Source organism: Zea mays, chromosome 10 (genome assembly GCF_902167145.1).
Source record: "Zea mays cultivar B73 chromosome 10, Zm-B73-REFERENCE-NAM-5.0, whole genome shotgun sequence".
In the NCBI taxonomy this organism is placed as follows: domain Eukaryota; kingdom Viridiplantae; phylum Streptophyta; class Magnoliopsida; order Poales; family Poaceae; genus Zea; species Zea mays.
In genome coordinates this window covers 25,866,708-25,938,320 of record NC_050105.1, presented here as the reverse complement: position 1 = coordinate 25,938,320, position 71,613 = coordinate 25,866,708, and the positions used below count along the sequence as shown (strand labels likewise).

General features: G+C 43.1%; 3 protein-coding genes and 1 pseudogene across 11 annotated transcripts; 3 read left to right on the top strand and 1 right to left on the bottom strand.

Annotated features, from left to right (window-relative positions):
- Positions 1 to 18,208: 18,208 nt before the first annotated feature.
- Positions 18,209 to 19,140, top strand: LOC103642351 (uncharacterized; annotated as a pseudogene).
- Positions 19,141 to 20,275: 1,135 nt separating this feature from the next.
- On the top strand, positions 20,276 to 21,615 carry LOC100276871 (uncharacterized). The gene is made up of 2 exons (XM_020544992.2): positions 20,276 to 20,839; positions 20,939 to 21,615. The coding sequence occupies exons 1-2, from the start codon at positions 20,531 to 20,533 to the stop codon at positions 21,317 to 21,319; spliced, it is 690 nt and encodes a 229-aa protein (XP_020400581.1). The 5' UTR covers positions 20,276 to 20,530; the 3' UTR covers positions 21,320 to 21,615.
- A 593-nt stretch (positions 21,616 to 22,208) lies between these two features.
- LOC100277005 (uncharacterized) lies at positions 22,209 to 31,790 on the bottom strand. 9 transcript variants are annotated; one of them, XM_008663529.3, is made up of 14 exons: positions 31,387 to 31,718; positions 30,524 to 30,610; positions 29,717 to 29,805; positions 28,023 to 28,109; positions 26,830 to 26,876; positions 26,689 to 26,746; positions 25,986 to 26,096; positions 25,705 to 25,821; positions 24,615 to 24,674; positions 23,627 to 23,847; positions 23,387 to 23,540; positions 22,703 to 22,778; positions 22,507 to 22,628; positions 22,209 to 22,392 (listed from the first exon to the last, which is right to left on the bottom strand). In XM_008663529.3, exons 2-12 carry the CDS (start codon positions 30,604 to 30,606, stop codon positions 22,714 to 22,716), a joined length of 1,092 nt encoding a protein of 363 aa, XP_008661751.1. In that variant the 5' UTR covers positions 30,607 to 30,610; positions 31,387 to 31,718; the 3' UTR covers positions 22,209 to 22,392; positions 22,507 to 22,628; positions 22,703 to 22,713. The 9 variants fall into 9 exon arrangements, with proteins under 9 accessions (XP_008661751.1, XP_035818891.1, XP_035818890.1 ...); XM_035962998.1 differs by having other exon boundaries at positions 30,450 to 30,610; positions 31,387 to 31,711; XM_035962997.1 differs by having other exon boundaries at positions 28,023 to 28,133; positions 30,450 to 30,610; positions 31,387 to 31,497.
- On the top strand, positions 31,407 to 34,480 carry LOC103640966 (Cofactor-independent phosphoglycerate mutase). Its single transcript, XM_008664400.4, has 5 exons — positions 31,407 to 32,212; positions 32,705 to 32,850; positions 32,937 to 33,213; positions 33,411 to 33,683; positions 33,756 to 34,480. Exons 1-5 carry the CDS (start codon positions 31,895 to 31,897, stop codon positions 34,233 to 34,235), a joined length of 1,494 nt encoding a protein of 497 aa, XP_008662622.1. The 5' UTR covers positions 31,407 to 31,894; the 3' UTR covers positions 34,236 to 34,480.
- The last annotated feature ends 37,133 nt before the right edge of the window (positions 34,481 to 71,613 follow it).

Sequence of the window (71,613 nt, the reverse complement as noted above, 5' to 3'; positions counted from 1 at the left end):
TTAAGGCTTCGTCTTCATTTTTCACATAGTTACATAAAATCTCATTGCACTTCGACTCGATGGCTTCTATCCAATCATCATCTGGCTCACCAAATTGTTTTCTATATCTGTACGTATACTTTAGATGCACTAGGCCACCCTTCGTGGCATCTTGCCTAGAGGGACTATCTTCTTTGGTTTCTAGCATCTCCCACTGACTCGTGAGTGGCCACACTCTGAAGGCCAGGTTCTCTTGCACTAAATCCCTTGTACCAATATAGCTGCACACGACATTGAAAACCACAAGAGCTGCTTGAGCTTTGTCAGTGGTCACAATAGCTGGCCCTTTATGCTAAAGTGTGGTTTTACGGGCCTTTGGATAATATCCTTGACGTCTTCTCTCTTCTCCAAGTCATTCTTTACGTAGAACCATCCTTCATCCAAGAAGTTGTCCATTTGCTTCAGTATGCAAGGGCAGGATACCGAGCATCTTTCTGGTATGAGAAGCTGTAGCAGCTGAAGTTATTATGAATATGCTCTTTTCTAGTCGCCTTTGTCTGGTAATAAAGCTCATGAATGTTGTAAAAGCATTTGGCTCCACACCTTGGCTCCTCACTACCCCAATAAAAATCCCTAGCCCAACAAAGGCATTCGGAGTCAACTGATGAAGATAAATATCAAATTTCTTCAGAACCTCCACTAACATCTTATGAAGTGGGAATCGAAGTCCAGCCTTCAGAAAGCTTCGGAATACCACCACCTCATCTTTCTTAGGACGTGGGATAGTATCCTCTCCACCAAGCCTGATAATAGATATATCATGAAAATAATTGTCCTTCATCATCTCAATATGCCCCCTTTTCATGGTCAACTTGCCAAAAATAACGTTGCTCGGCTTCGCGGGCCGATCTTCGGCATCCTCATCAAAATCAAAATCCTTGTTGTCGTCAGAGTCATCTGATAGACCGACCATGATTTCTTCGGTAATCTTGGCCCTCTTCGCAGCATCATAATACGCAACAAGAGCAAGCTCATCATTCTTCCCCTCTTCAGTCATTTGACAAATCCCGAAACTTGGAAACAAAGTTGCAAAGCGAGCGAATTCTCCAAAATAAGCATTGGAGTTTGAGTAAATAGCAATGGCAGGATGGCAAAAGCAAATGAATGTCGTGTTCGAAGCACGCAGATCTCAACCCATCTTTATACATAATACTGACAAAATACATGGGAGCCCAAAATTTTAAAAAATGGCTTGTCGCTGCAAGTGGGTCCTTCTTGGTAGGTTTTTACGAAGGCATACTTTCATTAATTCATTTTCGTTAATGAGCTAAATGAAGGTGTTTTCGGACCTTCGACACGAGGTCGTCGTTTGTTTCACGGTCTGAGCTCGTTATGAAAAACGAACTAATACCGTGAGGGGCTACTGTTGGAGACCCTCTTTAGCCAAAGGTCATTAAAACATTAACTAATCAGCTATCTTTCAGCTTGTTTTAAGTGTAGCAGGACATATACCAAAAGACATCTTCGTCTAGGGACAATGTACAACCATCATAATTGTATGGACGAAGCTAAGAGCTTTGGATTATTGACGCATGCACATGATGAGGAAGATGGCAAGAGCAAGATGATGTCACCATGACTTATTCAACAAGGATACATGAACAAAATACAACATTACCCTTAGTGCAAAGGTGAAAGTCGCCTAGAGGGGGGTGGATAGGCGAAACCTGAAAATTAAAACTTTATCCCCCAACTAGATCCCTTGATTAGTGGTTAGAACAAGATATATAATTATCGGAGTATAAAAACTAAGTCCTTGCTTATAAAGAGTATTGCTTTCAAATAATGCGGAATTGATAAATCAATACTACTAATAAGTCTATGAGAATAAAGCAAGAAGGCTTAGGCAAGAAGAGCAATAACACAAGTTCTCTCTTGCAATGTGTTGCTTCACTAAATGAGAATTTAACTTAAAGCAACACCAAATAGAATTAGCAAAGAGTAGTGCAAGAAAAACTTAGAAAGGGAAAGGACAAACAAATCACAAGCAATAAGCACACGAGACACGGGTGATTTGTTTTACCGAGGTTCGGCCCTCGAAGGCCTAGTCCCCATTGAGGAGTCCACTAAGGACGGGTCTTTTTCAACCCTTTCCCTCTCTCCACCGATCACCCAAGGATCGGCGAGCTCTTCTTCTCAAGGATCACTCTCGATCCCGCAAGGACCACCACACTCTTTGGTGTCTCTTGCTAGCTTTTACAAGGCTCCAAAACTTTGGAGGAAGTTCAATGGGAGTCAAAACTCCACGAGCAAATGAAAACAAAGATGTAGTATACACTATCTCTCAATGAATCTCACAAGGCACTAGGGCTAAACTCAATTGAGTAGCTCTCAATTGCTTGCTCTCTCTTTTGTGGCACTTGTGTTGGTTGTAGTGGTCTAGATCTTGCGTATAGGATGTATCAATGAATATATGTGGTTGGGAGGGCTTGAGTATGTCAACTAGATGACTTGGAATGTTGCTTGGGCTCCCTCACCTTGAAGTGGCCGGTTGGGGTGGTATTTATAGCCCTGTTGGGGGCCTTCGTCCTCCGAAGGTCCTCAAAAACATGATCTGACAATGTTTTCCAAGTGGATTATGTGAACAGGTATTTTCGGATTCAGAATTATGGATATGGAGCACGGCCAGGACGAAGCCTGAACCAAACGAAGGTCGAAGACAGCCGAAGCTGTGCGCAGGGAAGCTTCGGCGCGATGGCATAAGGGGGAACCGACTTAAAGATGAAAAGACTTCGGGGGCCTCGACAGATTTCCATAAACTTTCAACAAATGTGATGGACATGGATGTAATTTCACGTGGGCTGCGTCCCGCGTCTATAAATAGATGAACAGTACTCCCGTACTGTTCACGCTGACTTGGCATTGGCTTTTTGCGTCACGCTTGTAATCTTTACCTTCTCTCAGGACCGAAGGTACATGTGTAATTTAAAATCATTTCTATTTCTCCACATGAATAAAATAGAAATGATTTTATGTTAATGTTTATATTTCATGCTTTATATGAACCCTTCGGCATTATTTATTAATTTTACGAAGGTATGTCCTTTATGACCTTCGTCCTAAAGCATTATTTTCCAAAGGGGCATAATGTTTCAGAGGACGAAGGACCTTAATGTTTAATATTTTCTATGTTGCCTTGTTCTTAACTCTTAGCGTTTGAGATCAAGTCCCCAACATTGGCGCCCACCTCCGGTGAACCCACTTCCACTTCGAGTTTTTGTGAACACCTTCGGAAGCTATAGACCTTCGCTATGGCGCCGAAGAAAGCTTCAGCGACTGAGGCAGCACCACTACAACCGCTGGACCACAACCAGGAGACCGTCTCTCTTCGGGAGGCCCGAAGCCAGAAGAGAAAAGCCGTCAGCCCGACGCTTGAGGAAGAAGAGCTAGACCAAGAAATCAGAGAGATGGAGATGCTACATCAACAAGTGCAGAGGAAGAAGGAGAAGATGGCCCGCCTAGCTGAGTTGCAAAGGCAAATTGACGAAGCTTCTGAGGAAGTTCGCCATCTCACTCACGATGAGCAGAACAGAAGGCCTCATCAGAAAGACCTTCATCAGGAGGGCTTCGTCAACGAAGACGACTGGTATGATAATTTCCATCAGGGAAATTTTGTTTTTGATGATGCTTCTCCTCTGTCTGCTGAGCTGCAGGCTACACCTTGGCCTCCATCCTATAAGCCACCCCAGCTCCCCATGTTTGACGGCCACTCCGACCCGAAGCAATTCTTGATGAGCTACGAAGCAACAGTGTCTTCGTACGGGGGCAACGCTGCAATCATGGCGAAGTCTTTCGTCATGGCCGTCAGGAATGTTGCTCAGACCTGGTATTCCTCCCTTCGGCCAGGAACAATCACTTCATGGCAGAAGCTGAAGGATATGTTACTGACCAGCTTTCAAGGATTTCAAACGAAGCCGGTTACAGCTCAAGCTCTCTTCCAGTGTATTCAGGATCACGAAGAATACCTTCAGGCGTATGTCCGAAGGTTCTTACGATTGAGGGCGCAGGCACCAACGGTGCCCAATGAAATCGTTATCGAAGCCATGATCAAGGGGCTTCGTCCTGGACCTGCAGCTCAATACTTTGCTCGGAAGCCTCCTCAGACCTTGGAGAAATTGCTCCAAAAGATGGATGAGTACATTCGTGCTGACAATGACTTTCGCCAAAGAAGGGAGGAGGCCTTCAGATTTTCTGAGATGACCAGGGGCTTCGGAGGAAGATACTACCCGAGGCATGTCCGTTCCATTCACAGCACTCAGAATGATGATAAGGGGAGTCAGCAAAACAGGCCGCAGTGCTCCTCACAGGCTTCGGGGCAACAACAAACTTCCTTTCGGCCACCAGCTCCAAGAGGCAGAGGCGCCAGGGGCTTCGGCGGAAGATTCGGAGATCAGCCAAGGAGACTGTTTTGCCTATTCTGTGGAGAGGGCAAGGGCCACACCACTAGGACGTGCCATGTTACAATCCAGAAGCAAAAGGAACTAGCCGAAGCTGCATCTCAACAAGCTCAGTCGAAGCAGGTTATGCATACTGCTTCGTTTCATCCGCCTTATGTCCCACAATACATAGACAACCACCCTGCGGCTTCTGTAGCTTCGGCAAGTCAACCTCAAGCTTCCTGGCAGCAGCCTCCGCCTCCACCTCCATTGCAGCAAGGTCAACAGCCAGAAGGGAGTCAATACGCTCCACAGCAGAGGGACTTCAGAGAACAGTCCGAAGCTCGCACAGTCAACAGCACTGTGCCAGAGTCGAAGCACATTTATTGACATATCCTACCTTTGATAGCAGTCTTTTCTATTCAGTTTTATTTTCTGTGAAGCAAAAAACATTGATAGTTTCCATGTAATAATTTCGTTGTTTCCACGAGAAAAATTTATTTGATTCACAGGCCTAAGTTGCCGAAGCCTAAAATTTCTTCCGTTACCAAGAAGGACCTTCGGACTAAAAATCCTTCGGAGTAACAAAAAGTCGTTCTAAGGAACGCAGAGTAAGTTTATAAAGTCACAAAAAGTCGTTCCAAAGGGAGCGCAGCGTAAGTTTTCTGCTCAGAAGTCGTTCCTAAAGGAATGCAGAGCCTACAGCGAAAAGTCAACGCTGATACCGTCTAAGTAAAAGACGAAGAAGCTCCTAAGGGAGGCTTACAGCGAAAAGTCAACGCTGATACCGTCTAAGTAAAAGACGAAGAAGCTCCTAAGGGAGGCTTACAGCGAAAAGTCAACGCTGATGCCGTCTAAGTAAAAGACGAAGAAGCTCCAAAGACGTTCCTAAGGGAATGCAGAGCTTACGAATATATTTTATGTGTATCTTCGGAACAAATGTCACATGCATAACATAACATCATCACATCATTTTGCATAGCATAAGCATCATACATCATATCGCATTTGGCAAGAGAAGGGGACACTCTCAACCTTCGAAGGGATGCTTTGAAAAAGTGACATTGAAATTGTATAGCTTCGGAATACAGTTTCGGGGAATATTTTCACGAAACATGGGCGAACTTTATCAGATCAATATCAAAGTTGCATAGCTTCGGAAAATAGCTTCGGAAAATGTTTTCACGAGGCATCGATGTCATTCATCAGAATAATTTTGACGAAGGCTATCTTCTTCACGACGCATGAAAAGAAGGGAAGGTGTTTTTTTCGCCGAAGGCTCAAAAGTGGTATGTATTTAAAGTTTCATGCATCGTAAAGAATTCAGTAATGAAAAGAGACTTGTATATTACATTCAAATGTACAAAGTGTTGCATAGATTACACTTTAAATGTTTTTTCCAAATAGCACCTAATCTTCCCTCAATACTGCTTTGGCGGCTTCATTCAGAAGTTGGTCAACAACCTTGTCCATGATAGTTTCGGCCATTTGATTAATTTCTTCATCCCCTTTTGTGTGGGGGACGGCAGATCGTCCAACAGTTTTTGAGCGAAGAGAACACTTCTTCAGTACTTTTACAAATCGCGAGCAAAGTTTAAAATGAAAATTACAACGCAACAAGAACGACTAGTTGGTACCTAACTGTCTTTCGGGCTCCCTACTCCTTTCGGCAGCGTCTGCTACTCTTCTAGCATCGTGAATGCCTTTTTCGCTTCTTTCAATGATCTCTCGCGCCATTCCTCGGCCGCCGTCGTTCCAAATATCAGTAAAAAATTTGCCTCCAACTGCGCTCGCTTCGGCCGAGGGGTCCTTGATGTCTTCGGAAGATAAGGTAGCTTCGGATTGAGCTAAAAATTTTACATGTTCGCAACCTTTCTTCTCTAAGACGGAAGCAATTCCTCTGGCGCCCGAAAAAGCACATATGTCGCCACGACTGTTCAGAATCTCTTCGAAGGCCTCTGCTTCGTGGCTAATCCATTCCAGCGGACCTTCGGGATTGCCTCGAGAGAAATTCTCTTCGCTGGAAAAAGCGCCTACGCTGGCGAAGCTGGATTTAATTTTATTAACACATTCTACAGATTTCACATAATATTTCCCCTGAGATGTGCGAAGCTCCTTAACTCTTGATTCCAATTTGCTGACCATAAAATCACTAAGTTCTCGTTTCGTTTCCTCAAGAGCGCGATCCTCTTCGGCTCTGGCCAGCTGTTTCTGAAGATCTTTAATTTCGAGTTTTTGAGCTTCGGCCTGGGCCTTTGAAGCAGCTTCGTCTTTTCTCACTTTATCTACCAGTGTAAGCAGAATCTTATCTTTTTCCAAAGCTTCGTTTCTCAGTTTGATAACTTCGGAGCGTAAATTATTAAACGCAATTTCATAACTTTCATCTTCGGCGCTCTTTTGCGCTCTTAACGCGTTGCTTAGGATCAGGCCCTATATGAAAAAGAATTCATATAAGAAAAAAGGAATGAGTTGCGTAAAAAAAATAGGGGGTTTTTTCTCAAGTGTTTAATTCCCGTACCTTCAGGCTGTTGTACGCGAGGCTGTCTGCGAGATCCTCTTTCGTCATGGCGCTTAACCCAGCTTCAAGCTTCGGAAAGCCTATGCTTCTCGCCATCTCTCGGCAGACGGATAGCTCTTTGTTATCAGGCAGGCAGTATAAGAAGTCATCTTCATTTGTTCCATTGAATATTACTGCCCCCTTCGGATATTTCAGCTCCTTTGCATAATGGTTGGCCTCATGAGTTTCTTCCTCAGATAGCTTTTTCCCCGAAGCATGTCGTATGATGTAATCATGCATGCCGGCAGGTGCTTCGGGGATGACGGTGTCCGTTTCTTCAACTAATATTGGTTCCGGAATTTTTACTGCTTCGGCTTCAAAAGGTTGTTCTTTGAAGGGCTCTGAAGGCCCAGCTTTAGCTTCAGCTTGTTGCGCCGAAGCTTCAGTAGAAGTTTCAGCAATCCCAACACTCTTTTTTGGAGTTGTGCTTGAAGACTTAATCGTTTCCAAGACATCTAGTACATTTACCATTCTTTTCCTTTTCGGGGTCATCGTCGGCCCCTTTTAGATTTTTGCTGCTCCGACATTTACTATAGGACTCAAAACTTCTGATGCTTTTTCCGTAGTCGGTTTTTTCACTTCTATTTTTTCTGTGGATGGCGTTTCGGCCAACACTACAACTTCTGGCAGCAAGGTTGGCTGTTCAGCTTCGGCGGCCGAAGATGTTTCCCCGGTAAACTCAGGCACCGAAGCTGGTTCAATATGGCGTGGCCGGTGTGTGAGGACCTTCAACCTTTTTTCTTTCGGTACTGGCTCGCTAGGAGCAGTTACAGCTTCTTCTTTTTCAGAAGTTGTGTTTTTCCTTTTTTGCCTTCGGATGGGATAATGATAATCAGGGTAGAAGAACCCGACTGCATCAAACACTCGGTTGAGTCTCTTCTTTTTTCGGCCTCCGAAGGCTGCTGATAGCGCAGTATGTTCAGCCTTCGAATATGCCCCAAGTAGATCATCACTTAATGTTTCAATGCTCTTCAACCAGTCATCATCAGGTTCAATGAATTTATCAGCATATTTGAATGTGTATTTCAGTTTAACTAGACCACCTTCGTCGGGCTCTTTAATGGTCTCCTTCGGCATTTCCCACTTCTCCGCAAGTGGCCATACCCTGAATGCAATGTGTTCTTGGACCAAGTCCCTTGACCCAATAAACGAGCAGACTACCCCAAAGGCCCTTTGGCACTTTTCGGTGGCTTCGTCCATTTCAACCTTCGGCCTTCGAAGACCGAAGCGTTGCCAGATTGGTCGCATAATGATTTTCTTCACATTTTCTTGAGCTGTTAGGTCATTCTTCACGTAAAACCATTCAGTCATCCAGGCTCCGGGCCACCTCTTCCGAAAGGTCGGCACAGGGCAGCTTGACCCGGAGCGCGCGCCGAAGCTGTAGCACCCAAAGTTGTTGTGGTATTGCTCCTTTCCCCAGGGCTTCGTCTCGTATAACAACTCATGAATGTTACAGAAGCTTTTAGCGTTTGGTTCCAAACCTTGGCTCCTTGCAGCCCAGGCAAATATCCCCATTCTTATAATGGCTTCGGGAGTAATTTGATGCAAGAAGATTTGAAATGTTTTCAGTACTTCAACAACGAAGTTGCTTAAGGGAAATCGAAGCCCAGCTTTGAGAAAGCTTCGGAAGATTACGACCTCATCTTCTTCGGGGGTGGGGGTAGTCTTTTCTCCAGCATCAGCCCTCACAATAGTTATATCTCGAAAGTATCGCCCCCTCATATTATCAATATGGCTCTGTTTGATGGCAGTTTTCCCAAAAACCGCGTGACTTGGTCGCCACGGTCGATCTTCGGCCTCTTCCCCGCCACTCTCCACATCAAAACTGTCGCTGTCATCAGTGTCTTCGGACAGACCTTCAAGGATTTCCTTGGTGATTTTCTCTGTATTGGTTTCCGCCATTGCCATAATAAACCCTAAGTTCTTCTCCTCCTCGAGACTCAGCTTCGTTTCAGTAGGGATCTTCTTGCCTTCAGACATCTTCGGAAACGCTAAAAAAATTATTCCCGAGACCGAAGCTTCAAAACCAAAAAGACCAGCAAAACTTGGTGCACAAGAGCTAAAAATTTTAGTGGGCCGAAGCAGAAGGCAAGTGTGTGTACCAAATGAGTTCGCGATGTGATCTTATTTATACGCCTAGGGCGTTGAAAATTGAAAGGCCCCGCTTGTCAGTGAATGTTGCTATTCTAGCAAAGGGAAGGTGTTTTTTCGGACCTTCGGCTCAAGGCCTTCGTCCATATCGCAATCTGAATTTATTACTTACAAATTAATATTGCGAGGGGCTACTGTTGGGGGCCTTCGTCCTCCGAAGGTCCTCAAAAACATGATCTGACAATGTTTTCCAAGTGGATTATGTGAACAGGTATTTTCGGATTCAGAATTATGGATATGGAGCACGGCCAGGACGAAGCCTGAACCAAACGAAGGTCGAAGACAGCCGAAGCTGTGCGCAGGGAAGCTTCGGCGCGATGGCATAAGGGGGAACCGACTTAAAGATGAAAAGACTTCGGGGGCCTCGACAGATTTCCATAAACTTTCAACAAATGTGATGGACATGGATGTAATTTCACGTGGGCTGCGTCCCGCGTCTATAAATAGATGAACAGTACTCCCGTACTGTTCACGCTGACTTGGCATTGGCTTTTTGCGTCACGCTTGTAATCTTTACCTTCTCTCAGGACCGAAGGTACATGTGTAATTTAAAATCATTTCTATTTCTCCACATGAATAAAATAGAAATGATTTTATGTTAATGTTTATATTTCATGCTTTATATGAACCCTTCGGCATTATTTATTAATTTTACGAAGGTATGTCCTTTATGACCTTCGTCCTAAAGCATTATTTTCCAAAGGGGCATAATGTTTCAGAGGACGAAGGACCTTAATGTTTAATATTTTCTATGTTGCCTTGTTCTTAACTCTTAGCGTTTGAGATCAAGTCCCCAACAAGCCCTCAACCACCCATATAGCCGTTGGAGCGCATCTGCCAGAAATTGCACTGGCGGACGGTCCGCGGCTAGGGCTCGGACGGTCCGCAACCCTCCAATGGTCGATTCTGACATCTTCAACGGATACTTCTGACAGATCAACGGTTAGATCAACGGCTATCTGCCTCGGTAACACCATGCGGACGGTCCGCCCTTGGTCCCGGACTGTCCGCGCTAGCTATATAATTCCTTTTGCTCAACTTGTCACCTTCGGGCTGAACCAGGTCTTCACATGCGGACTGTCCGTGAATTATAGCCGGACAGTCCGCGCGTTGTAGCTGGACGGTCCGCGGTTTAGTCGGACTGTCCCTGATTTATAGTTCCTGGTCGAAGTCAAAGCAGTGTCGCGGACGGTCCGCTGCAAGGGCCCGGACGGTCCGCGCTTAGTCTGTTTTTCCAAAAAGCTTCTCTTGTCCGGAATAATCTACGGTATTCCGGACAGTCGATTTAGAATAGTTGTAGATGGACCTTTGGCACCTGTAGAACATATAATCTAGAGCGAACTAGTTAGTCCAATAATTTGTGTTGGGCAATTCAACCACCAAAATCATTTAGGAAAAGGTTTGACCCTATTTCCCTTTCAATCTCCCCCTTTTTGGTGATTGATGCCAACACAAACCAAAGCAAATATATAAGTGCAGAATTGAACTAGTTTGCATAATGTAAGTGCAAAGGTTACTTGGAATTAGACCAATTTACATTTCATAAGATATGCATAAATTGCTTTCTTTATATTTACATTTTGGACCATGCTTGCACCACATGTTTTGTTTTTGCAAATTCTTTTGTAAATTCTTTTCAAAGTACTTTTGCAAATAATCAAAGGTAAATGAATAAGATTTTGAGAAGCATTTTCAAGATTTGAAATTTTCTCCCCCTGTTTCAAATGCTTTTCCTTTGACTAAACAAAACTCCCCCTCAATAAATTCCTCCTCTTAGTGTTCAGGAGGGTTTTAAGATATCAATTTTTGAAGGTGCTAGTTTCTCCCCCTTTTGAATATAATAAGATACCAATTTGAAAAAACTAAGATACCGATTGAAAAATTCATCATTTCAAGCCCTTGTAAATTTTGAATATTGGAGGTGGTGCGGTCCTTTTGCTTTGGGCTAATACTTTCTCCCCCTTTGGCATGAATCGCCAAAAACAGATACTTGAGTGAAATATAAGCCCTTTTTACTTTCTCTCCCCCTTTGGCAAACAATATATGAGTGAAGATTATACCAAATTGGAGAGATAGTGTGGAGTGATGGCGAAGGGTAGGTAATACCGATAGAGTTGAGTGGAAGCTTTGTCTTCGCCGAAGACTCCATTTCCCTTTCAATCTACGACTTAGCATAGATATCACTTGAAAGCACGTTAGTCGTAGACATAAAGAGATATGATCAAAAAGATATATCAATTAAGCATAATCATAGTTCTATATGATATAGATTGCTCCCCCTAAATATGTGCATGGTGAGGAATACATATTTTGGCCTTAAATGCCATTTGCACATAATTAGGTTAATGAGAACATATCTATAGCATACAGAATGTGAAGTGCATTGTGTCATAGTATAAGTGTGATGCTCATGACAGTTTATGCACTTATGAAAGCATGTTATAAACATCTTAAGCATTTTCCCTTAAGGATTTCAAAGAGGCTTAAGGACCATCCACCTTTGGAACAAAGGCAGCTTATCCTCGTTACAAGGTTAAGCTTTAAGCTCTTTGACAATAAAATTACTTCACCCAGTTTTAACAAAGATGCAAGAATGAATGTTTGAGAAGTTAAACTAGGTATGAAGCAGGGCTAATGCATGAACATGCTTTCTCTTCCTTTTATACAAGATATGCAAGGAATGTATAGGCAAAGGAAGATTTAGGTACAAGTTTAAAACGAAAGGAAGTTGTTTTGCCCTTTTGTACCTTCTCATAGAGATGCTCTCTTCATTGTGCTTTGTCCTTAGTCTTAGTCGCTTAGGACCTATACTCAAGACAATATATGGAAATAATTTGCACAAGAGAGAGTTCTACAACTAGTGATCCTTTTCTAAGTCATTGTTTTTAGATATCAAGTAGATCACAAATTGCATAAATATATCATGAATTCTCCTTTTAACTTAGTGCATATCAAGATAGATGTCGATTGAAATTACCAATTGAAATCAAATTGAAATTACATGAGGCACTAAGAAGCTTAAGTGATAACTGAAGTTGTTTAATGATCAAACAACAGATGCGATCAAAAGAACAATATAGGCATTAGATTTTTAAACAAGCTCAAATATAGGAGAATTCAATAAACATGCTGCTTTAATATTGAAAGCTACAATCCTTGACAAAAGTGACATTATTTTACCAAGTTGGATTGAAATGTAGTAGCATGCCTTATGAGAAAACTTGTTCTCATACATGAGACTATATGATATTACTAAGATAACGTGCTAGTCTCGATATAATCAAGATATAAAAATAGGCTCCCCTAGAGATATGCATCAAGAATGAAGAATATGGGTGGATGCACTCACTTTTAAAGGCAAATAGGGAGAAGCACTATTTATCTCGATCAAGGCTTAAAAGATTTGAAATAAACAATTTTTGCCTAGTATTCTCATAATGAAAAGATTTAGAATGCTTACAACCATACCATTGAATGTTTTGAAGATCTCATATCCAAGTAGGTGTCGTTGCTCTTGATGTCTTCCTTATTTATCTCGATCAAGGCATTGAATGTTTTGAAGATCTCATATCCAAGTAGGTGTCGTTGCTCTTGATGTCTTCCTTTTCATTTGAGTGTCCTCCCTTTATAGTTGACTCTTTTTCCTTCCAAACTTATTGAAAATACTCAAGAGAGATGTTAATAGCACAAAGGGGTAAATGATGAATGATGATTTCTTTCGATAGAAAGTAAAGACAATTCATCATCCATTAGTCACATAGACTTGAAGTAAATATCTTAACATTAGTGCACATTAAAGAAATATGCACTCTCTAAACATTTTGATCAATCATAGAATATTTACTCCTTCATATTGAATTTATTAATCATTACTTGGAGGCAAATCAATATGAGAATATGTATAGCAAAGGCATGAAATAGATTCTTAGTGGACAGGTGCATTTTGAGAATGTGATTGAATGCACATCTAGATAAATTTAGTCAAATAAAGAATCTATTCTTCAAGAATGATAATTAGAGTAAACAATCATTGATGGGAACTATATTTGATTAAGGAGATGAGTTCCCATACCTTTGCTTTTACCTTTCTACCTTTGGGTGAAAATTACCCTTTGAGGCTTGTGGCGTTAAACTTGCCCTTACTCTCTTGTAGATTTTCATAAGTGAGCTCAAGAGAAATGTTAATAGCAACACAAGCACTAGTTTCCCTTTTGAAATCATTTTTGATAAGGAATGAAAAGTGGATTACTAAAGCATGGAAACTTTATAATATAAACTAGATTATTCCTTGAAGTATGCTCAGTTTTAACTTATAAAACAAGCATAGTTAGTTCTTTAAGATTATGGGAATAAATCTAATTCATAACATGGAGAGCGAATAATGTAGAAGAATCATATCCAATATATAAGCAAGAAGCAAAACAACATAAATTATTGGATTGATTTTTCCTTTTATGTTAGATTACGCATCTCCAAAGAGAAATTCATTCCCTACATGTGAGACTACTTAGGTTATTTAGATAAACACATTAGTCTCACGATTTCTAGATATAAAGAGAGATTCCCTTTATAAATGTCCTAAGGAATTGAATTCCTTACGTGACACCTTATTCTTTAAAGAACATGGAATAACCCTCTATATCTAGAACATGGCAATAATAGAATAATCCGAGAAAAGCATGCCATGAGGAACTCACAACAATTTTAAAGCTTGTAGATTGCTATGGTATAGAAATGATGAATATACAATCTACCATATGAGAGGAATTTCTTCAAAGAATGGTGACATAATATAAAAATATTTAAAGTGCTTTCTTTTCCTATGTGACTACTCAAGACACATAAGAAATGATATTTTAAAATACTTGCACTTAAAAGCATAAATGTTACCATCCTTTGACTTTCTTCCAAGTTGTAGGTCTTGACTTTTCGGCATAGGATGATTCTTTATTTCCTACAACATCAACATTTTCCTCGAGATGATATGAGTTTAAGATACAACAATTCAAAATAACCTTGGGTCAATCTTGGATATAGATCATTAAAGATTGATAGCTTGAGTTAATAAAAATTGAATTGACTCTCTCAAGCATCCCAAAGCTTCATACCATCTCCTTCTCTTGCAAAGCTTGTCAAGTATGTTTTGGTACCCATCGCTTGATGGGTCCATTATGGTTAGTCAACAAAGATCTAGGATCCAAAAAGTCCTTTGTGTTAGCGCTTGGTAAATTCATTACCTTTCTAGCACAAGTTGCAATTTTGGGTTGCCTAGTTACATGAGAATTAATTGACAAGCTAGGAGTGGAATAGTTACCAATGGGACAATCCTTGCATTGATGTCCCTTCTTTCGGCATATGTAGCAAAGGCGACCTTCAAGTCTTGAAGATTTCTTCCTTCCTTGTTTCTTGCTTGCTACATGGTTAGTAAATATTTTCTTTTCTAGCCCTATGCCTTTTTGTTTCAAATGGGGACAAGATTTAATAAAGTGTCCCTTCTTTGAACATTTAAAACAAAGTTTATCATCCTTGTTAATAATCAAGCCATTTTTAATATAGGGACATGATCTAATCAAGTGCCCCTTTTCAAAGCATTCACTACACTTCTTATTTCTATTTGTATGAAGTGTGACTTGATTATTACCTTGGATGTTACCTTTTATGGAGGCATGGTTAAGGCTTTTGGAAGAGGTATTGATTTTCTTCTTTTGCTCCGTCCTCTTGGCAATCCTCAAATCCTTGACATTTTCTTCAAGGGATTTAGTGCATGCCACGGTTGTTCCCGTCTCAAGCTTCTTCACCATGTGATCACGGTTATCTTGAGAAGGTTGAGCAGTGCATTTCCCTTTTAGTTGGGTCAAGCTCATTTTTAGCCTCTCATTTTCTTCTTTGAGCTTTTGATGTGTATCATCGTTTGCTCCTGCAGATTCTAGCTCAAAGGAAGATTTGCTTGTCGACGGACAACAAGCATTAGCACATGGTAATGTAGTTTTAATTTGAAGACATGTGCAAGAGTGAGGTTGTTGGGATTTTAAGTTTTCTATCACAACCTCATGAGCAATATTTAATATGATATGATTATCCATAAGATTTTCATGAGAGCATAGGAGCATATCATATTTTTCTTGAAAAGCTAGATTTTCAACTTTTAGCTTTTCTACTTGGTCCTTAAGAAAGGTATTCCTATTTACTAATTGAGTGATACAATGTAAAGCGTTATCTTGCTCAATTGAAATAGTTTCATACCTTTGGACCAAATCAACATGAGAGCACTTTAGCTCCTCATGTTCTTTAGTCAACTCATCAAAGTATTGCATTTTGATGGAGAGAATGTCTTCTAGCATTTGACGAGCTTTGCTTTCCTCTTTCGCTCTTTCTAGAAGTTTGAGCATGACCGCCTTATCTTCTTGGCTTAGGCGAGCGTAGAGTTGCACGGAGCTTCCTTCTTCCTCCTCATTCTCGTTTGTGCTTCCGCTATCAATTTCATTAGCCACACAACACATGTGGGAATCGAAATGGGAAGACAAACCTTTTGGAGAGGTGGATTCATCGTTTGGTCTCCATCGGTCATTTTCTTCTTCTTCCTTGCAAGGGTTAGTATCACAAATACCAAAGGAGGTAGAAGCACAAAAGGAACTATCATGTTTGGACTCATCAAATTTGATTTTAATTCTAGTACAAATATCATGCGCATCATGAATAGATTCATTATAATTGGATATGAAGACACGATAATCTTCATTGCTAAGAGAATTACTTAAGATGTCAAAAGCTAGGTAGTTTAAGCGAAAACATCTTTGATCCTCCTCGGAGATAATTTTTCCATTATAATTAGGAGGGAAGATACTCTTGTCCATAATTTGTTCTAACTTTGGATCTACGGTTCTAAAGGCATTTATCACACTAGAAGACCATGAATCATAATTAGAACAATCGGAAAGTAATATCTCAAGAGTTACCTCCTTGTTCTCCTTCGGAATTGTCTTCTTGTTCTTTTGGGATCTTCTATGAGCCATCACTTTGAGTTGTTAGACTCAAGATGAAGTGCCTAGCTCTGATACCAATTGAAAGTCGCCTAGAGGGGGGTGGATAGGCGAAACCTGAAAATTAAAACTTTATCCCCCAACTAGATCCCTTGATTAGTGGTTAGAACAAGATATATAATTATCGGAGTATAAAAACTAAGTCCTTGCTTGTAAAGAGTATTGCTCTCAAATAATGTGGAATTGATAAATCAATACTACTAATAAGTCTATGAGAATAAAGCAAGAAGGCTTAGGCAAGAAGAGCAATAACACAAGTTCCCTCTTGCAATGTGTTGCGTCACTAAATGAGAATTTAACTTAAAGCAACACCAAATAGAATTAGCAAAGAGTAGTGCAAGAAAAACTTAGAATCGGAAAGGACAAACAAATCACAAGCAATAAGCACATGAGACACGGGTGATTTGTTTTACCGAGGTTCGACCCTCGAAGGCCTAGTCCCCGTTGAGGAGTCCACTAAGGACGGGTCTTTTTCAACCCTTTCCCTCTCTCCACCGATCACCCAAGGATCGGCGAGCTCTTCTTCTCAAGGATCACTCTCGATCCCGCAAGGACCACCACACTCTTTGGTGTCTCTTGCTAGCTTTTACAAGGCTCCAAAACTTTGGAGGAAGTTCAATGGGAGTCAAAACTCCACGAGCAAATGAACACAAAGATGTAGTATACACTATCTCTCAATGAACCTCACAAGGCACTAGGGCTAAACTCAATTGAGTAGCTCTCAATTGCTTGCTCTCTCTTTTGTGGCACTTGTGTTGGTTGTAGTGGTCTAGATCTTGCGTATAGGATGTATCAATGAATATATGTGGTTGGGAGGGCTTGAGTATGTCAACTAGATGACTTGGAATGTTGCTTGGGCTCCCTCACCTTGAAGTGGCCGGTTGGGGTGGTATTTATAGCCCTCAACCACCCATATAGCCGTTGGAGCGCATCTGCCACAAATTGCACTGGCGGACGGTCCGCGGCTAGGGCCCGGACGGTCCGCGACCCTCCAACGGTCGATTCTGACATCTTCAACGGATACTTCTGACAGATCAACTGTTAGATCAACGGCTATCTGCCTCGGTGAGACCATGCGGACGGTCCGCCCTTGGTCCCGGACTGTCCGCGCTAGCTATATAATTCCTTTTGCTCAACTTGTCACCTTCGGGCTGAACCAGGTCTTCACATGTGGACTGTCCGTGAATTATAGCCGGACGGTCCGCACGTTGTAGCTGGACGGTCCGCGGTTTAGTCGGACTGTCCCTGATTTATAGTTCCTGGTCGAAGTCAAAGCAGTGTCGCGGACGGTCCGCTGCAAGGGCCCGGACGGTCCGCGCTTAGTCTGTTTTTCCAAAAAGCTTCTCCTGTCCGGAATAATCTACGGTATTTCGGACAGTCGATTTAGAATAGTTGTAGATGAACCTTTGGCACCTGTAGAACATATAATCTAGAGCGAACTAGTTAGTCCAATAATTTGTGTTGGGCAATTCAACCACCAAAATCATTTAGGAAAAGGTTTGACCCTATTTCCCTTTCAAAAGGTATATGCTCAATAGCATATTTGAAGTTTTACTACCGAGCGCCTATAAATAAAGAAACAGTGCCATGAATTAGAGGTGCTTTTTTGGCTAGAAAAAGTTGAATTGCTCTGCCTACTAAGCTGTATTTCTTTTACCTTCATCTTGTAATTCCAAGAAACTGAAGATACATCTGCAATATTTTGTTAAATAAAAATAAGGGAAGAAAGTAATATCTCATGAGGTCAAAACATGTGCTTCATCTTCTTTATTTTGCATAGATTTTTCATCTTTTATTCAATTAAATTGGGGAAGAGAAAAGAATATGTTGGAGACGTCGAGAGATGAGTTTTCACCTAAAAACACTTTTGTGTTGTTTTCAGTGATTTGATGGAGTTGCTATTAGGCCTCCTTCTAATTTGTATATTCTCTACTACTATTTAAGACTATAGTGTAGGCGTTCATGGTGCACGGTTCTGCCCCCTCCCCACACCCCGTGCCAAGGGCAAGGACGACGATTTGGCAAAGTCCACCAAGGTTTCCAAGATGGGCGCCAAATCTGAGGCTGTCGTCGCGGCTGGGAAGGCGAAGAAACCGCCGGCGGCCAATTCGACCGCGGATGCCGGTGCCAAGCCGACCAAATCAGGCAAGAAGGCACCGGTGATTGCCGACGCCAAGGCAAAAGCCAATGCGACCGTCGTCAGCAAGGAGTCGGCGGCGGAGGTTGAGGTTGAGGAGGACGTGGTGTTGACCAAGCAGGCAGAGGAAGGCTCCGACGACCACATCTCCGAGTTCTGGGACCTGCCTAGTCGGCTGCAAGAGACGCTGATGCCGGACCTGGCGCGCCTCTAGCAGCACTTGAAGGCGTACCTGTCCGCGGTGAACGCTGGGATCACCGACGGCGTGCGCCCGATCCTCGGCGGCCGGTGGGCGGCGGTGCTGCTGCCGCTCTTCATGCTCACCGTGCTGGTGTGGCGCATGGGCCCGTACCTGCCGCTCCTCCACCACGTGCTGCTGCTGGAGCAGGCATACCTCGCCATCTACTCTGCGACGCTCGCGCTCACCGCGACCGCCACGGGGCTGGAGCCGCCGCGCTTCATCCACGCGGCCTCCCCCGCCGCCTACGCCTGGACGCATGCTGCACAGTCACTCGACTTCATGGCCTACCTCGTGCTCCAGATGGTGGACCTCGTCGTCGTCTTCTCGGGCACCACCTCCCCTGAGGACGACGACAACGGGACGCCGCCAAGGCCCTCGGGCTCGCGCAGATGGTGGTCAGCCTCGCCGCCGGCGTGCACTGCTATGTCGCCATCTTCCACCGCGCCGCGGCAGGGGCCGCACCCCGCGCCAACTGGCGCGTGTACGCCGTGTACGCGGCCTGCTTCGCAATCGTGTGCGCATGCACACGCGCCGAGAGGAGGAAGAAGGCCTACCTTGCGGGCACCGACCGCGTCGCCGAGGAGTGGAAGAAGAGCTGAGCTGATCGCGTCGGGAACAGAGAGAGAACTTCTCTGGGAGAAAAAAAATCCCAATACGGTGGTCGGTGGAAGCCCAACTGCCCATGTGCATGAAGGTAACCCAGAATTTAGGAATAAAAAGAGGGTAAAAAAGTAAAAGAATATGGAAGCAAGTTGTGATTTTCCTTTTTTTTTCTTCCCTTTTCTACATTTATTATTTATATAACATGTTCCCCTTCAATGCATCAATAGGATGTTTGGCCGAGGAACACATCATTTTCTTACTCCTCATCTTGCTCATCAACCATGGTTGTTCTTTTTTCCTACTTTTCGCGCTCGCACAGTTCGACTACCTCATCCCACCAATGGGGATGGACAAATGCAGCGCGAATAGACAATTGTAGCACGAACAGCATGGACAGCGACAACGTACACAAGGCGGGCATGGTGATGAATGGGTTGCCCATCAGTGTGTACGCATCAGAGACATTGGGGTGTGCGGCGGCCATGTCCACAGACGGTTGATGAGCAAGATGCTCGGGCGCATTCGGGATTCACCGCTGATCAGGTTCAACACATACACATGCGGCACGTGTGCCGCGTCAGGCACGCTCAAGTGGGACATGACCACTGTCATGGAGTACAAGGGCCTACCCCTGCAGCAGGTCGTCGACTACTATGTCAGGGGCACGGTGCAGAATATCCAAAGACAACTATTATCAATAATTAGCCAATATAAACTATTTACAAATCTTTACTAATGTTTATAAAATAGCATATCCCTATATCATTGTGTTTAGGAAAAATGGTGTATTAGTATTGACACATCGCGTATCCATAGGAAATCTCGTAATTGATTAATAACATCTTGTTGACCACATGTGTAGATATTAGACAATATATGTGTTTTATATATGAACATGTATGGTGTTTAGTTGCTTCTTCTACTTTGTTCTAATTGATGAATAAAAAATGAATGGGTCTTTTCTCCTTTTCTTCCTGTCGAGAGAGCACATCTCATAAAGTGATCTAAAATTAATTACTACTAATACTTTTATCAGCGGTGTTCGTATATCGTCACAACGCACGGACAACTGACTAGTAATAATAATAAGATAAGCGGAAGAAAAAAAAAAAGGTATTTCATTTGAGACTTTGAGTACAACCGCGGGGGGCGGAAGCAGGCAAGCTGCACGCAGCCTTTCTCATAGTTTGTTTTGTCCCGTTGTGAGGACCTAACAGAGCGGCGAGCTTGACCAGTTTCCCAAAGCAAGCGACTCCTCCGGTCTCCCACCTCTGCAGCTGCCCCCCAACAGCCCAGCTGCAGCTTCCATTCCTGGCTAACCACCACCAACCCAAAGCAGCTGCTGCGGCACTTTGGTCACGTGCCCACTGCACACCTGACACCAACATGGCCGCCATGTCACGCCACCACCACGACCCGCTTCTTGTCTTGTCTTCTCTTCTCTCTTCCCTGCCAAGACAAAGATCAAACGAACCCACGCGTCCCCTTCCCTCTCGTGTCGTGCAGAAGCAGAAACCCACCCGTCGTTCCGCCATGGCTGGAGAAGGAGGAGGACGGCTTCCGCTCGACCTGTCCCTGGCCACCGCGGGGCCGTCGGCTGGCGAGCGGCGGCCGAGGGCGCGGCCGAACCGGCGCACCCTGTCCTCGCTCTATGCTGAGCTGGGCGCGATGCTCCCCAACCTCCCCATCGACCGGGTGAGTCCCTGCCCCCGACGGCCCTGCTTCTTGCCTATTCACCATTTGTGTGTTTTGTTTGACGTCGTTTCCTGCCAAAACCGTCGACGGCGCGCGCAGCCGGCGAGCAAGGAGGAGATCGTGGACGCCGCGGCGGCGCGCGTGAAGGTCCTGGAGGACACGGTGGCCGTGCTGGAGACGTACCACTCGGTGCGCAGCCCCCTCCACGGGGCCGGCGCCGGCGCCGGCGCCGCTGCTGCCCGGCGGCCCGAGGTGTCCGTGGCCGTCGGCGCGGTGTGCTTCTGCGCGCGGCTGCCGGCGCGGAGCCCCGGCTCGCTGACGCGCGTGCTGGAGGCGTTCCACCGCCGCGGGGTGGAGGTCCTCGTGGCCACGGTGGGGCCTCACGGCCACGGCGGCGCCGCCGTGGTCACGGTCACCGCTGCCGCCGCGCCGCCCGAGGTCCTGCAGATGATCAGGGCCGACATCACCGGCATCTGCTGATCCATGGGTAATCAATGGCTTCTGCTGCTCGCGGCGATTGCACCTTTTGCTACCTCTCATCCGACGGCCATGGCCTCCAACTTTTTTTTTGGTACGAAATCAGCTAGATAGGTGAAATGGCTAGTGCTGTAATAACACCGGCAAAAGCAGACATTTCCGATTCTGTAGCTTCAATCTGCGGCGCCAGCGTTATCCAACGATAGAGATGTTCTTGTTTCCGTATCTTTTGGCATCTTTTATTTGCATTTAACGAAATGCAATGTGTCAGGTTGATATTAGCAAGGATTTTGAACTCCGATCTCATGGTTAGAAGAACAGGTCCGTCTGCTACAAGCTATCTTGATGATGATAGAGTATGACTGATCTAACGAATACCATTTCTTAAAAAAATGAGCAAATTTGATAGAACTCGTTCTCTAACTGTAGCTGACAATGAGATGGGGCAATGCTGCTGCTAGTTGCTCACCAAAGGGTGAAAGGATAGCAAAACATTCCCCAACAAAATTCCCCCGTCTCAATTTATAACTCGTTTGTCTTTTTTGCCAAATTTGACTTGTCCAATTTGTTTTGAAAATAATGAAACTTCAAAACCATATTTAAAGTATATTATATACTAAACAATATCACAGTAATACTAATTATGAATTTTTTTAAGTAAGATCGGTCAGTCAAATTTAATATAAAAAAGTTAAACGAATTATAAATTGAAAGTGAACCACTCCGCCGCGCAATCGCCCTCAACCGACAACTACATCCCTCGATACGCCCAGCAACAGCGACAGCTTTCCGGCAAGGTGAATACGGAAGGGCTCATCCACCGGCAGCTGGCAGCGGTAGCCCGTAAAACGGTTCAATCGCCGGCTAGAAAGCTAAACTTAGGGCAAGAATCAAACACAAAACATCAATCAACTAGAACTCAATGCCCAAAAGATGAAGGCTACATTCAAAATGTTCATCAGGTCCACGACCTTCGGCAGGAAGAAGCCAAGGCCTCTGTGGCCATATTTACAGGTAAGTTCATCGTCAGTGCTACAACTAGTGCTGTTAGCTTCTAGTACCAATGGCCGGCGAACCTAGGCGGAAACAGACGAAACCATGTTAATTATGCGACAGTATAACATATGCCGTGAATTGCCGGTCAAAAAACAAAAAAACATATGCCACGAATTTTAGATATCCTGACTTACCAAAACCTCGGATCGGGACAGTCCAAATTAGAACAATCCTGACAATAACCAATTTCATTTGGAAAGGAGAAAAGAAGAGACTGTTCACCAGAAGAGACACTTCCACTTAACCAATAAATTACCTGTGAAATCAATCAGCGTAAGTTCATTATGTCAGGATCCGAGTTCAAGAAAGTAAAGCCAATAGGGGGCATACCTACGAATGGGCTACTCTACTGGGAACTTGATCGCATGAACACGTCCATTAGGTTGCTGTTGCGTCTTCTTGCTGCCTGGAGAACAAATTTCACATAATTACTAGTAAGATAATACTCCAACACATCCTTTTTACGTTAGATGGTTCCTAGGCATCAGAGTGGTGCAGGAGCCATCCAAGCTATATTTGAATGAACTAGAGCTAATAGTTAGCTGCTAAAAAGTTACTAGTAGAATTACCTAGCTAACAAATAGTAGTTGGTTAACTATTAGCTGAATTATTAGTTGGGCTGTTTGGATGTCTAAAGCTATTTTTAGCAGCTAACTATTAGCTATAGTGTATTCAAACAGGGCCTCAGTAAACTAAAAAAGATGAGATACCATTTTTGCATGCCTGAAGCTATGTAACTACAGGGTCAATCGGACTCTTGCAAAGCTGAAAACTGTAATATACTTTGCTTAGAACAGAACAAAAGTATGGACTGTAAATTTTCTCTCATAGAGCTGTATTTTGAACTTCCAGTTGATATATAGTTAACATAGTTTCACTGGAATATTCTTTAACTTTACATAAGTTCCCTGGCCCAGTTATAGATAACTAACACAACTGAATAGCAACTTAACAATTCTCAATGAATGAAGTCACATACTACATGAAGCGGAAGAGCAAAAGATCATTTCCAACCTTTGTTTCTCGAATGGGGAATGGTAGCTTTATTGCATCTGGATCGTGAACCTTCATTTTTAATTGCAGATGCTTGTGCACTTGCTCTATCAGTTTTTGTTCCTTGTGACTGGTTAGGCCTGCTTGCTGCTAATTGCTGAGGGTCTGCGAGAGGCTGATGAGAAGCATCATAGCAGAATGCATCATCAGTAAGAGAACATGAAAAACTATCCTGCCAATGAGCTGAGGGTGGCATCAAACCTTTGTTTGAGGAACAAGGCTCTTCTGAGTAGGCAATGCTGAGTTGCCACAAGAAGAAAACCGTGATGATGCCATCAATCCATTCTCATGTGACACGTTTGGAGTTGTGTGGCCACTCAAATGCTGCACACATGATTCGCGATAAAGCTGGCCAAGCTCAAATCGAAGACGGTAGTTGCCCTGTGAATGATACATTTTTGTTGCAAGAGGAACTGGCGCATCTGATATAAATTAAATAGAAATCAAAACACTATACAGTTAAGAGGGTACAGCGCAATGAAAATTGAACAAGATATATTATCCTCATGTGAATGCAACATTTGGGAAATTGGATGAACATCCAAATTAAGTCTCAGGTAGAAAAAGGAGAACACTGAAGGAGTGAAGGTAAGCCTTCCGATAATGCTGCATAGACATGCCGTGAAGGTTCCGTTATGGACCAACTTTAAACATTAAATCTTAATTGGATAGGCAAAAGTAATTTTCTGGGAGTTCCTCCCTTCTTATTCTATGGTTACTGACTTTACTCCCATCAACTGGATAGAATACTAGAACTATGCAAGCAAGGTTCCATCACAGACAAACTGAGTGTAAAAATTAACCTTGACTCAGTAAGCAAAAACAAACAATTTTCTAAGGAAACCATTTATTTTGTTTTTTTCTTGTCACTGAGATGCAATATATCAGAGAACCTTTCATCCTCAGTTAAAGGAAACCTTTCAAAATACCCTTTCACTTGAAGTTCAATTGAGCCAAAGAAAAAAAGTAGCGAGTGGATGGAGCCCATGTCACTGAAATAGTGAAATGATTAGAACATTGTCTATCCAGTACCACTAAAAATTGCTTAGCTTAGCTTTAATCCAAGAAAGGAGAAAGGAGACCATAACATGCCTACTTTGTCCAACCATGAAAAAACACAAGCATGGGATAACATGCAGCTCGACAATCTCTAGGAGGGAGCAGAGGACACCTGAGAAGCAATCAATACCTCTGGGATGATTTTTAGGCACATTGATAGTAGCTGAACTATCAGCAGACAGGCCCAGCCCTACAAACCAAAGATGCATGTAAATAAAAACTACAATAAAAAAATGAAACCCAATAGTAAGATATCATGTTATCAGCTGAAACATTCGTTTTTTGGCCGAGAAAAGCCTACACACTTCATTGTTTCGACAAAACATATCCAAGAGGGCATTAGTTTCCTATGTATTATCCCTGGAAATATAACACTGGTTTTATCTTAACATGCAAATGAAATGGTCCCGCAAACTTATATAACTAGACAGCACAACCTAATGTGGATACACAAAACTTCTTCATGCCCATAGTAGCTATACTAACCATATCATCTAAACATGTCATGGGCATCATAGGGAGCGGTCACTCATGTGGGGCCGCACCTATGCATGCCAAAAGCGAGAGGACGCAGGGGGCGCTGGCAGCAACGCGCGCAAGGAAGGCACGAGCGCTAGCAGCAGCGTGCGCAAGGAAGGCATGGCAAAGGAAAGCGCGCGTAAGGAAGGCATGGCAAAGGAAAGTGACTGATTTGGTGGCTAAATTGATAGACCTAAATTGTAGGGAAGATAATTCCAATTAGTCATGCCTAATTAATGGTTGCCTAGTTGGTCAACCGGTGGCCTATATATAGGCCTGTACGCAGGAGACAAAGGAATAAGGAATATATTATCAAACCAATCTCTCTCTCTTGCAATGACTCTCAAGCGCCTAGGGCTGCTACCCTAGAACCAAGCCTGCGGTAGAGGGTATAACCTCGCCGGAGAAGACAGCTATCCCCATGAACCGAAGGTCCATGACACCTAGATAAAAAAGGGCAAACCCAGTGCCAGAGGCTCCCACATGAGCAAGCCTTGCCTCCGCAAATGCGGAGAGGCTGCTTCGAATCCACGACATGGTAACTCTGTAAGACAGCTATCACCGCTGCACCAGACCTACCCTTCATCATTTAAACACTAAATACACAAGTCAAATGACCCTAGAGAAAGTCAGCGAGAACAAAGGAGGATTAAATGAAACAATATTGATAACAATTCGACAGAAAGCAGCACTTTGATCACCTGTGGAATCTATAGGTTGTACTTTAGTGACATGTCCATTGTCCAACTCGAAACTATTGGCAATGTTATTGCTTTCAGTTTGAGATTTTGCTTTCACTTTTATGTGCACTTTTTGATCTATATAAGATGTCAAGGCAGCAAACGTCTGAAGATCCACAAACATTTAGAGTCCAATTAACAAAAGAAAATTTGAAGAGAGTGCTCCATATGAACACAAATAACAGCAGGTAAAAGTAACAGTAAACGAGAACAAACAGGCTGCCTCATAAACAATAGGATACTTCCATTACTTATCAACTTTATTTTTCTGCCTTTCTTCAGGGGCTTTGTAGGATTGGCATGATCCACACCCACTGAACCATTTGTGTTTACCTTCCCTGAACTACATTGCCCTGCACAATAAACAAAGTTTCAATGAAAAAGCCAAAAAAAAAAGACTAAACACCATTTTTTACGAAAGGTGCATGCAGCATGTTCATCGCAAAATTTTCCAAAGGTTTGCATCACATGTTCTAGGACAGCATTAATCTTACAATGTGGTAGTAATAAAACAAGTAACACAAAAATTTGTACTTTAAAAAGATCAAATAAGGGATTTGAGTATTTGACTATTCATCACATTTCGGTTAAGATATTCATCAGTTGACCAAGTCATGCTTGGAATGGTAATGACACCAGCTTTTCCAGGCAGGTGTATCAAACAGTAAGCAAATTACAGTAGTCATTGATTAAGCTAAATGACGTAAACAGCAATAGATTGGGGCTTTTCGCACATACAAATTGTAAAATATTAGTTCATGTGCTGGAAATATGGGTTCGCATATATTATAACTTCGAATTTTTGGATTACAAGTTCACAGCAAGATTGGTGATGAATTACACAAACATAATAAGATTAAACCTGTGTTTTAACACTTAAAACTGAGCAGATTGAACAGAAGTACTTACACCTAAATAATGTAATAGAAAAAGAATTAACAGCACCTGTATGAATTGCATATTGGCTGGCTTTGACTGGCTTCTTGCAAGTACTACAGCAGACCTTCAATAAAAGATAAGATTTTGTTCCAGTGGATCAGCCATATGTGAAAAGGGAAATCATACAGGTAGATTCATCAAAGTTACCAAGTCCAATGGGTCGGCCATCGGTTTTGATCCAAATATATGCATATCTGCACAAAGTTACTGGAAAAGTTAAAAAGCTAAGCTGTGGTTGACATCAACAGGTAAGTTGAAGCTACAGATTACAGCTGTTTGAAATACGAGAAACATATGTGACAAATACAGAGTAAAACACAATAGTATACATTGAAGGTAAAATAAACATGGCAGTGAAATCTGAAGGTAACAAATAAACACATACTCCCTCAGCCCCGAAAAGAATGCAATTCTCACGTTTTGAGTCAAACAGTTCAATGTTTGACCGAAGTTATACCCAAAAAATAGTTTAACGTTCATGATACAAAATAAGTAGGGAGAAACTGTTGTGCAATCAAGCTACTAAAAGTCACGAATATATATATATATATATATATATATATATATATATATATATATATATATATATATATATATATATATATATATATATATATACACACTTCATGGGCAGCGCTATTTGTTACCTAGGGTGATGATCACTCACCTTGAAATGACTTACAAAGATCACGAATAACTTAAATTTGTTAAGTCATTTCAGAGTGAGGTGATCATCACCTAGGGTAACGAATAGCAATTCTATGTACTTCATTATATACTCTACAAATGTATCAAATTTTAAGTTCTAATTCATCCTATGTTAAAAGATATAAAAAGAGAAATTTTTATCATTTTTTTAATTCTTCATATTGGACAAAATTTTCTCATTTTTATATCTTTTAATATAGGATGAATTAGGACTTGAATTTGATACATTGGTAGAGTATATAATGAAGTACATCTACAATTTTTTTGAGAATTTTTCATGATTTTTGGTGGTTTGATTGCATGGCGATTGCATAAAAAATCTTAATTGCGTGACAGTTTCTCCCAAATAGGTATCATTAAATTAGTTATGAAATATATTTTTAAGTAAACTTAGTTGGAGTCTTAGAGACATAAATGTTAATATTATTCACTATAAAACTGGTCGAATTTAAATTAGTTTGACTAGTGTGAATCCCATAATTGCATTCTTTTTGGGATGGAGTATGATATGAGGCAGAAGCTAGAGGCACTAAAATGCCTACCTGTTCCACCAGGTACATTCGACCGGCAGTACTACAGAGTAGAGATTATAGAAAGTAACTGAAATCTGTGGTTCAGCAAATGGAGCTTACCATTTTCATCCAGTAAATTTGGTTCGTGTGCATCAAACAGTTGCTTCTGTAGGACCTGTGCAGCAGTCATCTCATGGATCACGTCATCTGCCAAAAGTGACAGAGCAAATTCTTTTCATGCTCAAACGCCCAACAAGAAGAATCATCTCAGTACCAGACCCAATATTTTGTTCACTCAAGAGAGACAAAAAGAAACTCAAGGAATAAAATATGGATAACGATCAAATGATCAATGATCAACCATAAGCTATCCATGCACATGTGACCGAAAAACATCACAATCATTTTTTGCTTTGCATGCATATGATGAGAATCTGAAGGTTATCAAAGTACCAGTAAACCAAGATAATATGAACACAATAATTATATATGTTTTTAAAGTGGATTAATAAGAACATTGATATTGCACTATACAGGCCACATTATCAACATTTTGTAAAAACCAAGGTTCGAAAAAACACAATTAAACGGAGATTAATCTCGATTAAACGCTAACGAAGGTCTAGTGTCTCGTTTATGGACTAGGCGCAGTATTAGGCGCTGGGCGCGCCTAGACACGGTGTGCACGCGCTAGGCGCCGTGTAGTTAATATCTAGTTATTTACTTATCCTAATGTGTGTGGACCATAAAACAATTATTGTGTGCTGTACTGCTATTTAATTTGTGGACCATTAAGGCATGTGATGAACTGTGAGTGTTTTCTGTATTTCTTGTGATCCTTTGACTTGTGATGTTGCCCTGTTGTTTGCAAGCTTGGCTGTGCATGTACAATATTGAGCTGCCCCTCAGATGAGTTTCTACTCTTTCCAAATTATCTGATTGTATAGTTTTCAGATTATTAACTTGTCTCTCTTTGATGATCAGCTGCTGTTGGAAGCAACTTGCAAGAAGCCAAGGAGGAAAGCAACTTATGTAAAAAATAAATGTGCGGAACAGTAAAAGGTAGGTTCACTAGTATCACTACTTAGTAGTTGTGTTATTATTACTTAGTACTTAGTTACTCACTGCTGATCTTGCTTTCTGCAGCACAAAAATTAAAAAACAAACGATTAATCACGCTTAATCTACGTTTAATCTTCCTAGACGCTAGTCAGTAGGATAACGTGTGACTAGCGCCTAGGTTTTCTTGAACCTTGGTAAAAACAAATCCAGAAACCTGAAAGCAGTAAAAGACAAAGTATTTATGGCCCTACAAAGGCATTTCTACTTCAGAACATAAAATAAACATGATACTGAAAACAGTACATACCTGCACTGAGGAGCTGAATCAAATATAATGAAATCCAGTAACAGATTAAACGGTCTTTTCAATCCATAGAAGGTTTGTATATAAATAATATTTCATTTCAAAGCTCCCTTGTATTGTATTATTCTTTTCTAGATTTTATTATTTCTCCTTCTCTTTGCAAGGATCTAGTAATATTTATTATTTTTGCAACATATCCAAGTTACAAATAAGAATATATAGAAGTTGCACTGTGTTCTAGTAAAATAAAAGATAAGGTGCACCATTCTATAATTTATCAATTTTATTGATGGATATCAAATTTCCATCCTAACTGACAACTGTGCAATATAATTTTCTCTTTATTTACTCTGGACACAGGTCTCAAAGCCTCTATTAAAGTATTATCCATGAAAGTCACAGGCTAAATGGAAAGTCAAAAGAGGTTAAAATCTTAACTATACTTTACCTGGTGTTGCGTGATTTTCCATCATTACAAGCTTCAACACAGAAGACATTTTAAAATTCCCCACCATGCAAACCATTTTGGAAATGAACCTACAATGCAGTCACCTGTGTTACATGGCATAAGTGACATATAATCAAAACATCTATAGTAGTAGGATCTAAGTTACATTATTGCCAGGCCTAATTGTTATCACATAATACAGAATGGAAATGACATAGCTACCAAAATTCTTTGCAAACATGCAATTGCTAAAATGTCAACCAAAAATCTCTACCCATATGGCTTTATTATTACAGCCAATGTCAATTGCATCTCTCTTTTTTCTGTTTTGAGAGCGGCCTCTCATTTTGACTATTGAAAGCAGATGCATCTAAAACCAAACCAATTAGGACCTTATGTTCTGTGAAAAGAAAGATACATTATGATTAAAAAAATCATAAGGCCTCATAATACAATATAAGGGGAGGAGAGAGACTAATAGCGTGTTGGTTCGAGGAATGATCGAATGATGTAGTCTATCATTTTCTCACTCATCACTTTTTTGTTTGGTTTGTGGAATGGAATGAGTTGATCCATCACTATTTCATTCCACATAGGCTAATAATTAGTAATAATATGAGTAATGTGTTCATTCCACCAAATTTGTGAAATGAACTAAATTTGTGGAATGGACTCATGATGCACCAGCACTACATCATCTAGAATAGATTGACTCTTCAAACCAAACACCCACCAAATAACAGCCTGCATGAATATAACTATCTCTGCCCATTAAGGTTTTAATGATTGATCCCAATGATACCCTACTGTGAGGTTTGGAGAAGACCATGCAGCAATATTCTTTCGAGCATTTGCCACGACAAACGAGCAACCATCAACATAAACTCCATGCAGCTGCAACACAAATTGATAATCATGTGCACACAAATTGCAAAATTAAAATAATCCATGCAAATTTGAATGTAACCTAACCCCAAAACTCAAATAACAAGCAGTCAAGCATAGCTGCACACAAATGTTACAGCTTGACACTACAGAATACTACAGTTCCTCAACATCATAATGAAATATGTGACCTGCCCCAGAAAAGACCTGTGCTCTGGGCCCACTTGTGACCCAGTGATTATAAATGTTTATTTTGAATGGCACATCAGGCCCTCAATTCAATCTCTTCAAGCCTTGAAAGCGAAACCAGTAAAGTACCTAAACAACTGCTGAAACAATGGCTGTTCAACCACCACATTCTAAACTCCAGCATTTGTATTACCACAAATTAAACAGCACAAATCTGACATAGCATTGGTACTGCAAGTTGTGATATTAGTATTACCCATACACTACGGAGCGTCCCCGAATTCAAAACCAGTTATATTTTAGAGTTAAAAAAAACAATGCTGTGCACATTACTAACCAGTAATCCACCGTCACAAACAAATGCTACCATTTACCATTAGGCAAACACACCCTATGTCCACTATAACATGAAAAAACATTTCTGAATAGACTTCACATTCCTAACCAAAAAAATGGGGAAAAAGGTCTAGAGGCATTGCAAAGATTCCACAAATCAGCACCTCGACAGCAGATTCCCACTGGCCCAAAAAATTAGATCGAATAATGACAGACACCGACGGGAAAAACACCGAAAATTATGTTTACAAGTGTCTCACCTGGAGCGCGCGCTTCCCTCGGAAAAAAATCCAGACAAAACAATCTCGAAATCCAGTTAACCAATCAACCCCACGCCGCCGCCGGCTGCGCCTCGTTGGCCTCGCCCCACGTCACATGCCAAATTCCGCGGCGAGAGGAAGCCCCGAGCAGGAGGCCACGCGACGAGCAGGCGGGACGCGCGGGAGGAAGGGAGACACAGAGGAGGGAGCGAGAACCTCCGGCGTCCGGCCTCGTCGGCTCCCCAGCGATCACCGGCGGCGAGGGGGCGCGGCGATCGGACGGAGCAGGGGGGCGGAGGGCGGAGCCGAGCGAGCGCCAAGCGTTGCAGATTTGGGGGCCGGGCCTCGGGCTCGCCCGGTTCTTGTAGTGACCAAACCGGCCCGTGAACCCTGTGCCCGGGCCCGACCCGCGGCTGAACCAGCACGCGGCAGAGGCATCTCGTAAGCAGCAGCAGAGAGCTGAAATTGAGAGAGGCGAGGGGCCTTTGCGGCGGCTGCGGAGACGGCGATGGCAGGCGCGGAGGGGAGAGGTCCGAGGCGGAGCCGCGTGGCGTTCGTGCTGGTGGACGGGATCGGGGACGTGAGCGTTCCGTCGCTGGGCGGGCGTACGCCACTGGAGGCGGCGTGCACGCCGCGGCTGGACGCGGTGGCGGCGGTCGGGGTGACCGGGCTCATGGACCCCGTGGAGCCGGGGCTCGCCTGCGGCAGCGATACGGCGCACCTATCGCTCCTCGGGTACGACCCTCGGGTGTACTACCGCGGCCGCGGCGCGTTCGAGTCCATGGGCGCCGGGCTCGCCATGGCGCCCGGCGACATCGCCTTCAAGGTGGCAACCCCGTACTTGGAGACAAAATTGCAGCTCGAGTAGCTTTGGTTTCTTCAGATTCCTCATATAAGTTAGTGGTAGTTCAGATCATAGTGTATTCTTGCTCTGCATGTTCTGTTGCTAAACCTGATTTCTTCTGTTGTCACTTATATAGCCAGCAGTAATTGTTCAGATCATTGACTGTTTTGTTTTGCTGTGTTAAATTGGAGCTCAGTTTCGTTAGAAGTCGAGCAGTAGTTCGGAACATTCAAGAATGTGCATGCAGTAACTAAATTTGACCACCTTTTCTGTTGGATCTTGGGCTCTAGCTCTACTTATCAATTTCTTGGGCCATTGAATTTGGGTGGCAATAGTGTGGACTGTGGAAAGAAGCCTATTTCATCCTATGTTTTTCCTTCTTTGTCCTTGACAAAATTTAATGTTTTACGATAGCATGTGTATCAACTGATGAATGTGTTTTACCACTAAATTGTATGCACAATTCGCTTGCAGTCAAACTTCGCTACACTGGATGAGAGCACTGGAGTTATCATCAGCAGGAGGGCGGATCGGCATTTTGAAGAGGAAGGCCCTATCCTCTGTGCGGCGTTGGATGGGATGAGGCTTCCGTCATTTCCTGAATATGAAATTAGAGTAAGGTGCAGCACTTAAACGTCATCATTGTTTCAAGCATGTATGATCATGATGTCTAGTTGCTGCTGTAATTCGCACATTTTATCTGCAGATATGCTACTGAGCACAGATGTGGTGTGGTTGTCAAAGGACCAAAGCTGAGTGGGAACATTTCTGGAACCGATCCCTTGAAGGACAACCGCTTGCATCTGAAGGCTGAACCGTTGGATGACTCGCAAGAAGCTAAAAACAGTGCAGCTGTGATCAATGAGCTTTCTAAAGAGATAACGCACATACTGGTTTCTCACCCCATCAATGCACAGCGTGCAGCTGAGGGGAAGAACATCGCAAACGTTGTGCTGTTGCGAGGCTGTGGTATTCGGATTGAGGTTAGTGTGAAAATTTTGATAGTAGACCTATATGATACTGCAGTAGCAATATGAAAGATTAGTTTTGACTTTCAAGAACTTTCACAAATGCATTCTCTGGATTTGGCATGCTTCGTAAGGTATGGCCTGCATTTACCCTACTGAATTTGATACTTCTAAAGCTTCATTTTTAATGAAGTTTCATGTGGCTTTGTTAGGTGCCTGCCTTTGAAACCAAGCATGGACTTGCACCTTGCATGGTTGCTCCTACTAAGATCATAGCTGGCTTGGGGTTGTCACTGGGGATTGATATCCTTGAAGCACCTGGAGCAACTGGAGATTACCGTACTCTCTTAACTTCTAAAGCTAAAGCTATAGCCAAGGCATTATCTTCCCCTATGGGTACACCACCTCGTGTTTTTGTGCCTGGAGAGGATGAATACAAAGCTGGAAAAGAAAATGGATATGACTTTGGGTTCCTGCACATAAAGGTAAAATGCATATTCAGATTCTTTTTACTAATACTGAGTGTGATTCTGATAGCTCTTGTAATGTCACTGCAGGCCATTGATGATGCTGGTCATGATAAGGCTGTCAAGTTAAAGGTACGGGGTCTAGAAGCTGTTGATCGAGCTTTTGGTCAGCTTGCAAGGCTTCTTTGGGAAGCTGAAAATGCCGGACACTACCAGTACTTTCTGTGTGTCACTGGAGACCATTCTACTCCTGTTGAATATGGTGACCATAGCTTCGAACCCGTCCCATTTGCAATATGCAGACTGAGAGATTATGCAGGAGCCGTTGGGGTTGATAATATTATAAATACACAGCTTGATGCTTTCCCCCTCCCTTCAGTAAAATCCGGAGAAGATTTGCTTGACAATATAGAATCACTTGATCACAAGCCTGATCAACTTAAAGCTTTCAGTGGTGACACTGTGTGTGAGTTCAACGAGATTGCCACTGCGAGGGGCTGCCTTGGACGATTCCCTGGGAGTGAGATGATGGGCATTATTAAAAAGTTTATCAAGGCGAAGAATGATTAATGCTGGTTGAAGTGCTAACCTTTTGCGTGATCTGTAGACCATAAGGCTTTTCTATGTAATAAACTTGTTGGCGCTTGTTTGGACAAACACTAACCATCCCTAGGTCGCCCTCGTAGTGAGTCCGGACCTTGAAGATGATCCCTAGGTTTCGCCCACAGATGGTCGAGAGGAGGGAGATAATAAATAATATGTAAGACAAATAACACTACCTCGAATGTGATCTTGAAAGAAAACCTTGGAACCAAGAGTATGATTACTTGATGTAAAAAAACTCGACCTGTGAGGGGTAAGACAGCCCCCGAGAATTGTAACAAGAAGACATTCTCACATAGACCAAGAAAACTCCTGAACCCCTGCGCTACTCATACACAGCGACATCGAAATCCATATGAAAACGATCGCGGCCGGAGCTGGACCTTAGACCTGTGCTTTGTGTGGGACAAACGAGGGGATTTTTTTAACCACAGACTGAAATTCGCTCCCACGGGGTGACGGGGAGTCGAACCCAAGACTTGAGAAGTGCTACTCAGACCACATAACCAACCTAAGATAGTTATCCTAAAGGTGAGACACCACCTCTATGATTGTCACCGCCTATTTGGTGCTAAACAACAACGAACTCTAGTGCCTTCTCGTGATGAGCAATACTTTGGGTTCGGCTCTGCGAGGTGGACGGCGCGGTGGACTACGATGGGGTCGCCTGGCGGTGCTCGCTACGACGGGGCGAATTGTCCACGGCTCTAGGATAGACAGTCTGTGACCCTGCTACAGGAGCGGGTCTTCTCTATGCACTATCTGGACGATCCGTGCTTTGGGCCGGACAGTCCGCGATTTAGAGCAGGCGGTTCACGATGGCACATGGACGTTTTCTCCTCTAGGACCTAGATCCCGCCCCTTGGGGGAGAGACCTTAGGGTGCTCCAGGCCGGTGGGGCGCCCCTAGATGATGTAGAGTCGCTTAGGGATAAAGGATTTGGGTCGGCGATGAAGACCTAAATAGATTCACCCTCCTAGTGGATAACTAGGAAGGTAGGGACCTCGTTAGGGTGAGATTCTAGGGTCGTCTTAGGGTCGGCATGCCAACCAAGATAGATCTAGACGACGTAGAGTCGAATAGGGTGCAAATAGATATGCGGAAAGCTACAACTAGAATTATGCTACATCTACTCCTAAAGCAGGAAAGTTAAATAACATAGATTGGTTCGATTGGAATGTATTCGGGGTTCTTAATCGGTTGTATCCCTTTATATTTATAGGAGAGGAGGACATGTTCCTAGGCGATAACCAACAAATACCACGTGATTAGATGAATAACCACACACGAGATAAAGATAATTGCCTGGGTTAATCTGATCGCGGGGCTATGGACTGTCCGGGCCCAAGGGTCAGACCGTCTGCCACTTTTGGTGCTCAACACATGCCCCTTCTTTTGGTGGAGCTTGGCAAACAAAAAACACTAGCGCACTTCAGAAACAATAGATCTCATGAGTTATTTTGTTCTCGAAGTAAAGACTCAGCTCAATGCAAGTCATCGGCTTTTGTGATCAAATAATATAAATATTTGATGCACAGAGGCCATTTCAGATTGCATTTTCTTTGGCCATGTCTGCTTCATCAACATGTCGATAGACAAAACTTGTGGTGCCCTCCAAACCGAATAAACAAATAGATTGGGCCAGTAATAAGGATTCATCACCGTACCGCCCCACACTTGAGTAGGACAACAAATCAGCGATGAATAGACTAGAAAGCACCGTGACATCCCTAGAGGAGGATGACGAGGCGGTCTTGGTTGTACCACTTTTTGGGCCGATTTAGTCGGCTTTTGCTTTCGCACAGAGGCCTTTTTGAATTTGTTTGTTTTAGTGGTCGATTGTGTGGAACGTCCTTCTCCATATATTTAGCAAGCAACTGATTAAAAGTAGGGCCCACTCTGCTGAGCCGGCCTAACGTCATGGAAGTGTTTTGCTCCCTAGTACCTATTTTAGGACGTTGTGGTTTGACGGTCTGAGGTCGTTGTTGCTTCTGATTGTATGCGGATCGTCTGGCCTTCATGGTCGGACTGTCCGTGACTGTCTCGAACTGTCCGGCCTTAGTGCCCGGACCGTCCGGCGTATGCAGGATATGTGACCATGATCGGGTGCTTGCCCCCAAGCGTCTGACCTATTTTTGGATAGGGACACAAGCTTATCACGATGATTAGAAAGGATTCATCGGCCATATCAGCCACTAAGGGCAATGATGTTCATTAAACTATAGAATTTACTCACATAGGAGAAGCACATAATAGCCAACTCAATGATGCATAAGTTCGAGTATTGGTTGTACTAATAAATGAACCATTTACTTGAAACTATTCGGCAATATTGATTATGTAGTTTGCAATGTCTTTAACAAAATTGTTGAAAAAGTACCGAGAGAAAATTAGAACATTTTTGTAATTATTATTGTAATATTAATACTTCATAAATTTGTCCTGCTACTCTTTGTGATGCATGAAATAAATACATATTTCCTTTTTTGAGTCGAAGGCAAAAACACCTTCCCTTATTTTCATGCATTATGAAGAGCTGAGATTATGAGTGTAATTGAAGGTATGCCTAGTCTAAGCTACTTCGGCTCTCTTGCCAAAATTGCCAAGTAACATCATGTTCATAGGTTCTCAAAATAAGGCATACTTGTATGAGATTATAAAATATGTTATGTATCATGTCATGATGCATGATTATTATGATGCATGATGTATAATGTTGATGTTGTTGTAACAAAGGCATATCGTAATTAATTTATAAAAAATGATCATGCCTTCATTCTGAAGGTCTTTTGGATTTTACTTTGCATTCCCTTAGAAACAACTTTTGATCCTTTTTCACCTTTTCTAGGTGTTTTCTCTACTCTTCATTCACTTAGGAACGACTTTTGAGCATTTTTCACCTTTACTATGTGATTTCTCTTACTCTATATTCCCTTAGGGACGACTTTTGAGCCTTTTCACCTTTACTAGGTGATTTCTTTGACTCTGCATTGCCTTAGGAACGACTTTTGAGCCTTCGACACCTTATACTTTTGTTACACTCGATGTTGTAACCTCAAAGTTACATGTACAAGTTTTTAAGGGCATAATCCATTATTGTATTTGGCAGTAAAGGTAGACTGAAAGAAAGTAATCTAAAAGGAAGTAAAAAATTATAAATAGATTTTTGATTGTCAATCCTGACTTTGTCTCTTTGGCTCAGCCCCTCAGGCCCTAGTAGATGTGCCTATTCTCTAGAACCATGTTGTTCACTGTTCGAGCTTCAGACGGCTCCCTTCTGTCATGTTGAAGCATTCTTGTGCTGTGAACCCAGGTTGGGCAGCTGGTGCCTGCTCGTACGAGGGTCCTGGGATGAATGGCACAGGTACCATCCAATGGATTGTTGATGGACTTGTCAAAGCAAAAGAGCCTGAAGGTTGTGGCTTCGATTGCTGATGTTCAACATGTTCTGGAATATAGGGGGAGTAGTACAAAGATGTATGAAAGACCTCCTTCAGCTGGCTTTGTCATGCTTCGGCAAGTTCCTTCTGCTTTTGTATGGTCACCTGCCAATTCTTTGTAGTATGGTGTAGCATCCCAAAAATTCAGATCTTGGAATTTTCTCAAACTCGCTCTAAATTCAAAATGAATTTCAAATTTCATTTCAAAATGTTTGTTTACGAGTTGATATCAGCAAATAAAATATAGTGGTCTATATTCTTTCTAAAATCCTCCTCAAAATATCCCACAAATATTTCATCAGTGATCCCCCACAAATTCTTTCCAGAAATACCGCCCAGATATTTCCCCAGTGATTCCCCTCAAATTCTTTCAAGAAATATTGCCCAGATATTCCACCGATATATCTCCAAGTATTTTCCTCTTGAGAAATACCTTCAGAATCATTTTTCAAGTCCCTATAAATATTTTCTTCATAACTTTTCTCATGCACATACGTATACGTATGCCTCCAGTGTCATACGGTGAGCTCTACAAGCTAATCTCACTTATATAAGACAAATACATGCTAATCTCCCATTAATCCTCTCATCCTCCCACTAATCCTCTCATCCCTCCCCCTAATCCCCCCACCATGGCTATAAATAGAGGGGCAAGGGCCTCCTCTCATCCCACCCCAAGCCATTTCATGGCAACTCTCTCCCCCCCACACACACCCACTCCATGTTCCACACAAGCACACACTAGCACAATGATCGTTCGATCGTTCTTCGATCGTTCGTCCCCTGTTCTTAGTTTGTTCGTTCGTTCGTCCGATCGTTCATGGTTCGTTCGTCCGTTCGTCCGATCGTTCGATCGTTCGTCCGTTCGTTCGTCCAAATAATCTTTTTCCTACCGTTATGATGCCGAAATTTCGATCGTTCGTTCATTCGATCATTCGATCGTTCATCGTTCGTTCATAGTTCCTATTCATCGTTCATCGTTCGTTCATAGTCCCTATTCATCGTTCTTCCAGATAATCTTTGTCCTGCCGTTATGCTGCCGAAATTCCGATCGTTCGTTCGTACGATCATTCGATCGTTCGCCCGTTCGTTCGTCCAAATAATCTTTTCCTGCCGTTATGCTGCCGAAATTCCGATCGTTCGTTCTTCCGATCATTTGATCGTTCGTTCGTTCATAGTTCCTATTCATCGTTCATCGTTCGTTCATACGAACTATTCACTATCACTATTCACCATTACTATTCACCATTACTATTCATCGTTACTATTCACATACACTATTCATCATCGTTACTATTTATCGTTACTATTCATCATCGTTACTATTCATCGATGATATCTATAATTTCTTTTCCATCGCCACTATTCATCGTTACTATTCATCGGTCATCTAGTCATCCCAAATTTCAACTACTCATCCATCATGCTGTCCAGTCCACCTAAGACCAGCCAGACCCATGTTCCAATCATACGAACTCCGGTGACTGTGGTTTTCCTTCCAGTGGGAACTTCCCATCTGGTCACCCATCCCAGGTTTCCCCAAGTTGAGCACGCTTCACTTTGAGATTCCTTCGAACCAGGCTTCCAAACTCAGATTCCAATAATTCTTGTTTCTAAATTCTTATCAAACTATTCCCTATCCAACCATGTCATCCCTTAAGCATGGTCCATATTTCAGAAAACTCCCAAAATACTCTTGTCCCATATTCTGCCTATAACTCTCCTGTTCATACTAAGTCAGACGATTCATTCGTCACTATTCTCACCAACAGTGAACTTCACTGTGCTACACCACATACACCCAGCTATAAATACACCCAGCTACCCTCTCCCTCTCCACACACACTCAACACCCTCAGCCAAGGCAAACACCCCACCCACTCAGTTACTCCGCTCTACCGGCTACACGCATAGTGTCGCTTCGCCTCCAGTCCACCCTCCTGTTATCGGAGCGTTCGTGCCATCTCGTGGAGGCCAGATCTGCAAGTCTACGCCAGACAGTGGAGCTAGAAGCCAGTTCCGCGAGCTCCCCTTCCCCCTTCGCCGAATAAGCACGACAAGCTCACTGGATCCCTTTGATGCATAAATTACCTATGTTTTTCAACCACAACCCTCAGCCTGTTATTTTATGCATGATATGATTTTGAGACAAGTTATTATGGCCACCCAGCCGCTTGCCGCAATCAATCCCTGATATATTTGTTACAAATGATTTGAGGAAAGGTGTGAGTTTTCAAAAGGAAATGCTTTTCAAAATGTGTATGATGAAGGGTTTTCACCCTTATCACCTTTGACTAGGGACGATCAGGGACTCCCTGGTTTAGGGGAGGGCCTAAGGTGAAGGCTCAGCTGGTTTAGGCGTGAGCAGAAGGATTGTCCCCTCATATAAGGACCGGTTTGTCATCTTTCACTACCTGTACTCATGATAAGTACAACCACTCGAGACTGTGTGGGCAGTCACTCAATCTGAACTCGTACGGTCCAACCCCAGGGTTATGAAGGCTGGGGAGCACCGGGAGGATAAGGAGGGGGAATGTTTTGTCCGGTTTGGACATGGCGGTGGCCTGACTCCTTCCGGTATAATCGTTAAGGTTAGGACGTGCGAGGAAAGAAAGAGATTCGGATTCGGGTCTCACTAGCTATGAGATCGCAGAGCCGGACTAGTGGGTAAAGTGTACACCTCTGCGCAGAGTTTGAAAACCTATTCGAATAGTCTGTGTCCACAGGAATGGACGAGTCTGGTATGGTATGGCAATTAATGTTTTGTTTTCCAAAAAAAGGGTGCGTTTGAGAAAAGTGATTTTTAAAAGGTTCGGCGGTTGAGCCGTGAGCTATGGTGGACGGGAAGTCCAGTAGCTGTTTTTGGAAAATGAAAACCAGTGGGAACTGCTGAGATACCTGGATGGTTTAGTCCAGGGGATTTTGTTATAATACTGAAAAACTTCCTGCTCCTTTTGGAGAGGATGCGTTTTGCAAAAATACAAAATGTTTTTCAAAACAACTCTGCATAAAATATTGTTGTTTCTGCAAAATATCCTGAGCTCCACATATTCCATGCATTATATCTGATTTCCCCATTCCACGGGTGAAGGTGGGCTGCTGAGTACGTTTGTACTCACCCTTGCTTATTTGTTGTTTTTTAGAAAAAGGAGATCGGGTAAGAGTTACGACTGTTCCCAACCTTGCCTGTGGCTGTTGGACCGCTGAATTGCTTCACTACGTATATCGGGCTGCTTCAGCCCCACTCTGATGATATGTCCCGAGTTGTGGACCAACTCTTAAATTTGTTCGCCACCTTTATAGGTTTGTCTCGTTTAAGCAGATCTGGAATCATCTGATGTATAAATGTGTTTACTAGCCTCCTGGGACTAGTAATTGTATCACATTTGAGTCCCAGAGGATCGGGACGCTTCAGGTGGTATCAGAGCTGTTAGGTTGGCCGCAGGACGTAACCCTTAGCCTGATCCAAAAGTTTTTGAGTCAAAACTATTTTCTTAAAAAATCTTGCTCTCATCCCTTCATTTCAAAAATGTTTTCCCCTTTCCTTCTCTCAGAAGTCAGATGGAGGTCCGCTGCCAAACCAGCTTTTGCCAGAATGAAGATGGTTTCCCCAAGTTGCTGAGAGCATGCACAGTTCGCCTCGGAATCAGGAGCCAGCCAGAGTATGATGGTCATGAGTTCGTCGAGCATGGCACAAAGAAGTGTGTCGTGACTGTATACATTGGGTCCAGTCCGCACCATGTGGAATGGAGTGTCACTGCTGCTGGGCACAGATTCAGAGACACCTGCCAAGTCGTCGCCCGCAAGGCATTGAGGGCCCTGTGTCAGATCTATGAAGAAGAAGTGGCCGACACCCCGCTCAGATTCTTTCCGCCCTTTCAGAGAAACCGTCCTGTTTGGATGGCCAGGATGCGTGCATTGGAAGGACAGCAGTTGCTTGAGGACGACCCCACAGTCGTGTACCTCACTGCATATCTGCTCACCCTTGATGCACAGTATGATTTCTTGGCTCGGCACCACCGTCAGATGATTGCCCGAGCAGAAGATGCAGAGAAGCGCAACCGTCAACTCCATGTGGATCTCACCACAGCTCAAGCTCGTGCAACTGCCTTGGAGAGTCGTGAAGTCATTGCTGTTGAAGCCCTGAAGCAAGCCAAGGATGAGCATGTCCAGAAGTTGATGGAGGCCTACTTGGTAACCCATAACCAACGTAGAGCCCTGCGGATCCAAGAGCCCGCTTCATCCAACCCTATTCAACCCATCAAAGCTGGAGACCCCTAGATTCTTGAAGGTCACTCGGTCTCTACCAGAGGAGAAAAGAAGGCTTGGGAACTCCCGGAAGGAGCCATAGTCTTGGAAGGAATTCCAGCCTTCCCTCAGGCTATGGATAAGCAAGAGCACCCTGAATCCTCCCAAGATCCCCCGCCGGAGTTGTGTGAGCCCCTCACCATGAAGAAGATTCCAGCACCATCCCTTGAGGTCAAGGAAGAAGCTGCAAGCACCCCGCCAGCACCGCCGCCCTCTGAGGAGCTACAAGAGCCAGTCCCGCTTGAAGAAGAGTTCGACCCCGTGCTGCCATCTCAGTCGCTGCCAGAAGAAGTCATCAACATCAGCTCCCTCTTGACCCATCCAGGAGATGTCTCAGATTGAAGTTGTGTGCAAGCCTTGCCAGAAGAGAAGCTGCCAGATCTGAGTTAGTATGCCCAGTCCTCTGCATGCATTGGGTAGTGAAGTTTTCTTCGCTTTGGCTAGAGCCCTGCATGTATGAGAGGTAATCGTGTAGACTCGTGTTTTGCAAAACTCTAATTGTGTGGCCCCCTAGGGCATTTCAAAATGAATTTCGCTTGATGTTTTCTCCCCTTTTGAGTGCATATGTGATGCTTTAACGTTAGTGCTCATAAGTTGCATTTAGCATAGTTCTCAATTTAGGAGCCAAGCAATAGTAGTTATGCTTAGCCCCCGAATCTGAGTAGTCCGTGCTTTGGAAAAACTCTATCCTTCCCTTATTCAAAACATTCGATTTGTTTGTGCTTATCATTGCTGAGCTTGTGTGTTTTCTTTTTTTAAGAAAGGTTTTCTCTAAAAACATAGATCACAAATTAGATCTAATCCTCACCTTATGCTTCCATTCTCATCTTAACCCATCTCAAGAGAAAAGTGCCTTACCCAAGAAGATACCGGGAAGCTTACCCTTGAAGCCTGGAACAAGCTACAGAAGAAGCCAGTCCAGCCGCTCAGTCAAAAGGACCGACCGTGAGAATCAAAGCACTACCCTGAGTCAAAGTAAACAGTAAAAGAGGACAAAAGGAGTTATTACCATACAGAGAGGCAAAGATTCTTGGAACCAGAGACCACAAACATCAGGGTCATCGACCCCACCACTCACCCGTGCCCCCTACACGCGTGCCCGCCTCCATGCGCACTACCACCGCCCCACGCCACCTTTGCAGCGCACCCACCGCCACCATCATCGCCGGCAACACCAGGCCCCCTCCCCTTATCGCACCCGCTGCCGCGTAGCACCTACTCCATCACCACTACTCCGCACCCGAGCACCCACACTCGCCTATAAAACCCCCCCACCAGCTCCCTCAGTTCCCATCCCAAGCAAAACACTCCAGATAAAACCCCCTCTGCCAAATCGCAAGCAACTCCATTTTCCACTCCCTCGCCCCTGAGATCACAATGCTTGGTGATTCTTGGGTTGAAGACTGTTGCACATGGATCATAGTCTTTGGTTTCCTCCAGTGTATGATAGTAATACTCTTTGATAGAATCCTCGAGTGGGAAGAGCAAAGAGAAAGAAAGAGGCAGTGAAAAGTGAAAAGTGAGAAGAGAAAAGAAGATAGTGAAGAGAAGATGAGAAGAAGGTTCTCCCAAAATCAACCCTGTGTCAGTCATTTCTCCGCAGCCTGCTCAAGCAGCAATAGCAGAAGAAGGCCCTGTAACACCCTTGTTATGAGGTACTTCAAGGAGTTCAAATCCCCAAGATTCAAGAGTTCCACCCTCATTCTTTTTAAGTGGGGTAGTGTTCCAGTAAAGTTCCTGCTATGGAGAAAAAGAAGAAGGCCTGTAGCAAGCTCGTGAAGGACCAGATCATCAAAGCATATAAGTTTCTGGATGAGAAGTGGTCACCCAAGTTTCGTTAATGAAGCACCAAAAGACCAATCAAGTAAGGAATCCATGCGGGAGTTTGCAAGAGAAAGGTTTGTGTGTTGGCATCGATGCTTCTTCAATAAGCTAGTTGCCAAGCGAAAGCCAGAAGCCTAAAGATGACCTTGAGTAGCCAGAATCAACGTTTGCAATCAGCAGCTGGATGCTCCGCAAGGGCCAGATTTTGTTGAAGTTCCATCTCCTCGAAGAGTCTGCAAAGTGAAGATATGTAGCTGAAGTAAAGCTATACCCATAACCCTTTTAAGCCGAATCTCGAGGACGAGATTCATTTTAAGTGGGGTAGATATGTAGCATCCCAAAAATTCAGATCTTGGAATTTTCTCAAACTCGCTCTAAATTCAAAATGAATTTCAAATTTCATTTCAAAATGTTTGTTTACGAGTTGATATCAGCAAATAAAATATAGTGGTCTATATTCTTTCTAAAATCCTCCTCAAAATATCCCACAAATATTTCATCAGTGATCCCCCACAAATTCTTTCCAGAAATACCGCCCAGATATTTCCCCAGTGATCCCCCTCAAATTCTTTCAAGAAATATTGCCCAGATATTCCACCGATATATCTCCAAGTATTTTCCTCTTGAGAAATACCTTCAGAATCATTTTTCAAGTCCCTATAAATATTTTCTTCATAACTTTTCTCATGCACATACGTATACGTATGCCTCCAGTGTCATACGGTGAGCTCTACAAGCTAATCTCACTTATATAAGACAAATACATGCTAATCTCCCACTAATCCTCTCATGCTCCCACTAATCCTCTCATCCCTCCCCCTAATCCCCCCACCATGGCTATAAATAGAGGGGCAAGGGCCTCCTCTCATCCCACCCCAAGCCATTTCATGGCAACTCTCTCCCCCCCACACACACCCACTCCATGTTCCACACAAGCACACACTAGCACAAGGATCGTTCGATCGTTCTTCGATCGTTCGTCCCCTGTTCTTAGTTTGTTCGTTCGTTCGTCCGATCGTTCGATCGTTCGTCCGATCGTTCATGGTTCGTTCGTCCGTTCGTCCGATCGTTCGATCGTTCGTCCGTTCGTTCGTCCAAATAATCTTTTTCCTACCGTTATGATGCCGAAATTTCGATCGTTCGTTCATTCGATCATTCGATCGTTCATCGTTCGTTCATAGTTCCTATTCATCGTTCATCGTTCGTTCATAGTCCCTATTCATCGTTCTTCCAGATAATCTTTGTCCTGCCGTTATGCTGCCGAAATTCCGATCGTTCGTTCGTACGATCATTCGATCGTTCGCCCGTTCGTTCGTCCAAATCATCTTTTCCTGCCGTTATGCTGCCGAAATTCCGATCGTTCGTTCGTCCGATCATTCGATCGTTCGTTCGTTCGTTCATAGTTCCTATTCATCGTTCATCGTTCGTTCATACGAACTATTCACTATCACTATTCACCATTACTATTCACCATTACTATTCATCGTTACTATTCACATACACTATTCATCATCGTTACTATTTATCATTACTATTCATCGATGATGATATCTATAATTTCTTTTCCATCGCCACTATTCATCGTTACTATTCATCGGTCATCTAGTCATCCCAAATTTCAACTACTCATCCATCATGCTGTCCAGTCCACCTAAGACCAGCCAGACCCATGTTCCAATCATACGAACTCCGGTGACTGTGGTTTTCCTTCCAGTGGGAACTTCCCATCTGGTCACCCATCCCAGGTTTCCCCAAGTTGAGCACGCTTCACTTTGAGATTCCTTCGAACCAGGCTTCCAAACTCAGATTCCAATAATTCTTGTTTCTAAATTCTTATCAAACTATTCCCTATCCAACCATGTCATCCCTTAAGCATGGTCCATATTTCAGAAAACTCCCAAAATACTCTTGTCCCATATTCTGCCTATAACTCTCCTGTTCATACTAAGTCAGACGATTCATTCGTCACTATTCTCACCAACAGTGAACTTCACTGTGCTACACCACATACACCCAGCTATAAATACACCCAGCTACCCTCTCCCTCTCCACACACACTCAACACCCTCAGCCAAGGCAAACACCCCACCCACTCAGTTACTCCGCTCTACCGGCTACACGCATAGTGTCGCTTCGCCTCCAGTCCACCCTCCTGTTATCGGAGCGTTCGTGCCATCTCATGGAGGCCAGATCTGCAAGTCTACGCCAGGCAGTGGAGCTAGAAGCCAGTTCCGCGAGCTCCCCTTCCCCCTTCACCGAATAAGCACGACAAGCTCACTGGATCCCTTTGATGCATAAATTACCTATGTTTTTCAACCGCAACCCTCAGCCTGTTATTTTATGCATGATATGATTTTGAGACAAGTTATTATGGCCACCCAGCCGCTTGCCGCAATCAATCCCTGATATATTTGTTACAAATGATTTGAGGAAAGGTGTGAGTTTTCAAAAGGAAATGCTTTTCAAAATGTGTATGATGAAGGGTTTTCACCCTTATCACCTTTGACTAGGGACGATCAGGGACTCCCTGGTTTAGGGGAGGGCCTAAGGTGAAGGCTCAGCTGGTTTAGGCGTGAGCAGAAGGATTGTCCCCTCATATAAGGACCGGTTTGTCATCTTTCACTACCTGTACTCATGATAAGTACAACCACTCGAGACTGTGTGGGCAGTCACTCAATCTGAACTCGTACGGTCCAACCCCAGGGTTATGAAGGCTGGGGAGCACCGGGAGGATAAGGAGGGGGAATGTTTTGTCCGGTTTGGACATGGCGGTGGCCTGACTCCTTCCGGTATAATCGTTAAGGTTAGGACGTGCGAGGAAAGAAAGAGATTCGGATTCGGGTCTCACTAGCTATGAGATCGCAGAGCCGGACTAGTGGGTAAAGTGTACACCTCTGCGCAGAGTTTGAAAACCTATTCGAATAGTCTGTGTCCACAGGAATGGACGAGTCTGGTATGGTATGGCAATTAATGTTTTGTTTTCCAAAAAAAAGGGTGCGTTTGAGAAAAGTGATTTTTAAAAGGTTCGGCGGTTGAGCCGTGAGCTATGGTGGACGGGAAGTCCAGTAGCTGTTTTTGGAAAATGAAAACCAGTGGGAACTGCTGAGATACCTGGATGGTTTAGTCCAGGGGATTTTGTTATAATACTGAAAAACTTCCTGCTCCTTTTGGAGAGGATGCGTTTTGCAAAAATACAAAATGTTTTTCAAAACAACTCTGCATAAAATATTGTTGTTTCTGCAAAATATCCTGAGCTCCACATATTCCATGCATTATATCTGATTTCCCCATTCCGCGGTTGAAGGTGGGCTGCTGAGTACGTTTGTACTCACCCTTGCTTATTTGTTGTTTTTTAGAAAAAGGAGATCGGGTAAGAGTTACGACTGTTCCCAACCTTGCCTGTGGCTGTTGGACCGCTGAATTGCTTCACTACGTATATCGGGCTGCTTCAGCCCCACTCTGATGATATGTCCCGAGTTGTGGACCAACTCTTAAATTTGTTCGCCACCTTTATAGGTTTGTCTCGTTTAAGCAGATCTGGAATCATCTGATGTATAAATGTGTTTACTAGCCTCCTGGGACTAGTAATCGTATCACATTTGAGTCCCAGAGGATCGGGACGCTTCATATGGCCCTTGTTGTCCCCACAGGAAAGGCAAAACAACTTTCTTGGTTAAGTATTGAATCTTCCTCCAAAGCTTTGGCCTCCTTTCCTCCCTCTTGGAGCTGGTGGGCGAAAGTTGCTCTAAGAGGATTGTTGTTGGGTTCCTGACTCCTAGGGCTGACTTTGTTGCCCTTGAGATTGACCATGCTTGTCTTCGTGCTGGCTTGGATTGTGAATGCTTCTAATATGTTTTGGATGGAACCTTCCTCCGAAGCCCCTGGTCATCTTCGAGTACCTTTGGGCCTCTTCCCTTCTTTGGTGAAAATCATTATTCGCCTTGATATATTCATCCATCTTCTGAAGCAACTTCTCTAAGGATTGAATGGGTTTTCTAGCAAAGTATTGAGCAGCTTGTCTTGGACAAAGCCCCTTGGTCATCGCCTTAGTGACAATTTCATTTGGAACTGTTGGCACCTGAGCCCGAAGCCGAATGAATATTCGAACAAAGGCCTAAAGATACTCATCATGTTCTTGGGTGCATTGGAACAGGGCCTAAGCAGTAATGGGCTTTGTCTTAAAACCCTAAAAGCTTCTGAGGAGCATATCCCTAAGCTTCTGCCCTAAAGTTAGTGTGGTTGGCCAAAGGGAAGAATACCATGTTTGAGCGACGCTTCTGATTGCCATGACAAATGATTTTACCATTACTGCTGTGTTGCCACCATTTGATGATATTTCGGCTTCATAACTCGTTAGAAATTGCTTCGGATCTGAATGGCCATCGTACATTGGTAACTAGGGTGGTTTGTATAATGGAGGCCATGGCATGGCCTGTAGTTCCACAGCTAATGGAGAAGCATCACCGTACAGGAAATCATCACATGAGTAGTCCTCATTCTGAAGATCATCATGGTTGTGACCTTGATGTCGAAGATCCTCATTGTAACGCCCTGAATTTGGGGGTAGAATTTTTTTTCTTTTTACTCACCAAATTCAGGCGTTACTCTCTTTTCTCTTCCCGTCTTGCTCCTTCTTCCCAATTTCAAAGCAGTATAGTGACTGTCGTCCATATCGTGTGTAAACAAAACCTAAGTTGACATGAGTGTTACATCATGCCGAATCTTATTTCTTTGTCTGATTTCGTGCTTAATCGTGTGTGTTGCTTAGTTTTGTTTCAGATTTTTGCTTCACGAATTGAATTCCAATCTACGGTTGTGCGTGCCACGGGGTTTTGACCCACGGTGCGGCCCACCCAAGCCCGACCTAGCCTAGCCCGGCCTAGCCTAGCCCGACCCGGTCCGGCCCAGCTCGGCCCGCGCGCCCCTGGCGCCCCTGCTCCCCATGCGCCCTCTGGTCCCTTTTCCCTCATTTCAATTCTCTCGCGCAACAACCTCTCTCTCCCATCTCTCTCTCTCCCTGTGGTGCTCTAGGTTTTGGAGACGGTGATCGCCGGAGTTGGATCCCCGAGGTGAGCTCCCCTCCCCGGCGGCCCCTGGCCCCCTCGCGGCGCGGCTCCCCCGCCCCCCCGGCGCGGCAGCCCCTGGCTCCTCGCGCGCGGCTCCCCACGGCCCCCGGCGGCGTGGCCCCGGCCCCCTGCGCGCGACGTCCCGGCCCCCAGCGGCGCGGCTCCTCGGCCCCCTGTGCGCGGCCGTCCCGGCCCCGGTGCGTGGCCCCTGCCCTCGGCAGCGTGGACCCCCGGCGCGGCCTGCGCGGCCCCTGCGCGCGTCTCGGCGCGGCCCCGCGCTCCCCTCGTTTACCCAACGCGTTCCCGCGTGCGCAGCCCCACGCGCGCGGTGATTTATTCTTGTTTTTTTAATTAATTTTAAACTCTGTTCAGTTAGCGTGTTGTGTCGCGCGCTTCGTCGCGTGACGAATTGGTTTAATTTCAGGTTCTATTAATGTGCTGCATCGCGCGCTTCGTCGCACGATGGTCCAATTTAGTTTTAGGATTGTTTAATGTATGACGTCGCGCATCCAGTCGTGTGACGTTCCATTCAAAAATTCAGTTTGCATGACATATGCCGTCGTGCGTTTCGCTGCGCGATGCTTAATGTTTATTTATAATTAATGCAAGAGTCTCGTTGCGCGCTCCGTCGCGCGACGAGTCGTTTATTTCTTAATTCAATTTAAGTGTTGTGTCGCGCGTCCCGCCGCGCGACAATCCTTTTAATCTATCTTAATCTATTCATAATAATTAAATATGGAACATGACTTTATCTTATGTTAAACACGATGGCCAAATTAATACCATTCTGTTTAGATGAGTATTTTAATTTATAATCATCTAACGTGGTCGCTCTTCGACCGTAGCCTCGACCGTTACTTTCTCTTTCTCGCTTAGCCGTAGGTGTAAGCCCTGCGTCGAACGTCTGTTTATTTATTGCATTCTATTGTATGGTGTACTGTTCTTTTGTATTAAAGGTGTGGAATGTATGTTTGAACTCGTATAGATAACGGTCAGTTGGCGGAGTCCGAAGGAGTTGCAGGTGAAGACCCTGAGCAGCAGTCGGTTGGTGAAGGCAAGTGTCCCTTGACGCATCTATGTCCTACTAATTCTTATAATTCACTTCCCGCATTTACATAGTTTATACCTAAGGATTGACTAGCTTTTGTCTATCTTGTCCTTGTTTACCTATTCTGGTTGGGTTATTTCAGTTTAGCTTTATGCTAGCGCTTCACATTAATCAATGAACATGATGAGATTATCTATGATACGTTGTTTTCCCTTTTGATTATGATGATGGTACTTGTGGCCCCTAAGGGGACTCGAGCTGTTTCTCGAGTGCCTCTCCGTAAGGACCTGTTCGTTGGATGACCGCCCGGAAAAACAGTGCAACCATGAGGGTGGAGTGGGACGCCCTTAGCTGAGTAATTAGAGGAACTGGGGTGTAGTTCGCTTCACCGTCGTGCCGTTAATGGGGTTCGGTGTATGCGGTTCGCTCTGCCAAGGTTGGTTCGCCCCTTGGGGAGGAGTTCGGTGCATTTAGGAAACCTAACGGGCGGCTACAGCCCCAGGGAATCTTTATAAAGGCTACGTAGTGAGACCCTACCTATTCACCTTGGTAGTGTTTAAGGGTTTGATCGGCCCGAGGCAAGAGGGAATCACGACTTGTGGGTAAAGTGCGCAACCTCTGTAGAGTGTTATGAAACTGATATATCAGCTGTGCTCACGGTTATGAGCGGCCAAGGGAGCTCCATTGATTAGAGATACTTGATCAGAGATGTATGGTTTACAGATGGTGACGAGGATGATGGTTCTGGTTATGACTATGGTACTGGTAAGTGGTATTCTTTCCGTTTGGAAAGGATACATCAGGTTAATAACTTGGGTTAATGCTAAAACCTGGCTTTCTACAAGTAAATAATAACCTGACCAACTAAAAGCAACTGCTTGACTTAACTCCACATAAAGCTAGTCCACTATAGCCAAAACGGGACATTTTGCTGAGTATGTTGATGTGTACTCACCCTTGCTTTACACACCAACCCCCCCAGGTTGTCTGCGTTGCAACCACTGCTCAGGTGAAGATGAAGTCGTGGAGGAGGACTTCCAGGAGTTCCAAGAGTATGCTGAGTTCTAGGCGTGGGTTAGCGACAAACCCCCAGTCGGCTGCCTGTGTAGGCCGCGTGTATCGACGTTTCTTTTCCGCACTTTGATTATTATTAAATACTATGTGGATGTCTCGGACATCATGATGTAATCGATTATTATACCCTCTTTTATGTCATTATTTAAGCATTGTGTGATGATGTCCAGTTATGTAACTGCTGTGTACGTGAATTGCTGATCCTGGCACGTACATGGTTCGCATTCGGTTTGCCTTCTAAAACCGGGTGTGACACTCATGTTTATGGCCTTCATGTCGAAGATCCCTTTTATGGTATTGGTGGTCTGATTGATTGATGTGTTGTGTAATTTTACGCATTTGCTCATATGCTTCATTAATTTTCTTCTAGAGCTGAGAAAGTCGAAGCATTTTTTCTTTGTGTTTCTCAACTTGCTGGTGGATGGTCTCGAGGTTACGGATCTCCTGATCAAGTTCATCATCCTGTGGTGGGGGTCATTGACCTTCCTCTTCTAGTTTTGTTCCTCCCAAAGGAGTGTGTTTTCACATTGATTTGGATCCACCGGAGTGAGAACAAAACAGTCATTGTGGTCTTCTTCGGAGGCATGATGAAGCTCCTTATGGTAGTCATGTGTTCACCGGAGGTGGGCTCCAATGTTGGTCACTCAGTTTTGATACCTTCGAGATATCGAAAAATAAGGCAACACAAATAAATTGAGCTTCATCTCCATCCTTTAATTGAATAAAGGACGAAGATGTGAGAGATAAACAAGGAAAGTAAAGGACATTAAGGATAAATCTGTGCAAAATAAAGAAGATGAAACACATGTTTTGACCTCATGAGATATTACTTTCTTCCCTTATTTTTATTTTTTTTAAAATATTATATATGTACCTTCGGTTCCTTGGTACATGACGAAGGTAAAAGAAATACAACGTCGTAGGCAGATTAATTCAGCTTTCTCTAGCCAAAAAGCCCTTCTAATGCATGTCATTGTTCCTTTATTTATAAGCGTGAGGTACAACTTTAGTAAAATTACAAATATGCCCTTGAGCCTATACATTTGCACTAAGGGTAATGTTGTATTTTCTTCCTGTATCGTTGTTGAATAAGTCGTGGTGACCTCAACTTGCTCTTGCCATCTTCCTCATCATGTGCATGCGTCAATAATCTGAAGCTCTCACCTTTGTCCCTGCAACTATGATGGCTATATATTGTCCCTAGATGAAGGTGTCTTTCAGTATCTGTCCTGCTACACTTAAAACAGGCTGAAAGATAACCGGTTAGTTAATGTTTTGAGGACCTTTGGCTAAAGAGGGCTAGAGGAAGCAAAGAGTTATACTTTGGGCATAGGCGGCAACAACGTAGTGGCAGTGTTGCCACGTGAGTAGGGGTGGCAATGGGCTCTAAATTGTACACTATAAAATTTAAGGATCAGATCGGATTATGATCGAGCTCTATTTATATTCATTTTTGAACAAAAAATAACTAACAACTCAAACGAATTATGAGGAAACATTTGAATCGTGATCCATTGCCACCCTACACATGAGGGAAGGCTTCGGTGGTAACATGAGGCACAGTTGCAACAGCGACGATGGAGTGAAGGATGCAGGGTCCAAGAAGAAGTGGCATCGCCCGGCATGGGCAAGTACATCATGGCAACGAGGAGATATGCCTGTTCAACCCCCAACCGTTCGACAGTGACTGAAGGTTACAGAGGAACGATAGTGAGGACCTATGCATGATCATGTTGAAGAAATTGCAGGTGAGGTGCATATAAAGGACCTCATACCATCCTCCAATGGTTCCCTAGCCAAAGATTTTGTTTTGGTGCCGCTGCACCATTGCAATAATGACCCCTTAGCCATCTTTGAACACGTGGACATCGACAACCCATTTATGCATTGCTAGAATAAGTTGAGAACATAACCAAAATGGCTAGCTAAAGTTGAAGAAATGGCTCGTGCAAAACATGTAACAAGAGGCAGAAGAAAAGCCCAACTTCAGATATTATTGCTAGTTTACCCGTTCAAACATGAGATGAAGATATTAATGGCCTAGAGGAGAATGCATTGAGAAGACCAATTGGTAAGAAGGCAAAATCTACACTATTGCAAGATAAGAAAAAGTGGGACAACAACTTTAGAGAATGTGTGGGCATAGAAGAAAGAAACTCATGTTGAGAAAGAGGTCAATAAAGAAGATAGGTTCAGCAGAGCATTGACTCTTGAACAAGAACGAGTTCAAAATGAAAAACTTCTTTTTGAGTTGAGGCAACAAGTCCAGTTGCAGAAGCAGAGGGTTGAGGAGAGGATTATGACCATGGATCTGACTATACTGCGAGAAGAACAAAAGAAAAACAATATGTCTTCACAGGCTAAGATCATGAGCCAACTACATAATGTTTGACAGATTCGGTGTTTCAGTTTGAAAGCAATTCAATTAGTTCAGATTGTCTAGTTTCAGTGTTTCAATTAGTTTAGTTTTGTTGGTGAAAAAGTCTTTCCAGTTTTGGTAAACTGCTACTTTATCATTTGAAGCTAATGGGTTCATTTTTTTTATTATTGCATTTTGTTTATCATTTTCCTAAAGGTTCTATAAACTCTGAGACTGAGTGATATATTTTTTTTAGTTTTATGAACTTTCTATTTTCATTTCTCAGTTTTTAGTCTTCTATTTTTTAGATTTTGTTTTCTAAACCTTTTGTTCTCTTTTTTCATTTTCCATTTCACTATCAAATTCTGACACTTCTAGAATAGTAATGGATCGTCAATGCATCATTTAATATGAGTTGTTTTGTATCTTGTTTTAGAACTGAAATCTAGAAACATTTCTCTCTTGTTTCAAAACTAAAATCTAGACAGTATTGTGACTTGCAGTTTGAGTTGTTGTTGCCTACTTCTAGATACATGTTTTTCAAAAAAAATGTTATCGGACTTTATACAAATTTTGTGTAGTTGGAGTTGTTGCTGCCTACTCCTATGTTGTTTCTTTAGTTTTTAGTTTTTCTTCAAACTTTAGTGTCTATTTTCATTTTTCAATTGAGGCAAATAAGGCTCAAGCAAAATCATGCATCACATATACTAGCGAATGAATGAATGTAAAGCGCTAGTAATCCAATTGCAATGCCTGATAGGATTCTCTAAATAGGGTCCTACCATGACACTTGTCACTCTTACAAAATAACATGTCCCATATAGGGTTATGAAACTTGTGTTTTTGTCATCTTCTTTCTTCATACAAATTTGATGATACCCTAATAAACAATCTAAGAAGATTAGCAATTGGCTTCATGTTTTTGAGTCAACTATTGTGTTAATTCTTGGTAATGGAAAGTTGTCGTTTGGGAATGTCTTGTTTAGATCAGTGAAATCTGTAGACATACATAGTTTTCCACTCTTCTTCTTTACCATGATTATATTTTCCAACCAAGTTGTGAAATGTACTTCTCCGATGACTTTAGCGTCCAACAACCTTTGCAATTTGGCTTTTGCGACTTGGATTCTATCTTAGGATATTTTTTAACTTTAACTTCTCGAGTCTAAAAGATGGATCAATATCTAGCTTGCGCTTAATGATGTCTTGACTAGTTCCTCCTAAGTCATTAGATGACTAGACAAAGATATGTTTGTTGTTGCGAAGGAATTTGATAAGTCTTTCTTCTTCCTTTTGACATATTTCACTATCAATGGTTATTATTTTGTCTGATATCAGTGGGTTCGGTGGTACTTTTTTTAGTTTCTTCACATGGTTGTGCTTTTGATTAAGGCTTCGCTTTCTCATTGTTTCTTTGTTGTCTTTGTATGAGATTGTTCATACATGGGTGTTTATTTGGTCGTGCAAAGAGTTTTTCTCGATATTTCTTGCTTCTGTTTGATCTTGAAAGGTTGTAATTATTTTGTTTATTTCTAACATGTTCATGCATAGGCATGAGTGGCTTATGATGGTCTCACAAGCATTGGTGCTTCTCTGCCAAAGATACAGTTATAGGGGTAGTGCATCTCCACATCCTCGAATGCTATATGTTTGGTCCTTGTACTGTCTATTGTACCAAATGAGACTAAGAGTACTATTCTTTCCATTGCGTGAATTCTTTTGCCTCTAAATCCATACAACGGAACGTCTCCTCTTTCTAATACCTTTATGATCAATTTCCATTGCACCAAGTGTGGATGTGAAAGTGAGTACTTGGTGGCTCTTGAGCGAAGTGTGATGTGCATTGTCCCATGTGAAGCCCTTTGATTGTTGCTAGATGACCACACCGTCTGGTACATTTTGCACTTGTATTTTTATTTGAATGAATATTCAAAAATATTGTCTTGGGTTTTTTATGAAAAAAGAGGGGTGGAAGCCCCTACTAGAATATATTGATATTAAAATATGTGTAGAAAATATAGTTCAATCTATATTACATCAATTTAACTGATTTCTCTAATTACTAATGACATAATAGTATTCTTTTCTTCACTCTATGCAACAGTAAATTGAAGAGCTCTTTGAAATGAGTATAACTGTTATGTACTAGTGGATCTGATCCTTGAGAACTAGTCATTTCTTTGTCTCCAGATAGACCATGTCATAAGGATAATGATATCCATTGCAAATGGCACTCCTAAATTGCCTTTATTGATGTTATGACTTAAATATAATAGACATGTCTAGAAAATGAGACACTGAATTGTGCCCAACAATGCCTTACAAAGCTACATCTAAAAAGATATGATCTACTGATTCCATTTTGTGCAGAATGCATAGCTCACAATCATATGAATCCAGAGTAATTTTTCCCGATGAAGAAGCTTTCTTGTGTTCAACCCGTTGTAAACCAAGAGCCAAAAGAATATTATATGCTTTAACTATGACGAGGCAACCCATAACCATCTTTTTTATTTTTTTTGGAAATGGAAACATCGTTCCGGCCTTTTGCATTTGCATGCATACAGCCTTACAACTCAATTATTACATCATCCTGCAGCAATTTGTAGTTCAAATGGACTTCAACTAAATCATGATATGGAGGAAAATAAAACACGTGCACTAAGCTGCTTCAATTCTTGAATGGAACCGCCACCCGTGACTCGTGAAGAACTCCATGGCCACCACCTCCAAAGACTGACACATGACGAGGATTTGTTGTTGCGTTTCTTCCTTCTGCAATAATCTCCAAAATCTGAACCAGTGTGTGCCCTTGAAGATAGTCTGTATAATTGACGGTATAGGTTTATGATTAAACACCACATCATTACGGCAAAGCCAAATCGACCAAAACAATGCTGCAACACCAGTAAGAAGCAATTTTTTATGCGTGCTACCTTTGTTGGATTCCCAATCCCCTATAATATGATTAATATTAATGGGTTGGTCTATCTTTAAAGCAAAATAAATGATTCTCCAAACAGTTTTAGCTAGGTAACAGTCAAAGAAAAGGTGTTGTATGCTCTCGTTCTGGTTACAAAAGCTACACTTCGGACTTCCTTGCCATCTACGTTTGGCCAAGTTGTCTTATTTATTTGGTTTCTAGTAGGGGCACTCACCCCTCCTGTTTCATAAAAAGATGGTTATTAAGATGCTTCATAAGAAGAGCATCATTTTGAACTCACACGTTAATTACTCCCAGGCCACTCAACATTTTTGGCCTCTGAACCATACACCACGGTGCAAGAGGAGGCCTGTTAGCATTGATATTTGATCCTCTCAAAAGACAATGGTAGCTTGAAGGCACACATGTAATATGTTAGCAATGAGAAAATAACTGAGTTAACCAGTTGAAGCTTGACCCTTGACTAAGAAAGCTTGAAGTGATAGCTATCCTAGATTGCACTCTACTAATAAGAGGCATATAGTCCTAGATTGTTGGTTGCGAGATACACAAAGGGAGCCCCAAATATGTGAAGGAAGGGTACCAATTTGACAGATGAAGATACCAGACAGGATCCTCATTTTATCAGCGTTGACATTGATAGGAATGATGCTTGACTTTGTGTAGTTGACTTTTAAACCTGTTTCCATGGCATAAGTGTTTAGTAGGCCCTTTAAAAAGAGTAGTTGCTTCTGACTGACCTCCATGACTAATAACATATCATCTACATATTGGAGAATCGGGAAGTCTATTGATGAGTTCATAGAAACTAGTGGAACTATCAATCTAATGTTCTCAACTGCAAGGAAAATGGACCCCGAGACATTTGGCTCAAAAGGTTTTGGTGTTTGATGATCAACATAACCTATGGACTTAGTTGTTTGCTAGTGTTTGTATTTATAGTTCACAGGATGCAAAGAGGATTGGACTAAGGCATTGAGAATGCAACACCTCAAAAGAAGACATAAAAAGAGCATAGAAGTCCAAGACTCAAGAACAAAAGAAGCCCAAGGAATCAGCAAAGAAATCCATGACGTAGGCAGTCAGCTAGCGCACTGGTGGTGCACAGTACAGTGAACAGTAACATGTCTAATGTGCATCGAACTGTTCGGTTGGACACCGGACAGTCCGGGCAGAGGGGGCCGCAGCGAGGCGCCCTTGGGCTGTAGCACCGGACTGTCCGATGTGCACCGGACAGTCTGGGTAACGGTCAGATCCAACGGTCAACTGCTACAGACCCCAACGATCGGCTGACGTGGCAGGGCACCAGATAGTGAATAGTGATTGTCCGGTGTGCACCGAACAGTCTGGGTAACGGTCGGATCCAACGGTCGACTGCTACAGACCCCAACGATCGGCTGACGTGGCAGGGCACCAGACCGTGAATAGTGCTTGTCTAGTGTGCACCGGACTATCCGGTACGCCCGTCGACAGAAAGTTGCTACTTCTATCCATTGGCTATAATTGTGGGGGAAGCCTATAAATACCCCAACAAGTCATTTCAATGTGTGGGAGCCCAAGCAACATACCAAGGCATATTTGTATATATTTCTAAGTGCTCAAACACCCAAGTGCTTACTAGAATCACTCGATGATTGGCATAGGAGCTTTGGGAAGTGCTTCGGTTAGTTAGACCGCATTAGCACTTGCTCTAGGTGAATCCTAGTTTGTTGAGTGAGTTTAGAAAACCACACAACCCATCAGCTCTTGGGTGAGTCGTTGTAATTGTACCGAGTGGGGCGAGAGTCTTGCGAGACCATGACAACCGAATTTGTGTCACGGACGCCACCATGTACCGAAGGGAACGAGACCTGCGGTGCTTTGGCCAGAATCTCAATTGTGGAGACGGCGGGGAGCGTCCTAGAGGAGCAGAAAGCGGAGCACCACTTGCGCGTGGAGAAGGTTTGTGGCTCTCTATGGAGTTACTCGACCGTGGTGCTTGGCCCTCGCGTGGGCTACCCTTTGCTTAGGGGCACCAACGAGGATTAGTCGGAACCTTGCGTGGTTACAGATACCTCGGTACAAATACCGGCGTCATACACGAGAGTTTGCATCTCTACCTTGCTCTTTACCTTCCACATTTATATTAAGTATTTAAGTTTCAATGTTGTCTTTCTAGTTAGATTATTTAGGATTTAAACTTTGGCTTTGCGGTAGAGATAGCAACACTTAGACAAAACCTAGTTTGTACATTCTAGATTGTTCATTTGCATATGTTTTGCTTAGGATTTAATTGTTTCATAGTTTAGAAAGAGTTTTTAGAAGTCCTAATTCACCTCCTTAGACGTCATCGTTTCCTACAATTGGTATCCGAGCCTGGTTTGGCTCTGAAGAAAACTGGTGACACCTAAGAGGGGGGTGAATTAGGACTTCTAAAACTTTCACTAAACTAGGCCACAAATAATTCCCTAGAGCAAAACCTATGCAAATAATCAAACTAGAATGTGCAAACTAGGTTTTGTCTAAGTGTTGCTAAATCACTACAAGAAACTGATAAATGTTCGTGGGTTTTGTTAAGAACGTGGGTACCGACGTTCTTATATCAGTTAAGTTCATGGGTTTTTTTAAGAACATGGGTACCCATGTTCTTAAATTAAGATCGTGGGACCTAGCCAAAACCGTCGAACTTAGACTATTAGGAACGTGGGTACCCACGTTCTTAAATTAAGTTCGTGGGCCAACTCGAAACCGTCGAACTTAAGCCAAAAAAACATAAATCCCATCCCGCGCCGTGAGTCTCTTTTCACCAGCTTTCTTTTCCGCCCGCACGCAACACTGTGCCGCCCAGGGCGCCGCCCACCCATGCCGCCCACTGCGCCTGCCTCCAGCCCGTCGCCAGCAGCACCCGCGCTGCCCACCCGCGCCTGCCACAACCTCCCGTACTTTGCCTGGTACGCTTCGTGCCGCCGCCGCAACCTCCTCCTCCCCGTCACAGGTGAGCAAATCGAGGGCTCCTCCCGTACTTCTTTAGTGTTGCTGTTTCTTGTTGCTGCCGAGGATGTTTAGAGGACTGGACACTGGAGGCTGGGTGATAGGTTGCAGTCATGCAGTGGGGTTCGCTGGTTCTATTAAGTGTTGGATCTGTAGTAGGAGTAAGGTTCGCCAAAGTTGCTGAGACTTCCTTGGTGACCTGTGGATGCTTTGATCCTGTGTTTATTTCAAGGTGGCTAGTAGTATTGCACTAGATCTCCTCTCCTTGTAAATTTTCGATATAATAAGCTTCTGGTAATGGACGTATAGTTCATCTGTGCACGTGAACACTGCAGAGATCCTTGTGATTAGAATTTAGAAAGGAACTTTTGGATCTAGTCGTTTAATGACCACGAAAATGTATTGGTCCTGATTTGGAACTTCCGAAACTATGGCCTTATTGTTCTTATTGTTTTTGTAGTTCCATCTGGCTATAATTTTTTTTGGCAAATTTTGGTTCTTTTGCAGAGCAGGTTAGGCTTATAACCAAATGCTGATTCAAGATTTCTTAAATGATTTGTAGCAGGTTCAGTAGTTGTAACCATGGTTTAATATCAATTATACATAACCTTAATATGTTTCTCGAGGTTGGTCCAACCACATTTGAAGCAAAGTTGCAGCCTCATCTTCTTTGGAGTCTTGATCAGGTCAGTGCTTAAGTGTCCCAAACCTGCTTGTTGTTTTCTTCATGACTCACTGGATTCTTTCTGCATATTTCGTAGCAACTAATAGATGATTTTCTCAAGTGAAAGAGAACATCAAGACCCAGACACATCAACTTATAGATGCTCGATCAAAACATAGGTATGTTACTCATATTTTAATTATGATGAAGTCTATAAGTACATCGTACATGCATGCAACATATATTGTATACTGCCTCTGCCTGTATCTGTAAGATTCTGCTTAATATTGATGGTGGTTTTCTGAAGGCTACATGCATTTGGTAGTTTCTATGACTGCTTGAAAGTATGTTCTTCTCTCTTTTCTTTTGAGAGGCACAACAGTTTTTAAGTCGTTGTAATGAAATAATTCCTCAGCATGCAGCCGCTCAGTGCATACTGTAAGCGAACTAGCCCTAGGTGGTTTGCATTCAGGACAAATACTGATATAACTTATGTTTTAGATATTTTGGTCACCTAAGCTTTTTTGTATTTAAGTATCTTTTGATTTTACCAGCACACACTTTTGTGACACTAATAGTACAATAATGTATAGATATGTTTTGGCAGTCCAAGTTTTGTACTTGTTATTTTGCGCAATTGTCTTGTATTTTCAGATTAACTGATTTGAAACTTTTATTCAGATTTGATGGTGCAGTTTCCGAGCCACGAAAGGGGATTAGAAGTGGGCATGTGCCTAGGAGCAAATGTGTTCCGTTTCCTCAGCTGAAAACTCTCTACTTTTCCATACTTCTATCAGTTCTTTTTTGCATTTGGATGTTTCTTCCCATGTTTGCGGTGGATGGTAATGGATACTTATCTGATAAAGTTCATAGTTGGAAGAATGTTGCCGTACTAAAAGATGTTGATGGGATGATAGAAGAATGTTGCCGTACTAAGAGATCTTGTTGTTGGTAAATGCACTTGTAATGAGGGCAATTCTTCCTTATACTGCGATACTTCATGTACCATGATAGGATGGAGAATTGGATGTTCTATCTGTTAGAAATATGCCCTAGAGATAATCATAGAGATGAGCATATTTCTTTGTATCCATGATATATATATTGCTTAATTGAATATCCATGGAAGGCACCTTGTATTGATTAGCAATTATGTGAATTGTTTGTGAGATTCTTTACTTATATGGTTATTCTAAATGATGTCCATAGTCAGAGTCGATGACTAGCACATGTATTAGTTGATGACTACATTTCACAAGTCATGAACATGGAGATGTTAAACTAATAATGTGGGCGCATGTATGACATGAGGCTGGACCGACCCAACGTGAGATATTGTAATATAGTTCTCTTCTTGCAACATGAATATTGTATCCTTAGACCTGAGATTGTCGCATGTTCTCAAGATGTGAATTGACTTACTTAGGGACTATCAAACGCTATCCCGTAACTGGGTAGTTATAAAGGTAGTTTTGGGTTTGTCAGGAAGCATGCTGTGAGGCATGGTCAGTCAAGATGGAATTTGTCCCTCTCTTTGTGAGAGAGATATCTCTGGGCCCCTCGAGTGATTGGATCAAGAAATGCATGGCCGTGCTAGGGTTAAGAGTTAACCATTGAAAGGATTCCAATTCACAGTATCGAGAAAGAGAGGTCAGCTTAGAGCCAGACCAAATATCGTGAGACAAAGGGAACAACATGTACGTAATGTCGCAATGGTTCGTCTGATATGATCTTTACGTACACATAGGAGTTGACATGTCTTGCTAGAGGCCGCTGTCAATTATTGGGCCAAGTAAGAGTACTCGGGCTATGTCTATTTGTACGTGAACCTATAGGGTCACACACTTAAGGGGAAGGAAGCCTAATTCGGATTAGATCCGAAATTAGACTGGGCTTTAGGGTTAATGATGGGCCTCGGCGTCAGAAGCCCACCATAACGCCTATATAATGAGGGGCGGGGGCGCGGTTAAGAGATAACCTAATTCGCCACCTGCGAACTAACAGCCGCCGCCCACCTCTCGCCCTCGCCAAGCCGCCGTCGCGAACCTAGCAGTTCGGTACGCGGCGCTTCCTCCCTGTACGTGTGGATACCTCGGAGGTGCTGCATCTGGAGCACTTGGACGAACAGTGCGAGGACGTGAAGGACGCCGGCGACTGCACGGCACTGCTCGACGCGTTCGTCTACATCGAGACGTCTTCCGCTGCTCTGCGCGTCTAGTGGTAATTCCATGACCTATAACCGCAGTAGTTCTTGGTATTATGGGGTTGAAAATTTTGTTTTGCGCTAGTGTAGCCTCCCCGTAATCCTCCAGTGGTATCGGAGCCAGGTTGTGCGTAGTTTTAGGTCTGGATCTAGGTTCATGAGATGGATCTACTTGATGCACGGTTTGATTAGATCAATTGGTAATAAAGGGTTGAAGTAGATTACATCGGATATGACTGGAGAGATCAGTTCATCCTTCTCTGTTATGTGCGCGACTTGCCCCTACCGGCTGGAATCACCATCGGGGCTAACTGCGTACACAACTAGCAGATTGATGTAACAGATCAATGTCATGAGTGTAATCTTCTTCGGGTCGAAAGTCTCGGATTTGGGTTGATTTGATCAACCGCATGAGATTTCCAGTGGAATTTCCATACATACGATGCATGGAATCCTGTGAGGACATCTGCCGTGGCTATCTGCTGAAGTGGCGAACGTATAGAAACATGTTTGTCTAACCTGTTTTTGCAGGACATCTTGTGATCGGTATGGCTATTGTGTATATGATGCATGTTAATAAATTATTCATGACCTACGTGTCGTGACCAGGGCAATACGGCTGGAGCCACATGTATTGTCCAAATTTAATGTAATGACCTGCGTGTCAACATGTGATGATCCAAAGCGTATATGTAATTTGTTTACCAGCATACGTTAGATAGGTCTTGAAGGACTCATCACCTGGAGGATGGCATACCTATATCATGGAGATGGAGATCATCGTGATGGACAGATTATTGGAGATGGGGATCACAATGTGACAGCAAGCCATACCGAATCACAACTGTTGTGTGAATGCCATTCTTATTGTTCTACTTGTTTATATTGCATATATGTCCTTGTGTGCGATGTTATAAGTAGGACGATCCCTCATAAATGTTTAAGCTTCAATGCCTCTCCAAACCTTGCACTATCATAAGTCTTGTACAATTGGTGGTGGGTCTATGAAATTAGGGTGCCACCAGTTTTCCTTGACTAGATAGGTTTGTATCGGATACGAACTGCAGAAAGGGTTGGTTAACTTAAACAAAGTCAGCTTAATGGTTAAGGACTTTGAGGCATAAGGTTGGGAGCCGAGACATAGAGATGTCATCCAACAACAGGAGTCATATATATGATATGATTAGCAAGGAGTTGCTTACCGATCTACCTTGTCTTCTAGCGGTGATGCTAAAGCTCACTAGTAGACTTGTTAGTTGTGGGTTCTGAATCACTAAGTATCAATCGAGGGATATTGATTTTAGTGGGAGTAGACTATTAAATGTTTAATATGATTTACTCTGTCATGGATATTTTTGTCTTAGTATTTTGCATTATTTTGTTGTAGATAAATGGCACCTAGCACACCAACATTTACTTTGCGATCAATTCTTGAAAAGGATAAGTTAAATGGAACAAACTATACGGATTGGATCCGTAACCTGAGAATTGTTCTCAGGGCTGAAAAAAAGGAAGACGTTCTAGACACCCCACTGCCAGAGGATCCTAGTGAAAATGCAACTGCTGCAGCTAAAACCGCTTACAAGAAAGCAATGGATACTAATCTTGAAGTGAGTTGCCTAATGCTTGCTTGCATGGAGCCTGAGCTGCAGATGCAGTTTGAGACAAACCATGAGGTGCACGATATGATCGTGGCGCTCAAGGATATGTTCCAGACTCAGGCTAGGACAGAAAGGTTCAATGTGTCCAAAGCCTTTCTGGAATGCAAGCTAGCAGAAGGCGCAGCAGTTGGGCCACATGTAATCAAAATGGTTGGTTACAGTCAGAGGTTGGAGAAGCTAGGCTTCCCAATAAGCCAAGAGTTGGCCACTGACTTCATTTTAGCATCTCTTCCGCCCAGCTATGGAAACTTCATCACGAACTACCATATGCATGGGGCGGAGAGGGGCCTCAATGAACTATGTGGCATGCTGAAAACAGCAGAGGGGGACATAAAGAAAAGCGCTGGCAGCAGCGGCCATGTGATGGCGGTCCAAAACAAACCCAACTTTAAGAAGAAGGGTAAATCTCAAAAGAAGAAGGGCAAGGCAAAGGATACAGTATCCAAGCCAAATCAAAAGCCCAAGACTGGACCAGCTGCAGATGCAGAGTGCTTTTATTGCAAAGAACTTGGTCACTGGAAAAGGAATTGCAAGCAGTACTTGGCCTCTATTAAGGATCGCGGCGGTAAGGGTACAGCCGCAACAGGTACACTTGCTATTCACATTACAGAAATTTTTCTTGCTGATTCTTATATTAATTCTTGGGTATTTGATACCGGATCGGTTGCCCATATTTGCAATTCGATGCAGGGAATGATAAGAACTAGAAGCGTGAAAAGAGGAGAAGTTGATTTCCGGGTAGGCAATAATGCAAGAGTTGCTGCGTTGACCGTTGGGACGATGCAACTCCACCTCCCATCAGGATTTATTTTGGAGTTAAATAATTGTTATCTAGTTCCTAGTATGAGTCGAAACATTATGTCTCCTTCATGTTTGATGAAGGATGGTTATTCATTTGCGAGTGAAAACAATGGTTGTGTGATCTCTAAGAATGGCATGTTTGTGGCTTTTGCATCCATTATGAATGGGTTATTCATTTTAAATCTTGATGATGCACCTATCTGTAATATTAGTGCTAAAAGGCCTCGGCCTAATGATTTAAGTCCTACCTACATGTGGCACTGTCGTTTGGGTCATATAAGTGAGAATCGCATGAAGAAGCTTCATTCTGATGGGCTTTTAACTTCGTTTGATTTTGAATCATACGAGACATGTGAAGCTTGCTTACTTGGTAAGATGACCAAGGCGCCCTTCACGGGTTTACCGGAGAGGACGTTAGATTTATTGGAACTCATACATACTGATGTGTGCGGACCAATGAGTACGACAGCTAGGGGAGGATTCCAATACTTCATAACCTTCACTGATGATTTTAGTAGATATGGGTATGTCTACTTAATGAAACACAAGTCTGAATCCTTAGAAAAGTTCAAAGAGTTTCAGAATGAAGTAGAAAATCAGCGTGGCAAGAAAATTAAAGCACTGCGATCAGATCGTGGTGGTGAATATTTGAGTCATGAGTTTAGCAATCATCTAAAGAGTTGTGGAATTGTTCCACAGCTTACGCCGCCTGGAACGCCTCAGAGGAATGGCGTGTCTGAGCGACGTAATCGGACTTTATTGGATATGGTTCGATCAATGATGAGCCAGTCGGACCTACCTTTGTCGTTTTGGGGATACGCTCTAGAAACAGCAGCTTTCACACTAAATAGGGTACCGTCTAAGTCCGTAGTTAAGACACCATATGAGATGTGGACTGGGAAGACTCCCAGCTTGTCTTTTCTGAAGATTTGGGGTTGTGAGGTTTACGTCAAGCGACTACAGTCGGATAAACTCACTCCAAAATCGGACAAGTGCATGTTCGTGGGATATCCAAAGGAAACTTTAGGATATTACTTTTACCACCGGTCAGAGGGCAAAGTGTTTGTCGCCCGGAACGGTGTGTTCTTAGAGAAAGAGTTTCTCAAAAGAGAGAAAAGTAAACAAAAGGTGTATCTTGAAGAAGTTCAGGATGAGCCAGTGGGACAAGATTCAACAAGTGATGCTAATGTAGCAGAACAAGTTGAGACGTCTATGGCAAGAGAATCACCACCACAACCACGAAGGTCAGCAAGGCTTCGCGAGGCACGAGGAGAAGTGTTATTGTTGGGCAATGGGGAAGTGTTGTTGTTAGACAACGACGAACCTGCAACATATTCAGAAGCGATGATGGACCCAGATTCCGAGAAATGGCATGTCGCCATGAGATCCGAGATAGATTCCATGGGAGAAAATCAAGTTTGGAACTTGGTTGACCCGCCTGATGGTGTTAGACCTATAGAATGCAAATGGATATATAAGAAGAAGAAAGACATGGATGGAAATGTTCACATCTATAAGGCTCGACTTGTTGCAAAGGGGTTTCGACAAGTTCAAGGAGTTGACTATGACGAGACATTCTCGCCAGTAGCGATGCTTAAATCTATTCGGATCATTCTAGCTATTGCCGCATATTTCGATTATGAGATTTGGCAGATGGATGTCAAAACAGCTTTCCTTAATGGAAACCTAGATGAGGACGTGTATATGATACAGCCCGAGGGTTTTGTCGATCCGATCAATGCTGGAAAGATATGCAAACTTCAGAAATCCATTTATGGGTTGAAGCAAGCATCTCGGAGTTGGAACATTCGTTTTGATGAAGTGATCAAAGGGCTTGGTTTTCATCAGAATGAAGAAGAAGCTTGTGTTTACAAGAAGGAAAGTGGGAGCGCTGTTGTATTTCTGATCTTGTATGTGGATGACATATTATTGATTGGGAATGACATTCCTATGCTGGAGTCCGTCAAGGCTTCACTGAAAAAGAGTTTTTCTATGAAGGACTTAGGGGAAGCAGCATATATTTTGGGCATAAGGATCTATAGAGATAGGTCGAAGAGGCTTATAGGATTAAGTCAAGATACGTACATTTGACAAGGTTTTGAAACGGTTCAACATGGAACAGTCCAAGAAAGGTTTCATACCTATGTCACATGGTAAACACCTTAGCCAGATGCAATGTCCTGCGACGGCTAATGAGCGGGAGCGCATGAGTAAGGTACCATACGCCTCAGCGATTGGATCAATCATGTATGCCATGATAAGTACACGCCCAGATGTTTCATACGCTATAAGTGCTACGAGTAGATACCAGGCTGATCCAGGTGAGGATCACTGGACAGCGGTAAAAGGCATTCTTAAGTACTTAAGAAGGACTAAAGATATGTTCCTGGTATATGGGGGTAAGGAGGAGCTCGTTGTAACTGGTTACACCGATGCTAGCTTCCAAACTGACCCAGACGAGTTAAAATCGCAATCAGGTTTTGTGTTCACAATAAATGGTGGTGCTGTTAGTTGGAAGAGTTCCAAACAGGAGACTGTGACTGATTCTACAACAGAAGCCGAGTACATTGCAGCTTCTGAATCTGCGAAGGAAGGTGTTTGGATAAGGAAGTTCCTCATCGAGCTTGGTGTGTTTCCTAATGCATCTAGCCCATTGAACCTCTACTGTGACAACAATGGGGCTATTGCGCAAGCTAAGGAGCCAAGGAACCACCAGAAAAACAAACACGTACTGCGGAAGTTTCACCTCATACGGGAATTCATTAGGCGGGGTGAGATAAAGATATGCAAAATACATACGGATTTGAATGTTGCTGATCCTTTGACAAAACCTCTTCCACAACCTAAGCATGAGGCACACGTGAGATCTATGGGTATTAGATATCTTCTAGATTAACTCTAGTGCAAGTGGGAGACTGTTAGAAATATGCCCTAGAGATAATCATAGAGATGAGCATATTTCTTTGTATCCATGATATATATATTGCTTAATTGAATATCCATGGAAGGCACCTTGTATTGATTAGCAATTATGTGAATTGTTTGTGAGATTCTTTACTTATATGGTTATTCTAAATGATGTCCATAGTCAGAGTCGATGACTAGCACATGTATTAGTTGATGACTACATTTCACAAGTCATGAACATGGAGATGTTAAACTAATAATGTGGGCACATGTATGACATGAGGTTGGACCGACCCAACGTGAGATATTGTAATATAGTTCTCTTCTTGCAACATGAATACTGTATCCTTAGACCTGAGATTGTCGCATGTTCTCAAGATGTGAATTGACTTACTTAGGGACTATCAAACGCTATCCCATAACTGGGTAGTTATAAAGGTAGTTTTGGGTTTGTCAGGAAGCATGCTATGAGGCATGGTCAGTCAAGATGGAATTTGTCCCTCTCTTTGTGAGAGAGATATCTCTGGGCCCCTCGAGTGATTGGATCAATAAATGCATGGCCGTGCTAGGGTTAAGAGTTAACCATTGAAAGGATTCCAATTCACAGTATCGAGAAAGAGAGGTCAGCTTAGAGCCAGACCAAATATCGTGAGACAAAGGGAACAACATGTACGTAATGTCGCAATGGTTCGTCTGATATGATCTTTACGTACACATAGGAGTTGACATGTCTTGCTAGAGGCCGCTGTCAATTATTGGGCCAAGTAAGAGTACTCGGGCTATGTCTATTTGTACGTGAACCTATAGGGTCACACACTTAAGGGGAAGGAAGCCTAATTCGGATTAGATCCGAAATTAGACTGGGCTTTAGGGTTAATGATGGGCCTCGGCGTCAGAAGCCCACCATAACGCCTATATAATGAGGGGCGGGGGCGCGGTTAAGAGATAACCTAATTCGCCACCTGCGAACTAACAGCCGCCGCCCACCTCTCGCCCTCGCCAAGCCGCCGTCGCGAACCTAGCAGTTCGGTACGCGGCGCTTCCTCCCTGTACGTGTGGATACCTCGGAGGTGCTGCATCTGGAGCACTTGGACGAACCGTGCGAGGATGTGAAGGACGCCGGCGACTGCACGGCACTGCTCGACGCGTTCGTCTACATCGAGACGTCTTCCGCTGCTCTGCGCGTCTAGTGGTAATTCCATGACCTATAACCGCAGTAGTTCTTGGTATTATGGGGTTGAAAATTTTGTTTTGCGCTAGTGTAGCCTCCCCGTAATCCTCCACTATCTAGAAGTTTATATGTCACCATCTGATTTTGTCCATGTTTTTACCGTAAATACAACAGGGAGGCTCCCAAGAATTTTTGTCCATACTGAGTATTGCCACAGATGGTTTTGTATCTCTGGAAGTATTATTTATTATTGCTTATTTGTACTTGCCTTTCTTCAGGTTCTTGACAGCTCACAAAAGCTATTGCCTCCAGATGAGCTCCGTAAATGGTTTGAGCAAGAAGGTAATATCATAATATTTCATCTATATTGGTTACAACTTACAAGTATCTTGTTAGTGCTCGATTATAGCATCCATTAGCCAGGTTTTATCATGTTTTGTTAGATGCTTCCTCCCAGTTCAGGAAGTGTTTTCTTTACGCACTTTCAGTTGTAATATTATTTTTTGACACAACACTAATCTGGTCACCAAAATACCTATAGATCTTCTCATACCTAGGTCAAATTTAGCATTCTCATGAAATAGTGTACAAGCAGTTATTCTCATACACTAATCATGCTTGTTGATGATACTAATACTGTCTGATATAACTAGTTGCTTTTTCTCTCTTTGGTAAGAATCTGCAATTAAATTTGACATCCATTGGTTATATATTTTTTCCTTGTTCAGTTACCACACATGCTGCCATCTGAAAAGGCATTTTCAGCTGCTGTATCTGCTCTTGGCATCTACAACAAAGACAGGATAGTAGTTTATGATGGAAAGGGGCTGTTCAGTGCTGCTCGTGTTTGGTGGTAAGCTTTTTTCTTCACAAAAATATGTAAAAATTGCTAGGGTTGAAGACCAAATAAATAAATGTTCATTTTAGCTGTGTATTTGGCTATATGCAAATAAATAAATGTTCTTTTCTTTTAGCATTTAGCGCTAGGGGATGCTCTTTGAATTGGTTATTGACAAGTAAAAACTTACACAGTAGTTTGTTTGCGTTCTTACTTGACAGCCTAAATGCCGCACCAAGGAGTATAGATTAACATTGAATTACATATTGTATAGGTTGAGTTTTGATTTACAGAATTGTCTGTGTGCTAGTTGGTTCATATATGTGAAGTTAGCAAGATTATTTCAAGGGAGGGCATGAAATCCTCATTTCAGAAAACATGTTCATTTGTTGCCAGGTGGGGAGGCCTGCACAGTTCGCATCTGGAGCATCAAAACAGGCGAGCTCTGGAGTGAATGAAGGACGTCGTCTTTGGAAGTCAGACATCACCTAGAGCTAGGGTGTCCATTCTTGACATGTTTCTCTTAGTGATAGGTGGATACTGTCTAGCTAGGAACAGAGTCTTGAGGGATTGATGGACACATGCATCTTCAATTCCTGTGTGTTGTATTACTACTGGTACAATCTCCAATTCTTGTGAACTTATGTATTTGGACTGTGAATTTGTGATATGAACATATATCCATGTGTTTGAAATCTGTATTGTATGTGATATTCTATGTTGCATGTGATATTATGTTTGTCTAATTTTTCATTTCTGTAATTTTTATTTTTTTCCTGGAAAAGGGTTAAGAACGTGGGTACCCACGTTCTTAACGTTAAGTTCGTGGGTACCGTCAAACTTAATGCGCAGCCCACACAGACCCACGGAGGCCAAATAAGTTCGACGGCCACGTGGCCCCGTCGAACTTAACAATAAGAACGTGGGTACCGTCGAACTTATGGGAACAAATTCGACGGCCCCCGTCGAACTTAAAAATGCACGTTCTTAATGTTAAGTTCGACGGTACCCACGTTCTTAATGTTAAGTTCGACGGTGCCGTCGAACTTACTTCTCTAAGTTCGTCCAAAAATCGCCGTCGGCTATATTCGTCGGTAAACCCACGTTCTTACGGTAAGTTCGACGGCTTATTACATTAAGTTCGACGGTTTTTCACCCACGTTCTTTAACCAGTTTCCTGTAGTGTATCTCTACCGCAATGGCTAAGTTTCAATCTACACTATATAAGTATGAATACAAGAATGAAACTTAAATGCTTAATATAAATGAGGAAACTTAAAGAGCAAGGTAGAGATGCAAACTCTCGTGGATGACGCCGGTATTTTTATCGAGGTATCTGGAACCACGCAAGGTCCCGACTAATCCTCGTTGGTGCCCCTACGCAAAGGGAAGCCCATGCGAGGGCCAAGCACCTCGGTCGAGTAACTCCGTAGAGAGTCGCGGGCCTTCTCCATGCGCAAGTGGTGCTCCGCTTCCGGCTCCTCTCGGACGCTCCCCGACGTCTCCACTATTGAGCTTCCGGCTGAAAACGCTGCGGGCCTCGTTCCCTTCGGTACACGGTGGCGGTCGTGACACAAACGCAGTTGTCACGGTCTCGCAAGACTCTCGCCCCACTCGGTACAATTACAATGGCTCGCGCAAGAGCCGAGGGGTTGGTGGTTTATCTAAACTCACTCAACTAACTAGGATTCACCTAGAGCAAGCGCTAGAGTGGTCTAACTAACCTAAGCACTTTGCAAAGCACCTACGCTAATCACCGAGTGATTCTATTAAGCACTTGGGTGTAAGAGCACTTGGGAATGTCTACTATATGCCTTGGTATGTCTCTTGGGCTCCCACACTTGGAAATGGTCGGTTGGGGTGTATTTATAGCCCCAAACACAAAACTAGTCGTTGGAGGAAAGCGGCTGCTTTATGTGGTGCACCGGACAGTCCAGTGTGTGGCACCGGATAGTCCGGTGCGCCTAGCCGTTGGGTCTGTTAGAGCAGGTGACCGTTGGCGTGCAGGCTTTATGCACCGGATAGTCCGGTGGTCTTCCCTCCACAGTGCCACCTAAAACTAGCCGT

Coding starts and splice junctions, on each gene's coding strand:
- LOC100276871 (XM_020544992.2), top strand. CDS start 20,531: ATGGCCGCCATGTCACGCCACCACCACGACCCGCTTCTTGTCTTGTCT. Junction 20,840..20,938: donor CCAACCTCCCCATCGACCGG/GTGAGTCCCTGC, acceptor CGGCGCGCGCAG/CCGGCGAGCAAGGAGGAGAT.
- LOC100277005 (XM_008663528.3), bottom strand. CDS start 30,606: ATGGAGTTTATGTTGATGGTTGCTCGTTTGTCGTGGCAAATGCTCGAA. Junction 26,877..28,022: donor AAATTTACTGGATGAAAATG/GTAAGCTCCATT, acceptor AACTTTGTGCAG/ATATGCATATATTTGGATCA. Junction 24,675..25,704: donor ACAACCTATAGATTCCACAG/GTGATCAAAGTG, acceptor TTTGGTTTGTAG/GGCTGGGCCTGTCTGCTGAT.
- LOC103640966 (XM_008664400.4), top strand. CDS start 31,895: ATGGCAGGCGCGGAGGGGAGAGGTCCGAGGCGGAGCCGCGTGGCGTTC. Junction 32,851..32,936: donor GAATATGAAATTAGAGTAAG/GTGCAGCACTTA, acceptor TTTTATCTGCAG/ATATGCTACTGAGCACAGAT. Junction 33,684..33,755: donor TTGGGTTCCTGCACATAAAG/GTAAAATGCATA, acceptor ATGTCACTGCAG/GCCATTGATGATGCTGGTCA.